This window comes from Calypte anna, chromosome 14 (assembly GCF_003957555.1).
Source record: "Calypte anna isolate BGI_N300 chromosome 14, bCalAnn1_v1.p, whole genome shotgun sequence".
Classification (NCBI taxonomy): Eukaryota; Metazoa; Chordata; class Aves; order Apodiformes; family Trochilidae; genus Calypte; species Calypte anna.
Genome location: NC_044260.1, coordinates 11,819,057 through 11,888,124, shown reverse-complemented (window position 1 = coordinate 11,888,124; position 69,068 = coordinate 11,819,057). Strand labels below are relative to the sequence as shown.

Genomic DNA, 69,068 nt, shown 5'->3' with positions numbered 1-69,068 from the left:
GAGCCGGCCCGGCGGGGAGCCCCGGGGAGCCAGCGGCCGCGGAGCGAGCCTCAGATGCGTCTGTCACACAACCCCGGCCGAGCTATTTAAAGTAACGGGCCTCGCCGGACTTTTGTCTCTGCCTATTTATGAGTCCCCGGGAGCTGGCAGGCGCCGGCGGGCAGCGCTAGGAGCCGAGCCCGCAGCGGCAGCCCCGCGGGGAAGCCAGCGCCGAGCCGGGGCCGGCGGGGCCCGCCCGGAGCATGACGGCGATCCGGGCGCTCCTGCTCTGCTCCTGCCTGGGGCTGCTGCGCCCGGGGGGCGGGCAGCCCTTCCTGCGGCTGCGACCCTCGCCCAGCGACAACCTGCCCGTCAAAGACATCGTGGAGCACCCGGATCCCGAGTACGACCCCAAGGAGCAGGACCTGGACGAGAGGACTCTGCGGAAGAAGCTGGGCAGCCATTTCGACCCCGGTTTCATGGCCGTGGCCGTGCCGGGGCCGGCCAACGCCTCGGGCGCCGAAGCGGCGGGGCGGGGGCGGCCGGCGCTGCCCGCCGAGCTGCGGCGGCTGGAGCTGGGGCTGAGCCCGGGACCGGGAGCGGGGCCGGGACCGGGGCTGGGGTCGGGGCCGGCCCCGGGTCCCCGCCTGCGGCTGGGCAAGAAGGCGCGGCGGAAGGTGCTGCAGTGGCTCTGGGCGTACACATACTGCCCCGTCCTCTACACCTGGAAGGACTTGGGCGTCCGCTTCTGGCCCCGCTACATCAAGGAGGGCAACTGCTTCGCCGAGAAGTCTTGCTCGCTGCCCGAGGGCATGTTCTGCAAACCCGTCAAGTCGGTCACCAAGACCTTCCTGCGCTGGCACTGCCAGGGCTGGTCCAGCCAGAAGTACTGCACCTGGATCCCCGTGCAGTACCCGCTCATCTCCGAGTGCAAGTGCTCCTGCTAGCCCCCTCGGCCCCTTGCACTGCCTTATTTTGCCGTTTGGATGATGGCTTCTTTTTTTTTTTCTTTTTTTTTTATGGGGGGGAAGGTTGTTTGGATTTTTTTTCCACCATCCCCCCAACACGGCGGGGGAGGAACCCGTCTTTTGTTTCTTTTTTTTTTTTTTTTTTTTTTTGACTTATTTTATTGTTATTTTATTTGAGAGGGGACAAGCGAACCCAGGAACTGCAGGGCAGGCCAAAGGCACAGTAAAGCACTACAATCAGATGTCTATTTTTATACGTATATAGCCTTCTAACAAAAGGAAAATAATAATAATAAAAAAAACTAAAAAAAAAAAAAAGCTAAAAAAAATACCCGTCGTGTAAATAGAGAGATTTTAAAGGAAAGGGGGAAATTGCAGCTGTTTTTTATTATTATTATTATTATAATTATTGTTATTATTATTATTTTAAAGACATAGGACCACATTTTCAATCCATCCTCACAGAACCTGAGCATTTCCCTACTGAAGGGAAGGGCAGAAATTTCTTATAAAGAAGATTTTATCAAAAAGAAAAGGGGAGGGGGGTTAAAAAAAAAAAGGAAAAGTAAGAACGGCAGCATCCCCGAAGATGGTTGTTCCTCTGTGCTGTATTTTTTTTTGTCACTGTTGTTTGAATTTTGCCAAGGTCTCTAGGTTTTGGTGGGTTTTTTTGTTTTGTTTTGGGTTTTTTGTTTGGGTTCTTTTTTTTTTTTTTTAAGTGTATAACAATTAAGGAGGAAATTTTAAAGAAAAGTACAAATCTATGAAAGAGTGGAATCGTTTTCTTGTGTGGGAATACATATAGTCGTGTAGAGATGTTAAAGGAAATTCTCTGTGTACAGTTTATTTATTTTAACGTTTGTGTATAGGAAAAAAAGAAAAAAAAAAGCTAGAGATTATGCCAGAAGCTATTGGAAATGTTTACTTGAATATTCCTTTAAAAACATATCAATGTAAATATGAGCTATCACTGATCAAAACATTTTTAGCAATAAACTCTATCTTTGAAGAAAATCCCCGTACTGCACCCCAGCTCCCTGGGAGACCAGCAGAGACTCGAATTCTTGCTGGGAGCAGGTGATGAGTAAAGGGCTGTGGCTGGGCCGTACTGGTGTAAGTGCTGAGACGCCCCGAAGGCTGATAGAGCTCCACCGCTTAACGCCTCTCCGGGATCCTGCTCTGGGTTTTCTTTGCATATATAACCCGCTGGGGAACCAAAAAAAAAAAAAAAAAAAAAAAAAAGGACGGGAGAGAAATGGCTCGTAACGCCCCAAAGGGTTACGATGTCCGCCCGAAAGGGTTACGATGTCCCGGAGTGGAAGTGTCATCTGAAGTCCTTGGGAGATTCCTGCTTCGTGCCGCCCGTCCCAGGCTCCTGCATGCTCTGTGCCTCTTGGATTCGGCTCTCCCACTGGCAGAGGAAGCGGTCGAGGTTACCGCCCCGGCCATCAAAGCGCCTGACACAGCTCGGCGGCCCCGTGTGTGTCAGAACAAATGTTTTTTCCCGGCTGCCGCCAGTAGCCCAGAAGGAAAGGATGGCAACGAGCCCCGTGCCCAGCCCCGCCGCCGTGACGGAGCCCCGGGGGCTGGCATCTGGTCCCCGCCGTGCAGCCGGGTGCGTGCTGGGGTCAGGAGGATGGGCTGGTCCTGCCATGCGCTGCGTGCCCTCAGATGCCACCCTCGTGTGCCGGGACCGCTGGGACCCCCCGCTCTGCCGCTGGAGCTCATGGAGCCAGTGCAAGGGAGAGCGGGCAGCCTGCCACAGCCGGCCGGCTGGAGAGGAGCCCAGCCCCGGGGAGCGGGGGCACGGGCAGTGCAAGTCCGCTCCCAACGGAGATCTGTCTGTCTGTCTGTCTGTCTGTCTCTGTCTGTCAGTCACAGGGCTTGGAGTAGGGCCCTGACGGGCTGCCAGGCCGTCCCGTCCCCCTGCGTGCTCCGCGTGGGCTGCCGGTGCTGGAGGGGAAGGTCTGGCTGTTCCCTCTGGTGTCTGAAGCGCGCCCGGCATCCCCGAGGAACAAACTGCTGCCCAAGGGCCTTGCCAGCCAGGAGCCGTCCTCCGCCAAGGCGTCTGCAGGGTGGTGGGGAGATCCTGGCCTCCCTCCTGCTCCCCGTGACACCGGCATGACACCGAGTCCGTGGGAAGGCGCCGGGACCCTCTGAGGTTTGGCCCACATCCCCCTGGCTTCATCCAAGGGGACTGTGGTCTGGTGAGCCCCCTGGAACAGACCTGCAGAGCCCGGAGGTCACACACAGGGGCTGAAAAAGGGAGATGGCTTTTCTAACGGGCATGGTGGGGATGAGGTGATAGGGACAGTGACATCCAGCAGCCAATGTCCCCATAGAGCCCGGCAGCCATCCGCTCAGCCCCACGTGAGGAGACAGGTTGGCCTTTCCACCCGTTTGTCAGTGAGGCAGCAGGGAACAGGGGGGACGAGGAGGGCAGGGTGGAAAAGAGACCTCGGTGAAGGCAATGTGCAAAACATCAGGGGTATTTGGGAGAGGAAGGGGAAAGCTCATTTTGCAAGAGGAACAACATCTGTGGTGTGGGGGCCGAACATCTGTAGGAGGGAGCATGGGGGGAGGGCATTCTGGGAAAATATTTCTGACATAATCCCAACAGTATCTGGTGTGTTGGGATTTGGTTACAAATGGCCCTCTAACGTCTTTGTGCGTTTTGTTCTGCTGGTTCCAGGGGCACACAGAGACCCCTGCTTTGTCCTAACCTGGGAAATAAACCATTCGCTGGGCTCAATGGCTGAGTTCAGTTGCACAGGGAAGGGGGGGGGTGGGAACGGGGAAGGCGAGATTTGTGTGAACTCTAGTGAAAACTAGCCTAAAAGCCTCCGTGCCATGTGCTGGAGGGAGGAGGGGGGCTGCCTCCATCTCTGGGGAGATTTCAGTGGTCCTGCTTGAGATGATGGCTTGTCTGGAGGCGAAGGCAAGAGAGTGAAGCACTGAGGTGCTTGGTGCTGGCAGGGGTGGGCAAGCAGAGGGTGTCCCCAGGGTTTGCATCCCAGCTTGCCAGGCCTTGCCTGCCATGGTGCTGGCGTGTGGTCCCCTCCTGCCCAGGAGTCTCCTGCCTCGGCTGCCCCGGGAAGCAAGGAGTTGGATGTGCGATGGCCAAGACCCGTGGGCATGATGTCTCCTCATCTGCTGAGCCTTAAAGGAGCTAAAGACAAAGGGGAAGAAGCCTTGTTTCTTTGGTGCAGTTATTTCATTGTCCCCCCAAGCTGCTTGTGATTAAGGGACAAGCTGGAGGGGGATAATAAGGGAGAGGAACAGGAAGAGCCCTGAGATATGATGGGTGCCAACTCTGAAAGATGTGGGTCTTTCCCCTGTATGCTGAGGCAGAGTGGCCCAGGAGACAGGCCCAGAACATCAGAGTGGGTGGCATCCTCTAGGTTGTGTCACCCTTGTCCTCACATTGGCAAGAGACAGGCACAGCTGTGGCTGTCACACACTTACAGGTGTGTGCACGTCTGCTCCCAGGCACCCAGTGGGTCCCTTCGTCCACCCAGAATTGCAGGGGGACCCTGTCTGTGCCCTGTGATGATGAAGCCAGTCACACTTCACCGTCTCCCTTCTTTTTGCTCAGTCTCAGGGCTTAAGCAGAATGTGATCAGTGGGAGAGTGAGGGGTTTAACACCTTCTTCCTTTGGCCAGGGCAGAGCAGAGGTGAAGGAGGCTCCATAGGACCTGTCAGCTGCCCCACACGCTGCAGACATACTTCACACAGGGAACTGAAGGCAATTTTCTCCTCCACAGCCAGTGCTGGCCAGAGCTTGGCTGCTCTGACACCACAGGCTGTGCTGGGGCAGCTCCCTTGGCTGAATCACATCCACATCTCTGCCTTGTTGTCCCTACAAAGCCTGGCTTGGAGCAGAAAGTCCCTCTCTTGGTCCACAGAGGTCTCCATCTTTTCCTTTGGCATGTCAAGGCCCTTCTGTCACCCGGTGAAATGCTCTCTCATCTACAAACCTTGATGATTTAGATGATCTTGTTTGTCTTGGGATAGAGCATGAGCTGACATTTGACTTGGTGGCACTGAGGCACTTTTCAATTCACCTTTCACATCCTGGTTTGGTTTTGATACCAGCAGCAGGTTAACTCTTTTGTCTCCATTGCCAAAAGGTATTTCATCCCCATTTTCCCATGCCGCTTCACCCCGTTTAGCTCAGGTCCTCTTATCTAAGGCCAGGCTCCAGGAATGCAGTTTGTGTCTGTGTGCTGTCTCTGCCAGAGTGACCCAGATCCACAAGGCCAGAGCTCGCAGATGTCTAATGCCAGCTCTTGAGATACTTGATTCAGGCCTGGGTGATGACATAAACCCATCGCTCATCATTCCTAGAAAGGCAGATGGATGGTCTGAAGCAGTAACTGGCCTTCTCAAACTCCCAAGCTCACACTAAAGCTTTTCTCAACATGAAAAATTGTGTTAATCTGCTGTCACTTGCCTTCACAGCCTGACGTGGCCACCAGAAGCTGTCATGGAAAGCCATTCTCCCTGCATGCCTTGCTTGGTCCACCAGCAGGTCCCTGGTGAGCTCATCCTGGTGACTGCTGCTAGCTGGGAGCTCCAGGTGAGCTGCACCTGATTCCTCCAAGCACCCCCAGCTCCTTGTTCATTACCACAATGAAGACCATGCCACAGCAGAGGAGGTAAATGGTGTCAGTACAGGTCAGGGGACATCATGGTGACTGCAGACGTGCCCCATGAGGTGGGCAGAACTCTTGCCTCACCATCTCTGCTGGGTGCAAGGCTGGGGGTCTGCTTTTTCTGGGCAAGACCCACCATGAGCTGCTTTGTGTCTCCATGAATCATAAACCCAACCACAGGCCCAGCAGAACTGGGCCTTGACCTGTCCCCAGCATGTGTGTGAGGGGATACAGGGAGTATCTTAGGGCTTTATTCACTGTCACTCCAAAGGTGTCAGGCAAACTGATGGTTCATCAGCAAAAAATGTGCCTGAGCCTCTTTTTCCCCTCAGTGATTAAAACCAAACATTTACAGCAGCAGCACCCAGGAGAGGTGGTTGCCCTTTGGTGATAGAGCAATGGTATTCTGCTTTAAAAATGTCAGACACCCCATCAAGGAGAAGGACCACCTCATGTGGTGTCTGGGAGCCCAATCAGAGAGGCAGAGCCACCACGAGCAAATCACAGCTATCTGGGAAGCATCTGGGAAGCAGCACTTGCAACCCAACCATTGGCTAAAATGGCTCTTTCAGGTGGCTGCTGAATAAGTCCATTCACAAAAAAAAAAAAAAAAGCAGGGCCAGTTTGCGAACAGGACTACATATTTTATTATTTTAATTTTTTTCTACACTGGATGAGTCTGCCAGGGAGACACCCAAGCCCTGAAGCAGATGTGTGGGACGTGTGGTGCAGCTGTGCCCAAGCCCGGCATAGATGCTGTGAATTTAGGAGAACTGAGTCTGCCTCTGTGTTTGCAGGCCTGGATGTCCCTCCTGGGGAGGTTGAGTGTCTTACCCAGAGAACCTCGGCCTCCTGCCTCAACCTCCAGGCTCCCTGGAGCTGGGTACAGACTAATGAGGGTCTCCACCAACACCACTGGCGTGTGGTAGGAGACCCCCACTCTCCAGCATCCTGAATTCAGATGTCCTGAAAAGGGAGAGGAGACTTCACACAAGCTCCCCTAGAGCTGAAGTCTTACAAACCAGTACAAAAAAAAAAAAAAAAAAAAAAAAAAAAAGGCTTTGAAGCCAGTTCTGCTAGAACTGCTGGGGATGTATGATGAGGACCCTGGAGCCCCCAGGATGGCTGTTCAGCCACTGAACAGCAACATGCCCACTGTGTTCTCCATCTCAGCATTGACTGCTTTGGAGTCACATACAGGTGTTCATGTCTATAGGCTTTTCAGGCATTGTGCAAGAGCCATCAGATCACCCCTGAGGCTGTGTCCTCAAGTGTTGCCTGGTCTGCTTCCATCCCATTTACTGCCAAAAGACACTTTCTCTCCAGGAGATGGTATGAACAAAGGGCTGGGCCTCCAGCCTTGGCTCAGTTTATCTACTTTATTGAGGCAGGAACCATATTTCATCCTGGAGCTGAGATTAAGCACTGAGCTGAACTTGGTGTTCAACTCTTTGACCATATTTTAAGAAAGAGCCTACATTTGCCTCCTCCCTTCCCACCAGGAACTGTAGCCAACAATCCTCTCGGACACCCCTGGAGCCAGAGAAAGGCAGTGTGAAGGTCAATGTCCAGGCATGAAGCTGGACTTTGTCACACATTGATTAAAGTGGACGCAATGATCAGATACCCAGCAGGAGCTCTGACCAAGCTGTACCAGGAGATGCCTTCAGCCAGGCTGCCCGCTGGCTGCTGAACTGGGCTGTGATGCTGTTTCTCACCAGGCTCTGCCAGTACTCTGGAGGTGCTGCTGATGGGGGACAGGTGACCCCAATGCAGGCAGAGGACCCCCAGTCAGACACAGAGGGCATCCTGAGGTCAAGGCTGCGGCACACTGCTTGATCCTTCTCCTGGGACCGAAGGGGAGCAGGTGTCCCCCTGGCTGGAAAGACCCTGGGGAGCTGTGACCAGAGTGTGGCAGAGTTTGTGCTGACACTCAGCTCCCTCAGGGCTCCCCAGGCAGGCTGGGGTGCGGGCTGTGCAGTGGGGAGAGGGCCAGGAGCACTGTGTCCAGTTCTGGAGTCCCCAGCATCAGAAGGACACAGAGCTCCTGGAAGGTGTCCAGAGGAGCCACTCAAATGCTCAGAGGGCTGAGCACCTCCCTGGGAAGCCAGGCTGAGGGATTGGGCTTGTTCAGCCTGGAGAAGAGGAGGCTCCCAGGTGAGCTCAGAGCAACCTTCCAATATCTGAAGGGGCTACAGGAAAGCTGGGAGAGGGCTTTGGGCATGGGGGTGTAGGGAGAGGACAAGGGGAAATGGTTTAAAACTTGAAGAGGGGAGATTTAGTTTGGACATCAGGAGGAAATTCTTTGGTGTAAGGGTGGTGAGCCCCTGTCCCAGGTTTCCCAGAGAAGCTGTGGCTGCCCCATCCCTGGCAGTGTCTCATCCCAGGTTGGATGGAGCTTGGAGCAACCGGGGCAGGTGGGAGGTGTCCCTGCCCATGCAGGAGTGGTACTGGATGAGCTTTAAGGCCCCTTCCAACCCAATCCATTCCCTGATTCTGTGATTCCCCTGCGCCAGGGCTCTAAGGGGAGCAGACGCAGCGTGCAGGGCAGAAGGTTCCTGCCACAGGGGGAGGTGCTGCCCGCGGGTTGCCCCAGCTGCAGGGTTCGGTTCGGTCTCGTGTCCCTCCCGTCTCCTCGGCGCCGGGGCCGGGGCCGGGCGGGGCCACAGCGACCCCGCGGGCACCGTCAGGCGGGAGGAGAGCGCCACCTGGCGGCTAAGAGGGGACAGGCGGGGACGGGGCTGCCCCGGGGCTCTGAGGCCGCGGCACAAAGCGGCCCCGCGGGCAGGACCCGGGCAGGACCCGGGCAGAACCCGGGCAGGACCCGGACAGGACCCAGGCAGGACCCGGGCAGGTCCTGGACAAAACCCGGGCAGGTCCCGGCCAGGACTCGGGCAGGACCCAGACAGGACCCGGGCAGGTCCCGGCCAGGATCCGGACAGGTCTCTGGCGGCCGCCGCTCCACCCATCCCTGCCGTCGGTTCCCGGTGTCCCGCGGTGGGCAGGGAGCCCTGTGGCCACCCGCCGTCTCCCTTTTGGGCCCTTTTTGCTCTTCGGGGCTACTGGAGGCCCAGCACACGCCATGGTGCCCCGAGGGGGAGGGGGACAGCGGCCTCGGGTCTTGGCAACGATGCCCCGGTCAGTGCCAGGTGTGGTGGGGAACCCGAGAGAATCCGTGCTCTGCCCGGGGGAAGCCGAGGGCCCCTGGGCCAACGCTTTGCTGGATGCTGCATGTTGGATGTTCAGCACCTCCCCGGGAAGTCCAGCATCTCACCAACCATCACCGACCCCATAAGTCCTGTTAGGCCACCCCAGCATTGCAGGAGCTGCCTTTTCCTCTGGCTATTACAGCAGCAGTGGTTGACCCAAGAAGCCCAAAGACCTCCACGACTTTGCTCTGGGCTGAAGTGGATTTGTGCTCCATGAAGAACTTCAGCATGCCCTGAATATAAAGGCTTCCCATGGGGGACTAAGCAGCACTCCATCCTCCCAGAGGGAGTGACAGAAGAAGCACAACCAAAGATGCCCTGCGTAGAAGAAAGGAGATTTCCTCCATGCATGCTCCGAGGGAAGTGGGATTCATGTAGGCCCCTCCATCTCTGCTGCCTATGTGCTGAGTGTCTGTGCACAGTTGTTGTCCTGGTCCAGGTCCAGCCCTGTTGTCCAGCTCAGTTACTTCAATAAGCCTTCAAATTGCTTAACAAATACCACACAAATATTTCAACCCTGAGAATTTGTACTCAGGGCTCAAAATGTGATTTATCTTCATCTATGCCTGCAAGATTTATCAGCCCCAACTGAGGGAATGGCTACGCTCTTTAAAGTGTGGTTCGAGTCAGAAAAAACAACTGGAGTCTCCTCTCAGCAAGTAGGACACATGGCCAAACCAGAAGGGAAAAATTGAGAAAACGATTTTCTAAAAAATCCTTGTGTTTTTTGGTCAAAAATTTTGAAGCATGGCTGAATTTAGAAACATTTGACCAACTCAGCAGCATGCCAGAAGCCAGGAAAGAGAATCATGAAATCTTGCTCAGGTTTCTTCTCTGTTCTTCATCAAAATTTCAGATTTTGATGCCATTTTTCACCAAGAAAGTGCTGGCAAGCACTGCATGGCACATCTGCAGCCCTCCACCACACAGAGATGTCTCTGTGGATTGCAGACACCAGAGAAGGAGAGCACTTGTTCATGTGCTCTGGGTGTGGGATGTGAGGGCTTAATCCTGGGTGTAGAGGAGTGCACTGGTAAATATGGCACTAATTTCTGCTAACAAACCCTGCAGACTTGCAGTTCCAGCCATCACTGCTCTTCTTCCTTTCTTCTTGCTGTGACACTGAGGCTGCCAGGGCTTTGCCATGCCCTGAGAGCCACTGGAGCAAGACAAGGAAATCCCAGTGCCCTGGACAGCTTCAGAAAACATGGAGTCCATTTGTCTGTCTTAAAAGGTCTTCAATCTCCAAGGTGCAGGCCATGCTCAGAAGGACAAGTCAAAAAAGCCCAAGCCTCCAGCAGGGTAAAACCTCAAACCAAGCAGAGGAGATCAAGAAGCAGAAAGTGGGCCATTGACTGGTTGTGACTAGGAGACCCAGCATTGAGCCAGAGCCAGCCTGTTCAGTGAACCTTTTCTGGAGGTGAGAAGGGATGGGAGATGGGTGCAGAGACCCAAGATGGAAATGAACAGCTCCAGGAAATGGATTTGCCATTGGCAGGAAATTTTTTTCAGACCAGACTTACCTTGAAACCATATCAATTTTCTATCTGTGAAATTTCCCATTAAAATGCAATAAAGAAAAAAATAAAATAAAATGGGACATTCCAAAGGTTTCCTTCAAACATCATCAAAGCCTTGGCATCCAGTCTGTACAGACTCTGTGCATCCAGATTGATTGCAGTCACACAAGGCAAGAAAGGAACAAAAATGTCCTTCCAGGCTGGATGTTTGATATGATCCTTTGCTAGTAAGTGCAAGGAGAATGTTTTATTCCTCATCAACTCACCTGGGTCCTTATGGTTTTCTTCCCCAAAGAAAATCCTTTGTAATTTAGCCTTTTCTGTGCAGCCTTTTCTCCAGAGAAGGAGACTCCACAACCTCCCTGGGCAGCCTGTGCCAGGGCTCCCTCACCCTCACAGGCAGGAAGTTTCTCCTCATGTCTCATTTCTCTTAGTTCAGTGTCTCTTCAGTTTCTCAGGGAACAACAAAAAGTATTTTCCTGGCTGCACTGATAGATGTTTCTAGCTATTCTAGTGGTTAGGTTGGAGATATGGAACAAAAATCTGACCTTTCATGCCTACCATCTTTGAACAAGAGAGGATCCCAGTTTCAAGTTCAGCAACAAAGAGCACGTGTAAGTCTTGATTTAAAAGGCCTGAAATTACTCTCATCCTCTCCTCTGCCTGCTTGTCTCATTCAGCCAGTGTCACCTCATCCTGCCTCACCTGGAGCCAGGAACAGGCAGCTGGATCCCATCCACACCACTGTCCTGGCCAAACACCTGAGGTGAGGGCTGGAGGGGCACTATCCCCCTGTTAGTTCCTGTTACACATGTGGAGCTGTGCAGAACCTCCAGGCCTGACCCAGCCTGGCTGGTGTTCGTCCCAGCCATGCAAGAAGCCCCACAGGGACAAGAAGGAGCTGCAGGGCTGACTCTTTCCCAAGGCTGAGCCAGACCCACAGCCAGAGGGGGACCCCAGGAGACGCCTTCGTTTCCCTGGACACCATCAGCAATACGTGCTGCGACTGAAGACCTGAGATCAGCCCTGTCCCACTCTGCTCCCCATGTGTCACCAGTGATGCCTGGTGCCAGCCGTGCCTATAGTCATCCCCTTGGCTCCAGCACAGTGGATGCCAAGCAGCTGGCATCCTGCTGTCTCTGTCTCACACATTGCTTGGCGTGCAGATAGCAAAGGACTGGGAAGATGTGCAGTGAGTAGTCTGGAGGGTTACCTTGCTGTTGCCTTTAACCAGGGCTTTTAGCTAAGAAGAGGACACGAGGACACAGTCTTAAGTTGTGCCAGGGGAGGTTTAGGTTGGATATTAGAAAGAATTTATTTACCGAAAGGGTGATCAGACATTGGAATGGGCTGCCCAGGGAAGTAGTGGATTCTCCATCCCTGGAGATATTTAAAAAGAGACTGGATGTGGCACTCAGTGCCATGGTCTAGTAACTGCAACGGTGGTTCAAGGGTTGGACTTGATGATCTCTGAGGTCCCTTCCAACCCAGTCGATTCTATGATTCTATGAGATGAGAAGCCACAGAATGGCAGGTGGAGTCCCCTGCCACGTGGGAGCTCCCCAGGCAATGCCCTCCCCACTAAAGAGCATTGGCTGGTGTGTGCTGAGTGACCCAGCCCCAGATGGGAGGGTAGAGCATCACACATGCAAAATGTGCTCCTGCTGCTGCAAGTGTCTGTGACACCAGGTGAAATAATAGCAGGGTCATGGTGTCTGTTATCTCAAGACTTTTCCTGTGCTGGTGGGCATGTCTGGGCACATGGGAATGATTTAAATCCCACTAACATCCTCCTTACAGGATGCATTCGCTTGGCTACTGCTCAACACACTCTGGGAATCACACTTCAGCATCATAATTTTTGCCTTCAGGCAGTCATCTAAGAACTTCATCCAAGGTTGCACAGGCACCTCCCTGGGACTCTCTGGGCTTGCCATAGGGCTGTCCCTGGGGTGGCTCTTTGCCCTTGGCTTTGTTTAGCATCCCCCAGGCCTTTCCTAGAAGAGGAACTGCTGGAAGTGTGAATGTCCATGCCTTGGGACTGCTCGCTGAAGCATTGATACTCCAGGAACCACTGGGGAAAAGCAAAATGTCCCAACTCGTGGTGTAGCTGTAAAACCTCCCTGCTGTATCCTACAGTTGCAATATGCAGGTCTCCCATGCCTGCTGGGTGGGTGTGTGGGGCTTGCACACACACGGGTGGCTTTCTCTCTCATCCATGCAAGTTCTGCTTTTGGACAAGCCAGGGGACCATCTGATGAGCCATTTGGACATTTGTGTCCAAAGCCTGGTCCCGGGCTACAAGTTTCCCAGGTCTGAGCTGCTTTTGAGACATCTGTCACCCAGGGCTGAGAAGAGGTTCCCAGGCCTGCTCAGAAGAAAACCATCGCTGCCTGCTTGGCACCAGAGCTTGGATGGGAATTCTCTTGTTTTTCATGAGCAGGCTGAGCGGTCAGCACATACCACGAGGAACAGTCAGAGGAGCAATAAATAGCCTACCCAGACCAGAAGGAGACAACCTGTTCAGACTGGACCACTCATCCCCTGCACCAGGCAGAATGCCTATTGCTCTGCGTCAGGGTCTCGTGTCTGCTGGGGGAAAGAGGCCTCTGGCCATAGTTACTTCTTCAATTGCCACGTCCCAAGGATGTGGTAGGCAGCCATTGGGATTGTCTTTGTTCTAGTTGGACATTTCACTCCTGCTCCCAAAGCTGTGCCAAGAGGCAGATGCCATCACTGCAGACTGGCTCTGGACTGCTCTTCCAGGACTGGTTCCCGTTTGGGATCACACCCAACCGTACTTTTGCATCCCAACAGAAGTCCCAGACTTGCTCGTTCTCCAGGAAAAGGAGCATTTTGAAAACATTAAGGTGCTGTCACTTATCCCAGAAAAACCCCATTTTCCCAGATGATGTTTCTTTGTTGGCTTGCACCACCCATAAGACTCTGGGGACCAGAAGAGGTCCCAAATAATCAGTCCAAGCCCCTCACTTAGCGTTTCCTCATCTCCTCCAGAAGGTTTACAAGAGAAAGAGGCTTGAAGAGTTGTTCCTACTGCTCCAGGCCAACATTTCCTCCTTGTCACCTCATGCCAGGCATCAAATATGGAATAGCCAGGGGTTGTAAAGTGCTCTGAACCTGAAAAGTGCTAACTAAGAAAATAAAGCCCAACACGAGTGTTATTAATAAATGCCAGCCGCTGTTATATAACTCCTAATCATGAGCTGCGTCTTTCGGCCCCCATTGTTCCATTGTCAGGCCCCATTATCTGGGAACTCTTACCCACCGACCACAAGAAATAGCCTGGGCTCTGCGGGTTTGCAGACTTTGTTGTTGGAAAGCTTTTCATGCAATTGTTTTTGCTTTGCACTGTTGCCTTCCTTATTGTAGAGATGTGGGTGTGTATCGCAGCCCACACCCTCTGTCTTTTGCCCCAGGACAACTTTGAAAATGAGCTGATCTGTCTCAGTGAGTGTTTTTCCTAAGAATTCTCTTTTAAAACAACAACATTCAACCAAAAACCTCCTTCATTTTCCTCAAGTGAGGCATGTGCTGGGGCAAGATGCTGGCCTGCAATCCCAGCACTTTATCCCCAGAAGAGACTCCCTGCAGGACTGGCATTGCCTTAGCCCCGGCCTGAAGGAAGAAAGGGAGTGGGGGGGTAACCAGGCTTCTGGGACTGGTGTGGTTGCAGGGCTGGGCTGTCAGTCCTACAGTTTTCAGCAGCCCCCTTCAGTGTTTCTTGTCCTCTTGACCAAAGCCCACCTTGAGACCACCACCTTCTGCATGGCATTTCTACCTGGGAATCAACGTGAAGCTCACCTGGCACTTGCATAAGCTTTGAAGTGAGTCTGAGCTCTCCTCAGGAGCCAATCCAGATCCCTGCCATAGTTTCCATCCTCAGATGAAGAACGTGTGGATCTTCACGTCACCTTCATGCTGGTCAGTGTGAGTTACACCAGTGTGGGAAGTTCTGCAGGCTGGGTCATGGTTTTTCAGGTTAGAAGTACTGCTTGTTTCCCAGGCTGCAGGCTAGAACTGAATAATGTCTTTCTGGTCAAAATGAAAAATTTTATTGAACTTTGTCTGGGTTTGGAAGATAAATTATAAATCAAAACCAGAAAATTCTGGGAAAAAAAGCTTTGGTGTTCAGTTTCTGAGGCCTGTATTTTCTCTAGCAAAAACATGTTTTAAAAATCAGTGCATTTTTTTTCTTCCTTTCTCTGGAAAACCTGAAATGACACAGGAAGCTAAAAATAGTAACAAAACTATTTGGTGTTTTTCAATCAGCTCTAATGCAAACTTCGGTGTTGGCTCAGGCAGGATCTGTTATTTTTCTGACCAGGGCCTGTGTTAGAGTTGTGAATATAACCAACAAAAATGGTTTAGGAGAGCCACCAACCCATTCCTGAATGGTTTTCTCTGGAACTCATCCAGCTCCACACACCTTCAGGCAGCAGCAGAAGTGATGCTCTTGGGATGGGGTTGGAGGTGAGGAACACCCATGGCAGTGTCCCCATGGTGTGGTCCCCAAGCTTGGGGCTGCAGCTGGGGTCACCTCCCTCACTGTCATATGGTCACTGTTCTGACAGGAGCATCTTTGGTGGCTGCATCTCCTTCCCAGATGAGTTTGAGTCTCCTGGATGGACATCCTCTGGTCTGTCCTGTGGTTTGCTGCATAGGGTGGGTGCAGAACATGCATGGCCACCACCAGGCACCTTTTCACCTCCTTCTGCACAGCAGGTCGTAGTGCTTCCCCTTTAAGAAGGAGTAAGACACAAGGCATAGGGATTGTGTGTGCTGTGTGAGGATGTGGGGTGGCCCAGGAGACCACTCTCCCGGGACCTCTGCATGGCACAGAGATGTCTACCTAACAATTGAAGGAATATTTTCCACCCAAAGAATCCATCTCATGGTCCCCTCTTCATTTGTGACACAAGGGAAAATGTGAAGCAGCCAAGACGCGTGAATCACTGTCCCAAACAACATATAATGAACTCATAAAATCAAAGGCAGGGTTTGTTTCAACCCGTGCTGCCAGGGCTCCTTGAACATTGTCTGGAATGAATTTAAGTTGTTACAAAACTCCCTGTGTCTCTGTGTCTCTTCCCCCCAACTCCCCAACCCGTCATTCTTCTCTTCCCCCTTCATGGTCTGCTTTCCTATGAGCTTCTTTCTTCTTCTTTTCCCTCCCACTTTTCCCCTCCCTGTCTTGTCCTCCTTCTCCCTCTGTTCCCCTTGGTCCTTCCTTCCCACCCCTTTGCCCCAGCTCTTTCCATCAGAGCCCTGCTCCCTCCAGCCCTCCCTGTGGCTGCAGCCTGGGTACCCCACACCACTTTCCAGCCAGACCAATTTCCAGGACAGCATTGAAGGAAAACCATTAGTCAAGTCATCAGGGGCTGGAATTCCTGCTGGGTGTGACATGACCACCCCAGGGGACTCCTCCAAGTTCTCCCTCAGCAGGAGCACAGCCATCAGCAGAGCCTGGGTGGAGAAGTGACCTTCCTAAGCAGCACTTGGAGCTGGAAGCGCACGGCCAAGGAAAAGCAGCAAGAACCCCACTGTGGCACTCTGGCTGTCTGTAGGGCCAGCAAATGCCATCCAAGGGGCAGAGGTGGGGGACGTGCTGGCCCATGTGGGGTGCTGCAAGGAGAGGCCTTGATAACACAGCAGCAGCCATGCTTGGGAAATGCCTGCACATCCCATGCCCACATGCTGTTTTGGGGTCAGTGTCCTGCTCCACCTTGCCACCTCTGGGTGCTCTTCGGCCTCTGCTGGGTGAGGTGACCCTGGCAGCAGCACAGGCAGCAGGTCCTGATGCTGGCACGTCAGCTTGACCAGGTGCTTACATTCATGCTGCTGCCTCCCAGGAACCACTTTGAACCCTGCACTCCCAAAGATGGCAAGGAAGCAGGCACTTGAATCCTACCAGCACTTCAAAAAGCCAGGGATTTGTTTACATCACACAGGAGCTGTGGCTCTGGAGCTGCAGGCTGCTGGCAGAGGCTGCAGGGTGCTGCCCAGTCAAGGTGTGTCCTGCTGCCCTGGGGACCTGGGCTGGCATCTCCCTGCTGCAACCCATGGTCCTGGCAGCAAGCTGGAAATGAACCAAGGGACCTTGCATGGTGCCCAAAGTGAGTGGCAAAGGCACAGCCCGAGCTGATGAGGCTTTTAGGAATCTCAGCCCAAACGTATCCAGACACTGAGGGCTTGAATTGGTTCAGAGCAAACAAGACACAAGCCACAGCACCAGCTATGCTAGAGCCAGCTCACACAGTACAGCCTCCATCTGCCAGGCAGGTTTGTGGACCTCTTGCCAGAACCAGGAGTGTGCTGTCCTCTGATTGCAACATCAGCAGTCGCTTTCTGTGTGAGTGCTTGCTCCTCCAGCCCTGCAGATGGGGTGTTACCCACCAGCTGGCACAGCTCAGATCCCTCCAGTGCATGAGGACATCACCCGTGCAGTAAGCCAAGAGCACCTGACTGGAGCTGGGAAGTGAGAGCAGGCAGGTGTAGGGTCCACAGCACCTGGAGATGCTCAGGTACCTAATGAGGATAATTAAAGGAGCTCCTTAAATAAAGGGCTGGCTGAAAAGCAGTGTTCAGAAGTTGGAGGAGATGTTTTCCAGGAGAAACCCTTGCTCTTCATCCACATAACCTCACCGAGCAAAGATGCTGCTGGTGTGTGGCTACACTACCCTGAGAGGCCCAGCCAGGCAGGGAGAATGCCAGAGGGTCCTGCAGTGGCAGGTGTGCAGGACACGGTGCAGCATCGTCCCACTGATGAAAACACAGACCGAGCTGCAGCTGCCCCACGGAACGGGTTCCTCACAAGCCCACCGTGCCGAGCCACCCGCACCCAGGCTGCTGGAGCCTCTCCTGGGCCAAGCCCCGAGGAACCGGCAGTACTCCGGAGCTGCGAGACTGCAGCTGCGAGGAAGCGGCTCCACCTCGCGGCTGCCGGGCCGGGTCTGTTGCTGCTGCTGCTGCTGAGGAGCCAGAACAGGAGGAGTTGTAAGGTGACCAGAGGGGTTGTAAAGTGACCAAATTCTTCAGCAAGCCACGCAGACAGTGATGCGGGAATGGGAATAGTTAAAAATTGAGCCGTGGGGAGGCTGGAAATGCTGGGGGCTTGCGGCTCAGAAAGCTGCAGAGAGATTTGGGAAAGAGGCACAAAATCAATTTTTGACCCCCACCAGCAGCAGCTGGACAGGTCTGCACCTCGTGGTTTTTTTTGTTTGTTTGTGGGTTTTTTGTTTGTTTTTTTGTTTGTTTGTTTTTTTTTTTCCCCCAAGCCACATTCGCTGCAGACTTCTCAATCCCTGTCCCCAGTGGGGTCTGGTTCTCATGTCTACTTCTGCTTGGAAAGAGGTATTTATGTCATTTGTGAAACGGCTCATCTGTAAACAAGACACAAGCCCCAGATGCTTGGCTTTCCCCTGGGAGGTGGCAGGCAGAGGCAAACCTGTGTGTCTGTCTGTGTTTCCACCCCTGGTAATGTCATCCTGATTTTTCCACAGGCTCGTAGGGACACCCACACCTGAAAACCTCTCTGTGAGCTGCTGTTCTCCAGCCATGCAGAGCATGGGGAAGAACCCAAACACACACCTAGGAGCCCTGGGCCTACAGGAAGGTCAGTGGTGAGCAGGAGGGTTGGGGGCTGGAGGGGACAGACTCCCAAGGGCTGGAGAGCCACAGCACAGTCCTGAGCCACTGGCATGATGGAGCAGTGGATGGATGCCTTGGGCAAAGCCCACCCAGTGAGGCAGGGTGTTCACAGAACCACAGAATGTCAGGGGTTGGAAGTGACCTCGAGTCCAACCCTCCTGCCAGAGCAGGGTCACCTGAAGTACCTCACACATGAACACATCCAGGTGGTTTTGGGAAGTCTCCAGAGGAGACTCCACAACCTCTCTGGGCAGCCTGTGCCAGTGTTCTTATCTCTCTGCATGCCCACCTTTCATTTTCTGAACCCACATTTCAGCTGGGGTGACCTGCACTGCAGAAGAAACCAGGCTCTGAAAACAGGGTGGAAAGGCAGATCTGTGCCAGGAGACTGGCAGCCCAGCAAAGGAAGCAGGTGAGGTGCAGAACATCCCTTTGAAGGGTAAATGGCACAGAAAGACGGGAAACTTGAGGGGAATTATGGAATCGCCCTGAAGACAACCTGGTGTCTGTAGTGGGATCCTCTTCTCCCACCACACTGAGGCAGAGGTCTGCTGGGACTGGTGAAGTCCTCCCTTCTGGCAGCAAACCTCTTCTTTCTCTAGTGAAGAGATGAAAGAAGGGCTGGTGGAAAGTGGTAAATAGGGTCTCTCCTCTGCTCAGTAAGGTCCAAGAGCCTGCCTGGGAACTGGAACCTCTGTCTCCTTCAGCCTTTTCTACCTGCTGGGATGCAGAGGCAGAGGGGGGCTGGTGCTGCCTGGGATCTCCCCTTTCTCTCTTCTCGGGTGGGCCTGGGGGCTGTGTCTGTGTCCTGCTGGGGAGCTGGCAACTGGCAGAGCCGGAGGTGTCTGTCCCTCGCATCGCCGTGTGTCTCTGCTCCTTCTGCTCCAGGAGGGCAAGGAGGTGACCGAGCTAAGTCTTGTCTTCCCGAGGTAGGCCGGGGCTGCGGTGCCAGCCCAGCTCATGGCTCGCAGCCCGTTGGGGATGAACGGAGCGGTTCCGAACGCTGTGCCCGGAGCTCCCCGGGCTCTGCCCAGCAGAGGGCGGGCGAGGGCCGCGCAGCGCCCGGCCAGGGGTCCGGACAGCGGGATCTGGGCCCTGGAGGAAGGAAGGCTCCAGGGAAACCCCCCGTGCCTCCTTTCCCTCTGTTAAAGAGGGGTTATAAGAAAGATGGAGATTTTTTTTTTTACCAAGGCTGGCGACAGGACAAGAAGTAGCGGTTTTAAACTGACAGAGTGAGGTTTTTGATTGCATACAAGGATGAAATTCTGTGCTGTGTGGTTAGTGAGCCTCTGACCCAGGTTGCCCAGAGAAGCTGTGGCTGCCCCATTCTTGGCAGTGTTCAAGGCCAGGTTGGATGGGGCTTGGAGCAACCTGGTCTGGTAGGAGGGGTCCCTGCAGTAGGTGATCTTTAAAGGTCTCTTCAACCCCGACCTCCTTGTGATTCTACATCTCCTCCAGCTGACTCTGTACTGGAGCCACATCTTTGATCAAGCAGCCTGTGGATGTCTGTGTCTTTCCAGAAGTCCTTCATTAAGTGAGAAGCCTGGCTAGCACCAAATGTCATGCCTTGATGTGGCACAAGAAGCAGAGATGGATACACACATAAGCCAGGAGCTTGTAGGGGGCCAAGATTCCCACAGACACTGGGGTGACAAAAAACACACAGTGCATTTGCTCTCTCCTCCTCGCAGCCATCATGAATCTGCCCAGGAATGCAGTGAACATTGGGTATTGGGTTGATGGTAACGTGGGTATGCCAAGGGATACCTGGCAGGGTCTCAGCAGTCTGATTCCTTCCTCAGGGAGTGTTCCATCCCTGCTGATGTCCTCAGCGTCCCCCTCTTGGCCAAACCCAAATTCACATTTTTGTCTCAGGATCTTCATCCTGCATACAGGGAATATGGAGGGAACAGAGGAAATGGGGAACCAAAAAACAGCTTCTGCCCTTCTCAGGTGGGCTGTCACTGATGTGAGTTCTGTGGACACCAGTCCCATGACTTTCAAACACCACATTTGTGTTCCAGGATGGGGGAATCTGATGAGTGTGACAACAGCAGCACTGAGGTTGTGGTGACAGCCCCCCAGTTCAGCACCACTCTGGAGCAGCCAGGCCAGGCTAGCTCGTGTTCTTGGTAGCCCTTGTGCTTTCTGGTGAGGAAAACGCCTTCAGGTCCATCCTTGGGACAACTTCTGTTTTGTGTCATCTCAGGACCTCAAGTCATACCCTGTTTTGCCCCATTGCCTTGATCATCCCAACCTGTTCTCAGCCCCAGCCACGGAGTCTCACAGTTTCCTGACATCCGCTGGCTTCACTCTGCTCCATGCTCCAATCTGGCCCCATGCAAAGCAGACACTGACCCTGCACTTGCTTCCCCTCTGAGATCTGCTGCTGGGGTTTGTGGCTTGGCCTCCTGGCTCTCCAAATGCACAAGTCCCTAGGAGAGGAAGGAAGACTACAGGATACCCCTGGCATCAAACTTACAGAGCCTTGAGTCTCCCCTGTCCATGGCCCAGGTCCCCTCTGCCCTGTCACCTGGTAGCTTTGCCCTTGTTTATCCATGTCCCTGCTGCTGGAGCAGGGGGAAAATGCATTTTGTGCAATAAGGCTGAGAGCAGCACACTGTGTGTCCCTGGGGACGTGCAGCCAGCTGGGGTCTCCTCCTCAGCAAGCATCTGCCAGCCAGCTGGGGAGAGCACTGCTCCTGCAACCTGCTGCCCTGAGACCACAGGATGTGGGTAAACAGGGGTCCCCTGGGCACAGGGCAATGCTGGGTGGGGGTCCTGAGTGGGTGAGCTGGTGCTGGCCCCCTGCCCCACCTCCAGTAGCCTCCTCAGTCCCTGTGTCTGTCACAAGGGCACCCCTGGGAAGGATGTTCCCCAGGCCAAGCTGGGGGATGTGGGGGCTGCAGCGCTGTGAACACAACCCCAGTGAGCAAGGGGATCCAGGCCCAGGTTTTCTCCCTTCCTCCGTCGCTTCACACAGATGATGATTAAATTAGTTTAACTGTTTTGTTCTTGTTTTTTTTCTTTTGCCTGCTTGCAGGTGGCCTGGGGAGTGTGTTCAGAGAAGACCCTCCCAGGGTAGCCCCCTGGCCACTGCTGGGCAGCCTCTTGCAGTGCAAATGCCCCCCGTTTCTCTCCTTTCCAGACCAAAACTGAAAGGCCGGGCCGGCCCTGGTGCAGCAGCACGTGAAAAGCCTCCGCATCACGGGATGGAGCAGAGGCTCCAGCCTCCTCCCTGAGAGGAGGCTGCTCCCCGCCTGGTAAATCCCGCATTTCTGCTGCTTTGGGAAGCAGGGGGAGGATTATCGGCTGCTTTCCTTAAGCACCGGCCGAGCCCTCGGAGTCCTGGGCTGCCGCTCCGGAGCCCCCAGCGCGCCCGGGACGATGGACCCACTGCGAGCAGAGCCAATGCCACGGCGGGGCCGGGCGGGCGGCAGGTGGGAGCCCGCGACCCCCGGGACACCCGAGAGGGTGGCCCGACGGGGAGGGCTGCCCGGCGGTGGGGAGGCCCCTTCCCCCGCTCCGCTCCCGGCCCTTCCCGCTCCGGTCCCGGCGGGAGGGCGGAGGCAGGGCTGGCAGCCCGCGGCGGGCGGTGCACACGCACACACACCTCCCTGCATGTGATTAAATGGCTCGAAATCTGCTTCTGATTTCCTCGGGGAGGTGACTTTTCCCTTCTTTTCAACCCGGGATTTATTGGAGCCTTTTTACTCCGCTTCCAGGCAGCGGTCGGGGTTCAGTTTCTCCACTTCTTGCTTTTCTTTCTTTCTTTTCTTTTTTTTCTCTCTCTCTCTTTTTCTTACTTTCCTTTCCTTTTCTTCTTCTTTTTTTTTTTTTTTTTCCCTTTCCTCTCCTTTTCTCCCTCTCTCTTTCCTGCCTCCTCCCTCTCTTCCTCCCTCCCGCAGCCGGAGCAGCCGCGGGCGGTGCGGAGCGGGCGGGAGCACGGCCGCCTGCGGGCACGGTGCTGGGGACCCGCCCGCACCGCCGGGAGCAGCACTCTCGCTTTGCATTATTTCGCTTTATTTTGCTTTCTTTTTTTCCCCCCTTTTCCTTGGCAATTTGCGTTTTTGTTTTTTTTCTTCTTTTTTTTTTTCCCCCTTGGTGATTTTTGGGGGGTTGCGTTTGGTTTTGGGTTTTCTTTTTTTTTTTTTTTTTTTTTTTGTGTGTGTGTGTGTGTGTGTGTGTTGCTATAAGCCAAGGGAAGGGGGAGCTGCCCCCCGACTCCACCGCCCGCCCTGCTGCTTGCTGCTGCAGCGGTCCCGGCTCTTGTCGCCACCTCGACCCCGGACCTGCTTCCCGGACCTGCCCCGCTACCTGCCCGGCCGCGGTAAGGCTCTTCTCCAACTTCCCAGCCCGCAGCTCCCTGCTATCCTCCCCACCGCTCCCTCCCTCGTTGCCTTTTATTCCTCCCTTTCCCACCCCACCCGCCACCCTCCCTTTATTTCCCTTTTCCATCCTTTCACCGCCGAAAGCGGGACCCCCCCACGGCGAGGCCGGGGATGACGCCCGACGCAGCCGGGCACCGCCGAGCCCTTCTCCCAGCCCCGGGCAGCTCCCCCAGCCCCTGGGCAGACCCCCTCTCCCCGGCCCCGAGGGCAACCCAGCCCCTGCCGCTGCTCCGCGCTTTGTGCCGGTCCGTCCGGGCTGGGCTGACTGCCACCGCCCCGGCAGGGTCAGCGTGGGGGGGATGGCGGGGGTGCTTGGCGGTGTGCGAAGCCTGGCTGTGTCGCAGACCCCCCACCCAATCTTGCCGTGGGGGTGCGGAGCCCTCCGAGGCGTTGAGCCGCGGGTGGGTGCAGGGGCAGGCAGCGTGGGAGCCCTGCCAGGCTGCTGCCTGCAGTGCCAGCTCCGGCTGACCGGGCACAGGGCACGCACGTGGTCCCCGGCCCGCACCTCCTGTCCGTGGCTTTTATCCGCTGGGAATGTCCCCGCCAGCACAAAGCCACCGTGCACCTTGGCAGGGTGGCTTCGCCCTTGCCACCAACCGAAGCTTGGGGCCATTGCTGGCTCCTTCCCGGCACAGATGCCTCGGAGAGACCCCTCACAGTGTGCGTTCCCTCTGTAAAGGAGGGGTCCTGCAATTCCCCTGGGCTGTGCTGGGGGGGCCAGGCTGGGTGAGACTCCTTGGCACCCTCAGCACCCTGCCCCGAGTCAGGGCCAGGGTGAGGGCCATAGCTTCTGGCCAGGACACTTGTGAGCGGGTGGTGGAACAGGGAGCGGGGCCGGGTTTGGTGGATTTGCTTCTGCTTTTCTGTCTTGGAGCTGCTGAACTTTCATTTCTTCCAAATGCTATCCCTCCCCCAGCTTCCCCAGCCCACTGGAGAGTGGGTGGGTGGAAATACCTTTCTTGGGATAAGGAATAACTGGTGAGATGGGGGGACACGGCTCCCTCCAGCCTGCAGCGTCTCCTGGCTCTTGCCAAGCGGTGTGTGTGTGTGTAAGGCCCCGGGGGCAGGAGCAGGAGCTCCTCCCAGCGCGATGGTCCTGCCTTGGCAGCACTTGTGTGTGGATTCCCTTCCCTCGAGTGAGCTCACCCTGGGAATGTATGGGGAATGAGCTAGGATGAGCATCCTCACCTCCACCCGGGCCAATTGTCTTGGAGATGTAGTTGGGCTGAGATGATGCTAAGCGTAGACCTGGCCACGCAAACCCTGGGTGGCTGGAAACAGCACAGGTCCTTCTTCTCTAGTCGGGTTCATTGTTGTGTGTTGTCAAAGCCAGGAGAGGCTGGAGCTACCTGGAACCAGTGCAGCAGGGAGGTGGCTTGAGCGTGCTCCAAAAACACTCTCCAAAGTGCTTGGATGGATGCAGAGCATACTTTTTTTTCTTTTCTGCTTTTTTTTTTCTTTTTTTTTTTTTTTCTTTTTCCCTGCAATATCCCATTTATAAAACAGAGGGAGCTGCTGTGCTTTTCTGACCACCTGGTTGGAGCGAGCTAGTGAGGGGACAGGAGGTCCAGCAGCCCAACTGGGCTGCAGGGATCCCAAACATCCCTTCCACCTCCGACACCTGCATGTGGAAGGAGGAAGTGGGTCGGGTCTCTGCAGAGAAGGGGGCAGGTGTAATGCCGGCTTGGGAAGGAACCAAGGTGAGTCTGCAGCCTGAGGGAGAAAGACACCAGGTCCAGGGATGCAGCTGAGCATGTTGTGGCCTAAAGCAAGAAGCCTAGCAGAAATGCAGGCTGCTGGGAGCCCAGGCTGGGAGCTTTGCTGCTGCTCCCTGGGTGCCACAACATGACCTACACTGTCTTCAGTCTGGGCCAACTGGAACAGAGGTTCCACCTTAGGTCTGAGCAGGGTTTCCCACCTCTGGTGGAGGTGAGCATCAGTGCAGCTCTTGGGGCACGTGCTCAGATGGCTTCGCCTTCCTTCTGCGGGGAAGCAGCCCGCTGGGCTGAGGGTGTCCACTGCACCTCGACTCTTGTTCCCCCACCCTGTTTTTCAGGCCTTGTTCCATAAGGAAGCAATTATTTTGTGCCCCCACGAGCCCCTCCCTGAGCCTGCGCGGGACACTTGCGCTCGGTATGGAAACGCGACAGATTTTCCATATCCCACTTTTGCCCCGTGATGTTTAAAAACGTACGTGACGGCCTCTTCCAAATGCTGCAGGCTTGGCTGGCACTCAAGCAATAACAGGCTGTGTGACACCAGGGGCATGAAATATCGTACCAATAACCAGGGGGGGCACGTGGGGGAAGAGATGTCAAAGTGCAGAGTGTTTCCGGCCCTGGTTGTCATGAGCCATCCCCTACCCGATGTGAGAGATCTTTCAAAGCTGGCCAAATGTTGTCATCTCTGAATACCATTTTAAATATTCATCCAGACTATTTTCAACATCTGTGCCCGGCATGTTGTGAAAAGGCAACAAGGGACGTTATGGAAACCAGATCACTTTATTCCCATCTGGAGTGGAAAGGGGTTGAAGCGATGAGGACTTCTGGGCCAGAACCACGCGAGTCCTGGGCATCTGCTGGGAACAGCGGAAGGAAAACCCTCTGCACCCTTTGGGATGCTCCTGGGAGCACAAGAGGGAGCCAAGCAGCATGGCAGGAGCATGCAAAGAGGGACAGGGAGCTGGGGTGGGATTAGAGTTGGGTAAAGCAAGAAGTCAGGCAGTAGTAGAGATTAATAAATAGCGTAGCATCAAGACAACTGCGCTTTCTACTCTTGCAAGGCCAGGGGCTCCAGATGCCTCCTTGAGTTGCTGTTGTGTTGAGAGCATGAAGAGTAGATTACCAGCTTGTGCTGGCCAGGGGATGTAGCAAAGAAACAATTCAGCTCTTCAGCGTGTGGGTGAAACCATGCTTGAATCTCCCCTCCTGGCAGCAGGACAAGCTCTGCCCAGGGCCCAGGGCTGCTGGCATGAGGGGCGGGCATGGAGAACCCAGCAGGGTGTCTGTGCTGGATGCTGGTCCCTCCTTCCTGCGGTCAGCGTGGCTTATGAGTTATGGAAACGGGTGAGCAGGGATGCACCCGAGCATCCAGCCTCTGACAGCTCTGTGCACATGGTTGGGTAGTCCGGGGACTGTTTTCTTCATGGTGGATTTTTCTTTTTTTTTTCTTTCTTTTTTTTTTTTTTTTTTTTTTTTTTTTGGGTTGTTTTCGATAACCTAGGAAATCTGGGCTCCATTTCTGCCTTTTGTAACATCAGGCTGCAACTAATTCAAGCCAGGCCAGATCCTGACCACAGGTATGCCAGTGTAAATTTGAATGGAGCTGCTTACGTCTCGGTTTGGCCCGATCTGAATGGAGTTACTGCTGCCTGATGCCAAACGGGCTGAGGTCAGAATCTGGCCCATCCTTTCCTGCGTGCAGTGTAATTTGTATGTGTCTCCTGGCACCACTGAGGTATCGTATGGCTTGTGTAATGCTGGCTCCAGCCTGCCAGAGCCCATCACAATATCTATCACTGCAGGAAGACACTGCTGAGTTGTCGCCCCTGTGAGCCTCGCATCCTCTGGGGAGAGCAGGGTCTGAAAGCCCGAGGGGCTGCACAGAAAGGCTGGCTCCATAGGTGCTTGGAAGCTTCTGATATTTACATATCAGAAGAGAGGAGGGAGCTTGTAAAGGGAAGCAAGGCATCACTCTCATCCCTGCCATTATCTGTGTCCCAGGTGGGCACTGGTGGCTCCATTAGCGGCTGGGGTGGTGATAGCACTGCCCGCCCTGCCACCCCCACCCCGGGCCTGCTCCTAGGGCCTTGGCTGCCTGAGGTTTTCCCTTTCATTTTAAATAATTCTCAGTTGTGTTTTGCTTTGTTTTGTTTTGTTTTTTTGTCCCAGCAACACATGGAATGATTTATCCATGGCCAGAGCACAGTCTGGTCCTGACACGTTCTGCTTGTGGAGGGGGGGGATGAAGCATCCCCTGGTTGGCATTGGTGTGGCAGGGAAGGGACCGTTGTCTGCAGAGAGGGGGGACATGGGGACCTCAGCAGCTCCCTGATATGGAACTTGTTGACAGGCTGGGGCAGATCTGCAGTGGGTTACTCCTTCCTGCAGCACATATGTCAAGAGGACGGGGATGGTCTCATTAGAGGGCCCATAACAAGCTGGGAATGTGCAATGTCCGGCAGCAGATGCATCCTGGTTAAGAGACACACTTTGGTCATTAGTGCCCAGTTACAGTTAGTCTGAGTACATCATTCCTCTTCTGCTTTGGGTCTTCTTATGTTCTCCCCATGCCTTCCTGCTCAGAGAGCACCTGAGCTGCTTGGAGGCTTTACTGGGATGGCACAGCCCAGGGATGAGCAGTCCTCATGGATCAGCCCTAGCCAAGCAATTTGGATCTAATGGCTGGATCCCCTCAAGTACTCAGGTCCCTTAATCCTTGCTTGAGGGTTCTCTGCCTGCTGCCCTGGGGCTATCCCATGCCGAAAGAAGCCTTTTAGTGCCCCACATGGATGAGTGCCACTGTCCCTGCCGTGATCTGGCACCCAGGACCTTGTACAGGCACCCAAGCACCTCTTGGACTCTGGACATCCCCATCCCAACCAGTTGCAACTGAGGCCACGTGCTATTTACTGAGGGATGTGAGCACACTTTGCACCATCCTACCCTGGCCCAGAGGAGGAACAGGGCTGGCACTGGGCCAACAGCATTGGAGAGGTCCCGGGGAGAAACACAGGTCCCTGGCAGGAGGGAAACACCATTTCCCTGCTTTCCCTCAGGGATTTCCCATTCCTCTCCCAGCACTGCTGACTGCTTTAGCCATCGCCTGCCCTCTAAATCCACATTTCCCTCTCTAAACCCACATTTTCCCCTCTAAGCCCAGAGCTGCAGCAGAACACTGCTTGGGCTCTCGCACTTTCCCCCCTCTGCTTTAATTAGAGAAGGCTGCTCCCACGCCGCAAAGGTCCTGGGATCAAATCTGGCTAATAACCCCCTTCCCTCCCCGCCCTGTGTTGTTCCACTTAATCCTGTAATTACAGCAGCAAAGCTGCCGCTGCCCCGGTCTACTGGGTGGTGACCCTGGGCCTGCTGTAGTCACCAGCATCTGTATTTGGGGAAGTTTGCTGTCTTTGCCTTGGCTCACCTGCTGCACCTGCCTCCTGCCTTCCATTTTGGGGACCAAGCACCCACCTGAGGGCTCAGTGTTGGGAGACCTGGAGCTCTGAGCATGCATCTGCTCCCGGCAGCGCTGCTTCTGGGAAGGTGATGGGAAGGGGAACCCACGGCGGGCTGGAGCTTTGCCCTGAAAAAAGCTTCCAAAAGGCAGGGAAGCACCGCTGGTCACCTCAGGAAGGGTGTTGCCGTAGGGAAGAAGGGGTGTGGAGGCGTTGGATGCGGTAGCTCAATTTTATTATTTTTTTTTTTAAAGCCCTTCTGAAGCGCTACGGCGGCGTGACTTCCTTCCAAACCGCACGGCTGTTAGCATTCCCCGAGCGGAGGAGTGAGGAAATCGCCCACCTCAAAAATGCTTCTGGGGAGGAGCTGCGAGGGCGGCCGCTTCCTCGGGAAGGGTGAGCCCCACTGCTGCAGCCCCCCCAGCCCCTCGGCAGCCACCCCACAGCCCCGCTGGGGACGCTTTTGGGGTGCTGCCCCTGGAAGATGTACCCTCCTTGCCATGGATCCAGGCGGGTGCTGGGGTGCATTCAGCACCAAGGGGCTCATCCGTCTCTCCCTGCTTAGTCAGCAGCCTCTCCTTCATTAAATCTGAACCAGTGAAGATGGGGAGAGGACAGGGGAGGTAGGGGGGGGGCAGGTGGGGGTAGGGAGAGAAATACCCGCTCCTGGGCCTCCCTGGCAGCTTGCCGGCAGTCCCGGGGTCACGCTGAATATGCATAAAAGGGAGCAGATTGCAGTTTGCCCTCCTCTCCGATGCGGAGGTGAGGCCCGCGGAGACCACCGGCCCCGGCTCTCTTTCAGGGGGATAATGGGGTGAGCCGAGCGCGGAGCGTGCGTGGCTGTGTGTGGTCCCGCCGATGATAATGATTTCCATTCATGCTCTGCCTCCGCAGAGCTGATCTGCTGCTGGGCCAGCCTGGGCTGCTCCCCGGCAGGAGCAGAGCCCCCAAAAGTTGGGTACCCAATGTTTGGGACTCATCCCTTTGTATGGCTGGTGGGAGGGACAGAGTTTCCCGTCATGTCAGGAGAGGCTTCTGCCCCCACCGTGTGCCCCAGCTGGGGTTCCAGCCCTGCTCACAGCATCTTCACCTCTGGGCTTCTTCACCTCTGGGCTTTCCCCTTGTCACTGCTGGGTGTTGGCACCATCACTTTTCCATGGGAAGGAGCTTCCCAGCACCGCAGTGTCTTACAGGGCCTTTGCAGGTGATCCACCTGGGCTTGGCCCTACTCATGTCCCCACACGTGTGTCCATTTGCAGCCATGTAGCCCAGAGGTGGTGGTTGAAGGAGATGTCTCCTTGGCAGGTTTTAATGGGTGCATGCTTCAAGGCACTCTGAGTCACCCTGGGGTGGATAGGAGCAACTGAGGCATTTCTGGGGGTTTCTTCTCTATCCTCCCAACAAAGAGGTCTCCTTCTCCCTACTCTGTACTGTCCTGGGGCTGGTGGGATGGGAGGTGGTGGTGGCTGCACCCCTCTGGGTGCCCCCCCATGGGGTGTGTACTGGGATAGGGATACTGGGGGAGCTGGCAGCATCCCAGTGCTGAGGGGGCTGTGCCAGCCTTCTGGAGCCCCCTGTGCTGGGCCTAAGGGCAGGGTCTACCTTACTGCCCAGCACCAGGCAGTGCTGGGGATGGTCCCTCAGGATGTTCAGCAGGTGATGTCTTCACTCAGCAGTTCCTGGGCAGGCAGATGCTGGAGAGCTTGCAGGAGCAAGCAGCAGGGGATGTTCTTCACAGCTGCAGTGACAACTGTGTCCCTGCTGCTCCCCTCTTGGCTCCCACAGCCCTCACCTGCATGCTACACCCCTGGAGCTGGGGGTTCCCAGCTCTCTGGGTGCTCCAGGGACATCATCCCTTGATCTGCTGGCTGCCCACAGGCTGGGGTGTCCCCAGAGGGCTTGGGCAGCGTGGCTGGAGCATGGGGGATGAGCTGCTGGGGATGCAGGACCACCAAGGCAGCCAGTGATTTCTCAGCAGGGAGCATCTCCTTTTCCATCAGCTGAGGATTTAGCATTGAGGAAACAGCATGGAGCGGGCAGGGGCAGGATTTATCCTGGGGGAGTCATCCAGGGATGGGCTGAAACCCCTGTCCTTCTCCCTCCTTGGTGGGCACAGGCTCTGGTGCTAAGCTTGGCTGGGAAGGGAGCAGCTTCCCTCTGTTAGTGGTTTGGCAGCCAAGAGACAGGCAGTTTTCTTCCACAATCTTCTTTTTGTTTGTTTGTTTGTTTTGGAATAAAAAAAGGAAAGAAAAAAAAAAAGCAACAAACCCTTTAAAATAAATAACTAAATGCCAGCTCCTGTGAAAGGGACTGTTCCTGGGAAGCATCCTTTGGGTTGTTGGGTGGTGCTGGAACAAGACTTTAGGTCCCAATTCCACCTTCCAAGGCAGCAGTGTGGGAGATGGGCCGTGTCCCCTGGGAGAACCCAGGATCCCTGCAAGGAGAGGACCCCAGCCAGGCCCTGTGTTCAATCCTTGCTTTTTCCTCCATTAACAGACAGAACAGCTCCAGACCTGGATTTCTTGGAGAATAACCAAAATAACCTCAGCTGGTCAGTGGGAATACTCAGGTAGTGTGACAGGGGGATCTGGAGGGCCTCCCACTCCTGGTCTGGAAAAGCCACCACGGGCAGTGGGATGCTGCTGGAGCAGTGGCACTACAGGGAAAGAGGCCACGCTGCTCCCTTCCCCTGCACTGGTACAGTTTGATAACTTGGGTTTTGCAGCTACTTTGGCAGCTGAAAGCCTTGTCCAGCTCTTCCCCACCACCTCCCCTTGGCAGATCAGCAGTGATGGGGTCTCCATACTGCATGTGACAGCCAGGGCCACTGGCAGGCTCAAACATCCCCATCATCATCAGGACAATTTGTAAGAGGCCAGGGAAGGGTTTGACCATGATTTCAACCTCCTCCTTCCAAAGCTCATCTCCTTTTCCATTTCCCATGGTGCTTCACCCCTGCCGATGAGCTGCGAGGGATCGGTGTGGATGAGGCAAAGCAAAGTCACCACCTCCCTGCCCTGTTTCCAGGGGCAGCATCAGTAGAGAAGGGGTGGGAAGGTGGGCAGAGGTTGAGGCCAGACACAGGGATGTTCCCCATCCCCTGTCAGCCTCCCTGCTCCAGCTGGCCATGCTGTGCTGCTCCTGGTGCCATTCACGCTCTTCTCTCTCTCCCCAGGCAGGATGGAGGTCCTGCAGCTCCTGCGCCTGCTCCTCACCACCACCATGCTGGGTGTATCCCAGACAGTGAACCCCTTCGTAGCCCAGCAGACCCCCCCAGACCCCTGTTATGATGAGAGCGGTGCTCCTCGACGCTGCATCCCCGAATTTGTCAATGCTGCCTTCGGGAAGGAGGTCCAAGCCTCCAGCACATGTGGGAAGCCCCCGACTCGGCATTGCAATGCCTCAGACCCCCGGAAAGCCCACCCCCCCACCTACCTGACTGACCTCAACACCGCCTCCAACATGACGTGTTGGCGCTCGGAGACCCTCCACCACTCCCCCCAGAACGTCACCCTCACTCTCTCCCTCGGCAAGAAGTTTGAGGTGGTCTATGTCAGCCTCCAATTCTGCTCTCCCCGGCCCGAGTCCACCGCCATCCTCAAGTCCATGGACTACGGCAAGACCTGGGTGCCCTACCAGTACTACTCCTCCCAGTGCCGTAAGATCTACGGCAAGCCCAGCAAAGCCACCGTCACCAAGCAGAACGAGCAGGAGGCCTTGTGCACCGATGGCCTCACCGACCTCTACCCCCTCACCGGTGGGCTCATCGCCTTCAGCACCCTCGACGGGCGACCCTCAGCCCAGGACTTCGATAGCAGCCCCGTGCTCCAGGACTGGGTGACGGCCACCGACATCCGTGTGGTCTTCAGCCGCCCGCATCTCTTCCGTGATCTGGGTGGCCGGGATGCTGGGGGGGAGGAGGAGGGGGGCACCACCTCCAGCCCCTATTACTATGCGGTGGGGGAGCTGCAGGTCGGCGGGCGCTGCAAGTGCAACGGGCACGCAGCTCGCTGCATCAAGGACAAGGAGCAGAAGCTGGTGTGTGACTGCAAGCACAACACAGAGGGTCCCGAGTGTGACCGCTGCAAACCCTTCCACTACGACCGGCCCTGGCAGCGGGCTACTGCCCGTGAGGCCAATGAGTGTCTGGGTAAGTGGTTTTTAAATCATTTTTTTCTGGGGCTACAACCCCAAAATGGGTCACTTGGTGTGGAAGTGGTGGGTGTTGAGCCCAAGCGATAGAGTGGAGATGCTGGGGAGCTTCCCCCTTGAACTGGAAGCAGCTCAAGTATGTGCTCTGTCTCTGCTGGTGGTGTGCCCCTGGGGATGCAATCATTGAGCCATGTGCCAAAGCACCAGAAAGTCACCACTGTCTTACAGCTGGTCAGCAAACCTCAGTGTGGGATGTGGATGCCCAGCTGAGGGTTCTCCCTGTGGGCAGCAAACCAGCTGGGGTGGGATAGGGTCCCCTGCCAGATGTGCTCTGGAGCAGGGAGGAGGCAGCAAAACCTGGCAGAGATGAGGAGATACTTGAGATCTCCCTCGATTCAACATGGTATCACCCATGTTCAGTCTGGCACTGTGCTTTGCATGGTGGTTTTAGACTGCAAAGGTTTCCACAAGTTAAAAAATATTGTCAACTAAATGAAACATTTCCAAAACATACAGCTGGCATCTCTTGGCTGTCCTGCTCATAAACCTTCATAGGATTTTTAGTGAAGGTTTTTGCCTTTTGTCCTGGTTCAGGGTGGGGTTGGGGGATGCCAGAGCCCTGTGAAGGTCCTAGAAAGGGAGGAGCAGCTTCTTGCTCCTCCTGGACTGAAGCCCAGGTCCTAGGGGGTGACTTGAGGATGGAGACAAGGGGAAGCTGGACCATTAATCAGCCCATGAAAGGTTCAGTGAATGTGCCAGAGGTCAGAGGGACTTGTTAGTATTTGTGATCGATGTCTTGTTGAGATACCAGCTGTCAGCATAAATATATAGATATTGTTACAGAGGATTTCTTCTAAGAAGGACTAAAAAGGCAGTGGATTCAAAACAAGTGTTGGAACCGATGCTTTAACCCACATCTCGCCCAGTGGGAATGTGTCAGCCCTTGTGTTTTCCCCCTCGTGTCTGAAAAATGAGTTTTAGAGCAAAACAGGAAAAAAAACCCACCTCGATTCTGCACCCTGCCCAGGGTCAGGCAGGGAATGGCTTGGGCTGGTAGGGAAATCCTAGAAATCCCCTGGGACAAAAGAAGGAACCCGGCCCCACAGCTGATTCCCCCGTGGCACCCCAAACACCTGGGGATGCTGCTGTGTCCCTGGGTGAGGACAGCCTGGGGGGCTCTGCCAGCACTAAAGGGGTTAAACCTGAGGGGTCATTTTTTGGGAACTTCTGCAGATCTCCTCTCCCATCTGTCCATGAGGGTCCCGCTCCACAGAGAGCACATCCTGCCCCCCCCTACATCATTTTTTGTAGATGAAAAGATAAACCAGAGAGAGGAGGGGAGGTAGAGGTGCAGCAAGCTCCCTTCGAGCTCCTCCCCGTGCAGCCTCCTTTGCACTAAGACCCTTCCCCAGCTGCGTGTGAAAGTCGTTTTTTTCCTGCTGATTCGCTCCCCTTCTTTCTCCCTTTCCCCTCTCGGGCTTTGTGCCTTCACTGAAGGGACCTGAAAGAGCTTCTCCATCACCCGCCTCTGAAGGGCTTAGCAGCTGAAAGCTGGATTAGCTCCTCGAGCCTTCCCCTCTGTGCCTTTCAACAATGACATCGCCCCAGCCAGCACGAACAGACGCAGCAATTAGCAGCAATTAAAAGGAGAGGACGCCTGGGAAGTTCCCTTTGCTCAGCCTGGGGGCTGTGGGGTTTGGGACTCTGTCCTGTGGCCGGGCATGGGATGGAGGATGCTGGCTGGTGGTGGTGGGATGGGCACGCATGGCTGGGGAGGAGGGTGGATGGATGCAGGGGGTTGGCAGCCCAGGACCAGCTGAGGGGCAGTGTTGGAGGGGTGTCAGCCCCCCAGAAGTGGAGCCAGCTGGAGCCATGGGGCTGGCACAGCTTCAAGTGGTGTTAGGATGTCACCCAGCATCCACCCCGGGGGTTTGTCCCCTTCCAGAGTATGGGAGTCTCTGCCTGCTCTGGTATGGGGACAAATTGATGTCCTGCATCATGTCATGGTGCTGGGACACAAGGGATTTCTGCCTCTGGCTGGTTCAGGGAAATGCAGAAGTGAAACAGCCTAGGGAACCCTGAGGTCTGAGCATTAGCATGGGGTAGGATGCCCCATGCTGCTGTGGGGTGGCCGTGGCATCCACAGGGCCATCACCTCATTACAGGGGTCAGCATAAGTTTGGCAGTCTGGCAGGTTAGGGGATGGTGACAGCAGATTTGCCATGCTGCTGGCTTGGCAAGAGGACCCTGTGCCAGCTCCATGCCACGGGGTGTGTGGCCCTGTGCCTGGTGGTTAAAGATGATGCCATGACTCCCTGGGCACAGAGCTTTCACATACCCCAGGAAGAGCTGCGTGTCCTGTGAGGACCTTGCCCTGCTGCTACTGACATCCTTCTTTGCCTGACACAGAGGAAAGAGGTTTCTGCCCTCTGCCCCATGGGCTCCAGCAGCTGCCAGCTGTGTGTCCCAGTGAACAGTGCTGTGTCGGGGTCTCTGCCCCAAGCCCCCTAGTGCCTTCACCACAGGCTCCTCCATCTGCAGCAGCAGAAGAGGTTGTGGGATGGCCAGGGCCTGGGCAGGGGTTCAAACACCATCATAAGGGGGACAAAAAGTTGTTTCATCACAAGGTGTCCACTTTTAATCAGCCTGTTGTTGCAAATTATTATGTTTTACTAAGTTTGGGAGGGATGAGGTTGGTTTTTTGCCTGAAAAAGGGGAAAGAGACGGTCAGGAAAGAGAGAAACGTGTCCCCATCCATGTGTCGTCATCCCCAGCTTTTAGCCTGGGTCACACTCAGGGAAGGATAATCCCAGAAGAGCATCCAGCAGGAGCAGGATCACTGAAATCCCGAGCCCCCCCGATGCGATGCATCAGCTTTATTCCTGCAGACTCACGCCTCCTCCTTCCCACCCCCACTGCCTCTCCCTGCCTGCACACGCGGAGCTGTTGGGGGCAGCCCGGTCACCCCCTCGTCCCCAAAAGGCCCGGCCTGGGGAAGCGGGGCAAGAGGATTAGCAGGAGGCAGCCACTGGAAGTAATTGCTGCACTGGCTGAGGATGCGGGAGCTCTTGTTCCCTTTGTGGCCGCCGCGGCAGGAGCGCTCCCGGAGCCCCGGGATAATGCCCCGGGCTCGCTTTGATCCCGGGGCTGGGCGGGGAAGGGGCTGCGCTCTCCTGGGAAGACCTGGCTGGCTGCTGCTCCCTTTGCTTCGGGCCGGGGGGATGCTGTGGCAATCGATTCGTGATGCCAGGGCCTGCAAAAACTCATCCCTGTGATGGGATTTAGAGGATCCCATGTGCTTCCCCCGAGTCCTCTGTTCCTTCAGAGAATCACGGAATCATAGAATCATAGAAAAATGTGGGTTGGAAGGGACCCCTAAAGGCCATCTAGTCCAACCCCCTGCAGTCAGCAGGGCCACCCTCAGCTAAATCAGGTGGCTCAGAGCCTCTTCAAGCCTCACCTTGAACATCTCCAGGGATGAGGCCTCAGCCGTCCCCCTGGGCAACCTGTGCCATTGTTCCAATGCCCTCATGGTAAAGAATTTTTCCCTAACATCCAATCTAATTAGCACCTTCCTCATCATGTTGCTTTATCTGTCTCAGAGCTCCCCATGCTGAAATGCCCCCAGCAATCCTGCAAACAGGGGCCCTGGGGTGCTTTGCCCTGTGGAGCAGGATCCGTGCTGCCAGTGGCCTGGTGGCACTCGTGTCTGAGCTTCGTCCCTTGCTTCATCCCCACACCCCAGGGTGCTCCTCACCCTCTCCCCAGCAGATATTCTGGAAACTGGTGGCTTCCCAGCAGCAGCAGCCATGGTCCTTCCCTGTGCACAGTGGCTCTGGGCAGGTGACAGCTTATGGAGGGGGGTGAGTGGGCAGCAGCATCCTGCATCCCAATGCCACCTTTGCCTGGGCACCTGTTCCACATGGGATATGGTATCCCGGCTGATCGAGGCTGCAGGGGGGAGGCAGCCACTGCCCTGGAGGGGATTAACACTTGTCTGACCATCCTGAGTCCTGCTGCTCTCAGGATGGGGCTGGAGGTGCTCTGCCTTGTCCCTTGCCCGGCTGTTCTCAGCTCCCAGCCTCTGGGAGAAGGCTCTCCCCTTCTGCTTTCCCTCCAGCGCTTCTCCTCCCTAGCTCCTCTCTCCGATCACCTTCCCCACGATGGAGGGGAGAGCGGATGGGAGGGAGGGGCCTTTGCTGGTCCTTTTCCCAGCCCCGGGGTGGAGGAGCAGCCCCATCCTGCCCCACCGGCCCTTCCGGGCTCTCCTCCAGCCAAAGCAGGGGCGTAGCTCGAATCCGCTGCGGGTTGGCAGCAGCAGCCGGTCTAGGGTTTCGCTGAGCCGGCTGCCTTGGCTAATCATTCCCAGGGAAGTTGTAGGGGCTGCCAGCCCTGCTCCTGCACCGTGGGCTCCAGAGCCTGCCAGAAGTGTCCCGGTGAATGGTGCTGTGTGTAGATCCCTGCCCCAAACCCCCTCTCCCTGGGCTCCTCCATCCACAGCATCCCAGAGGAGGAGAGGTCATGGGGTGGCCAGGGCCTGGGCAGGGGTTCAAACACTCTCATAAGAGAGACAGAAGGTTGTTCCATTGCAAGGTGTTGATGCTTAATTAGTCTATTATTGCAAATTATTAGATCTTGTGATTGTTTAATTGATCATATGATTGTTTAATTGGGCATACTGTACAAAGGCGGAAGTGCGCTACCACGTAATTAGCCCCAAACTGTGCAATTAAATTCTTATTAATACCCCAAACAGCAGGGAACATTCAGGCCTTTAATTAGTGATTAACGGGAGACAGAAGAGCTTGCAACCGAGTCGGCTGAGGAACAGTGTGGGTATTTATCTGGGCAAGAGGGGGGGACCCGTCTGCCCCGATTAGCACTGGGTGGCTGCACCCAGGGGGTGAGAGGACAGTCACGCCTGCTGCTGTGACTCTGTCCCTCTGCAAGGGACAGTCACCCATCCCAGCCTGCCAGGTCCCTGAGTCAGATGGCTGTGGTTGTGCCAAAATCCTAGCTTGGCTCCTGTGGCAGCAGTTTGCTGGGAGCAGCCACCCAGGGTGGGCAGCATGGCTGCCTGCAGGCAGGGGCTGGGCAGCAGGAGGAGGTTTCTCCCCAAAAGCCAGCTCCTGGGAGGATCCATAGCATGTTCCCAGGGAAAGGTGGTGCCTGGCCTGATGGGGACGTGCCAGTGGGAGGGCTATGGCAGGGTTGGTGATGCTGGGAAAAGGCCCTGGCCTGTTACTCCCTCACTGATTAAAAGAGGAAGAGAGGGACCCGCGCCGAGGGTGGCGAATCATTTACCTGACCTTTCTCCTCTGCTGCCCATCACCTCCCCACTGGGCTTCAGGGGCAGCTTCCAGCATTCCCACTGGGACAGCAAAGCTGCTTTTTCATAGAATCACAGAATTATTAGAGTTGGAAGGGACCTTAAAGATCATCCAGTTCCAACTCCCTGCATGGGCAGAGACCTCTTCCTCCAGCCCAGGTTGCTCCAAGCCCCATCCAACCTGGGCTGAGACACTGCCAGGAATGGGGCAGCCACAGCTTCTCTGGGAAACCTGGGCCAGGGGCTCAGCACCCTCACATTAAAGAATTTCCTCCTAATCTCTAACATAATTCTCCCCTCTTCCAGTTTAAAGCCATTCCCCCTCATCCCATCCCTCCAGGCCCTTGTCCATAGTCCCTCTCCAGCTTTCCTGGATCCCCTTCAAGAAGGGCACTATTAGGTCTTGGGGAGGACTATTAGGTTTTCTGGGGAGTAAAGTAGTGGCCTGCACTGCATCTCACCTGGAAAGCCTGGCTGAGTGTCAGCACCCTTGGCTCAGCAGCACCCCTGGCCAAGCAGCATCCTGGGCTTCCTGGGACCAATATTTGGTCACTTTCCCTCCAGCACCTTTGCCCTGTGCCACAATTTGCCTCCTTGCATTTCACCAGCACTAAGGAAAAAACCTGAGCTGCAAAGAAAGGTCCAAGCCCCCAGGGCACCCACCACCAGCCCGGGTGTTATTTTGATGCCTGCCATGTGATTTTTACACTAATCTCCTCACACGTGGGCTCTGGGGGAGCTGAGGTTTGAGCACACGGTGCCGGCAGCACTGAAGCCACCACCAACCTTTTGCTCAACTCATTTAAGCCTCGGCAAAGACTTTTTTATTATTATTTTTTGTTTGTTTGTTTTCAGGGCTGGGGTTTACTCTGGATTTTTTTTGGGGGGGGGGTGGGGGGTTGTTGGATTTTTTTTTTTTTTGCTCCAAGGTGGGAGTGTTTGATCTGCAGGGGCTGAAGCTCCCACCGGCAACTTCACACAGGCTGCCAAACCAGGCCCAAGCAGTTAAATCTGGGCTGACACATTAATGAATTTCACAGTATGCCTGGAAAAACTCTCACCCAACCTTAATTTACCAGCATGGGGAGGGGGCCAGGGCTGGGGGTTTTGCCCAAGGAAATCTTGTTCCCATTATCTTATTTTTTTTTTTGCAAGAGTTGTTAAGCAGGAGCGAGCATGGCTTTGCCTTTTTATCTGGCACACGTGGAACTGGGCAGGGGGGGCCAGGCAGTTCCTGTGGCTAATGAAAAACCAGAGTGTGTGTGTGTGTGTGTGCACGTGTGTGCACATGGGTGAGCACCCCTGTGTGTGCACGGGTGGATGTGTGTGCACATTTGTGTGCGTAGAATCAACTGTAGGATGTTAGGAGTTGGAAGGGACCTCAAGAAATTTGTGCTCACGTGTGTGCACGTGAAGTGGGGCGTGGATATTCCTGCACACATGCACGTGTGTGCACATGTGCAGGTGGGTGTTACACATGTGACAGCTCATGGATATTTCGATGCATGCCTGTGCACATGTGTGTAGACATGTTTGTGAGTGTGTGAGCTCGTGTGTGTGCATGTGCACAGTTCTGTGCACGCAGGTGTGAGTGTGCCCACCTGGGTGGGCTGCTCTGTGTGCATGGACACCAAGCACTGCTGGGGCCCCAGGTGCTGATTCTGAAGGTGGCACCCCATGAGGTGGCAAGGATGATGCTGTCACACACTGTCACAGGGAGTGTGGTCTTGCCAAAAGATTGTCTAGGGAAGGGGCAGAGGGGCATGGCAGGGCTGCAGGTGCCCAGCTGGTGCTGACAGAACCCTGTATGCCCCCCTCCTTGTCAGCCATGCCCTTTCCCTCCACATGCCCTTCCTCCTCCACCCTGACGCCCCAGCCCCGTGGGGCAGCAGATGCTGCACATCTGGATGTCACACTGCAGCCAACTTTGCCCTTCTCCCTTCCCCCATTGCAGGCAGCCCTGGCCCCCAGCAGCCCCAGAGGGCAGCTCCAGCCCACCCAGAGGGTTCCCCAGGCTCACACACACCCCCTCCAGCCCTCACCTTCTGCCCTTCCCTTGCAGCCTGTAACTGCAACCTGCACGCCCGGCGCTGCCGGTTCAACATGGAGCTCTACAAACTCTCGGGCAGGAAGAGCGGCGGCGTCTGCCTCAACTGCAGGCACAACACTGCTGGCAGGCACTGCCACTACTGCAAGGAGGGCTTCTACAGGGACCTCAGCAAAGCCATCACGGACCGTAAGGCCTGCAAAGGTAAGCTGAGGGGTCTTCAGGCTGGGGTGAAGGGTGATATCTTGGTGTCTTTGCTGTTCCTTCCCATCCTTGGGATGTTTCTCTGCTCTGTTCGGAGCCTGGCTGCTCCTTGCAGCACCTGCAGGTCAACCCCAGCTTCCCGTGCCCTGGTCACCTCTGCCACCCTAAGAGCAGCAGGCAGGGACATTGCTTCAAACCAGCATCTCCTGGGAGGATGGGGAGGGAGCAAGCAGGCAGGTTCTCCAGAGGAACACCTGCACAGGGGCTGTCCCCACTCCAGAGCGTATGCTGGAGAGGATCTGGCAGTAAAGGCAATTCCCTGGGTCTTGGGAGCCAGTTCCTGGCTCTGCCTCAAGCATCTGAGTTAATAACAATAATAATAATAATAATAAAACCAACAACATCCCTGATTCTTCTGCTTCTGTGGCTGCTTCTCCTTCTGTAAGGTCGAGGGTTTTTCCACCCCTTTCTTGTACCTAGCCAGTGGCAGATCCCTTGGGACTGGAAGCTCCTTGGAGCAGGACCAGCACCTGGGAACTTGCCTGTCAGGTGTCATGAGCTGGTGCTGCCAGGGAGAGATATCCACACATGGAGTTGTGAGGGGATGCTTTGGGTTTGGTTTTTCCAAAGAGGTGTCCTGTACCTACAGCTTGGGTATCTAATCTCCTGCAAGGAAACAGACAGAAGAGGAGAAGTGAGGCTCCTGACATCAGATGTTACAAGCAAGCTGAGGGCTGTGGCTTTGAACAAAGGGGTTTGCATGTCCCACAGCACTGCAGCAGGGCAGAGGCTGAGCATCCCAGCAAAGGCAGATGCTGCAGGCACTGGGAGTGAAGCTCAGCTCTTACTGAGGAGCCAAACCACTCACCCAGAGGCCATGAACTATTTCATTTGAATGAAACAACCTCCAGGATATGTCACTAAATAACTATCCAACCATGGTTCATCTTGGCTGGGATGGAGCCTCTTTGAAAAGGACAAAAAAGTATCAACTACAGATCATCTCCTGCTGGAAACGAAGAGGAGCCCTGGGCCACCAGCTGGTGAGAGGGGAGGCCAGCTCTACCCTCCACTGCCATCCCACCAGCAGCCACGGCCACTGCTGGATGCTGAGAGATGGAAAAGCTGGGAGGATGGCAAAGGCAGCCCAACCTACGGGATTAATTCAATGGTGGTAATTGAAAAGTCAAATAAAGAATGGCTGCGCATTAATCCCTGTGATTTAAACAAAGCCGTAAACCTGGAGCTTTCTCCAATGAAAACTGGTGAAGCAGTAGCAGCTAAGCCTTGAGACACAAAAATACCCTCAATATGAGGTGCAAGACAAGCTTGCTGGCAAGAAAGGCTCGATGAGTTAAGCTCCAAGCTGGTGACTTAATCCCCCATTCAAGCACCGTGGGCCGGATCCTGGCAGCCGGCAGAGCCGGGAGCTGCAGGGCTTGGTGTGTGGGCAGGGGGCAGGGAGCTGGATCTGACCCAGGGTGCCCGGGGGCTGGGAGGGGGTCTCTGAGACAGCCCCCACCATGGGTCACCTCAGGATGAGGAGGGATCATAGAATCATGGCATGGTTTGGGTTGGAAGGGGCCTTAAAGCTCACCCAGTCCCACTCCCTGCCATGGGCAAGGACACCTCCCACCTGCCCAGGTTGCTCCAAGCTCCATCCAACCTGGGCTGAGACACTGCCAGGGATGGGGCAGCCACAGCTTCTCTGGGAAACCTGGGACAGGGGCTCAGCACCCTCACACCAAAGAATTTCCTCCTAATGTCCAAACTAAATCTCCCCTCTTCAAGTTTTAAACCATTTCCCCTTGTCCTCTCCCTACACCCCCATGTCCAAAGCCCTCCCCCAGCTTTCTTGTAGCCCCTTCAGATATTGGAAGGTTGCTCTGAGCTCACCTGGGAGCCTCCTCTTCTCCAGGCTGAACAAGCCCAATCCCTCAGCCTGGCTTCCCAGGGAGGTGCTCAGCCCTCTGAGCATTTGAGTGGCTCCTCTGGACACCTTCCAGGAGCTCTGTGTCCTTCTGATGCTGGGGACTCCAGAACTGGACACAGAACTCCAGGTGGCATCTCCAGGTGGGAGCAGAGTAGAGGAGAAAAGAGAGGGATGCAGTAGGGAGTAGAGAAGGATGGATGTGATGCAGCTGAGCAGAGGGATGGAGCTGTGCTGGGTTGTGGGACTGGTCCTGATGAGCACTGGGTGCTGCCAGGGAGGTTCTTCCATCAGGGCAGGAACAAGCAAAAGACTTTTGTGAGACTGGAGGACAGCATGGCAGGGGGAGGGCTTAGGAATTGGTCTGGCAGAGGCCAAACTCATCAGTTTGATGAGCAAGATGGGCAAAGCTGCCTTAATTTCTGATCAAGGTAAAACATCAGAGGAGAGAAACCTTCTTCTACCCTGTGAAGAGAGCGTGGTCTGCTTGGAAGAACTGGATCCTGATTGTGCTGGGATTTATTTCCATCTTTAAACTTTGCACCAGGAATACACCGCTGGGGCCCAAGAAAGAGCCTGTGTTTCCCATGGGCCTGCATCACACCAAGGCTTCCTCACTTGCTGCCATTTGTTATCACAGCTGAGCCCCCAAAATATCCTTGTTAGAAAGACGTCCGCTTCCAGGCCCGGCCAAGATCTGATAATGATGGAGCATCTGGTCCCCATTAGGGGCTGCTTGCTCTGGTTTCTGGCTGTGAGTGTGGGGGCCTGAGGAGCAACACCATAGTGGTCCCACCACCCCCATCTGCTGAACATTAGGGAATGATAACATCAGGGGGCTGCCGGGACAGGCAGGGGGGGAGATGTTTTTGTTTTGCTTTGGAATCACGTTCAACTCTTACACTGATGGAGGCTGAGATAACCTTCTCCAGCTCATAGCCAGCCCAGCCCCAGGTCCTCTCCTAGTCAGCATCTCTGTCCTGCATCCCTCTGTGCAGACAGCCCTTGGTGTGTCCATCCCTCAGTGTGATGTGAAGGAGGGTCACTCCAGGTCTGTTCTAAGGGTGTCAAACCCAACTTTCCCCGCCCTTCAGGTATGGCTTTTTTCCAGGGTGGTTGTGGTAGAAAGTCTTGGGAAGCATATTTGGCCAGGGTCTCCAGGAGCCAGGATGGGCACTGAGGCTAAAGAGCTTGGGAAGCATTGAGAAGACTCACTTCAGAACATCCAAAAAACAAGACAGGGTCAAAGTTGGTGTAAAAGCTGAGTGTTGGTTCAGCTCCATCGACTGAAAAACTTAGAAGTGGGGGAGCAAGTGGAGAAAATGCCTTTTGCTTCTGCAACTGGGGCATCACTCTGGGTTTGAGGTGAGGAAAGAGCAAACCTGGGAATGTATCTGGCCCCTTTCTGTGCTCACAGTGCCCTCAGCCCCACCCTAGCTATGAACAAGGAGCTGCTGGGTCTCCAGGGCCTCACCATGAGCATCTTTGTCAGTAGAGGCCATGTTCTGAACATGTTTTTCACCCTCCTCCCCATCCTGTTCCCAGTACATGTGGTCTAGACTGGTGGGTCTTGGCTGTGCTGGCTCCACTGGTGCACTGGGAGGACCCACCTCCTCCTCACCTCTCCAGGTGGCACATTGGGTCTGATTTGGGGTTTGTGCTGTGCATCACCTCCATTGTAACCTTCTCTCTCTCTCTCTCTGTCTCCCACCCAGCTTGTGACTGTCACCCTGTTGGTGCAGCTGGTAAGACCTGCAACCAGACCACGGGGCAGTGTCCCTGCAAGGATGGTGTCACCGGGCTCACCTGCAACCGCTGTGCCAAGGGCTACCAGCAGAGCCGCTCACCAGTGGCCCCCTGCATCAGTGAGTGCCACCACCTCCTGCTTGGCTCTCAGGAACCCCCACTGCCACCAGTGGGTGCTTGTCTTGGGCTGGCACCAGTGGGTGCCTCTTGGTCCCTCCCCCATGTGCTGGAAGCTTGCAGCGGGTGGGAGGCTGAGACAAGAGGATGTCTGTCCTTATGGATGTTCTACAGGAGGTGGTTGAGTTTGGATGCTTGGGTCACCTTTTGGGGGCACCCATGCTCCTCAGCCCCCAGTTGAGGAGGCTCTGAAAGACCTGTTGGGTTGGTTTTCCAGCTGGCTGAAGCAGCTCTGCTTGGTCACATCTTTGGGTGCCCTCCTCACCCAGAGTGGTCACATCTGGGTGATGGCAGATACTGTGCTCAGTGTAAAACCATATTTACTGTTGTAGTGGGTCTGACTTTGACCCAAGCATCTGCTGGCACTGCCAGAGAGGTGGCAGTGGGAGTGAGCTGTCAGGGCAGGCACCTCTCCCTCTGTTCTTCCCTGGATTTGGGATTAGGACAGAATATCCCTCTGGTCTTGTCGCCTGGAGTGTTGTCTTTGCCCACACTGTGCAGTCTGAAGCATGCTGAGGTCAGCTGAACATCCATCCCATCCTGTCTCATCCCATCCCATCCCATCCCATCCCATCCCATCCCATCCCATCCCATCCCTTTCAACTGAGTGGAGTACCCAGGGATCATCCATCTCTGGAGCTCTGCTCCTCTGCAGCAGCCACCCAAGGCTCTTGCAGATCGTTGCATGTCAGCCCTTCCCCAAGTTTCTGAGCATTTCTACATCTGGGCATTTCCACATCTATTCCATGGCCTGTGATGTTCAGGTCTGACTCATCCCATTGTCTTTCTTAGCAAGCTGAGGAAGGTGACCCACAAAATCCCTTCTCCCTCAGCTTGTAGAAGTTTTTGCCCAGCTAGGGACCCCTTTCCTTATGATTTTTCTCCCTTTCTCTTCCAGAGATCCCTGCCATCAACCCCACCTCCCTGGTCACCAGCACAGAGGCTCCTGCAGGTAAGTCCCAGGCTGAGTTATCTATCCCAGCCCTGTCCAGAGATGTCCCATCCCACCTCCTCTCTCCCCATCACTCCAGGGAGATGGACTCAGCCTCACCAATCCCTTTGGCAAAAAAAAGAGCCTTCACCAAGGCTCCAGGAGGTTTTATGGGGGTAGGATATGAGGAGCCCAGTGTGGATCTGTAGAGCTTTTGCCCCTTGCTCGTGGCAGTGAAGGAGACTTGGTCCTCCCTGCTGGATGCCTCCTGTAAGAGGAGCTGAGCTGTCAGGGGTTGGAAATGCTGCTCCTGCCTGCCCTGTCTGCTGCTGGGGAGGGAGCCAGGAGCACCAGGCCTGAGTAAAGGAACAAAATGGGAGGGGAAAGGGGGATTTGATGGTTTTATTGCAGAGAGTGAGACAGGGAGCAGAAGAACCAAGGTGACTCCCTCCAGTGCTTTAGAAACGGGAGCAGTCTGAGAGTGAGGTCTGATGCTGGCAGCCACAGAGCAATAAACAGCCCTGGCTGGAGACCCAGGGGTTTCCTTCACTGAGCAGAGCAGCTCTGCTTCAAACTGCCTCCAGCTTTATCTCTGCACTTGGTGGTTTAAGACTTTTGGCTTCTGGTTTGATATCTCCCCTGCAAAGCAGCTCATCCCTGCCCAGAGGCTGTGCATGGGGAGCAGGGACCTGGCTGGGCTCCTGCTGACTCCTCCTTAATGGGGCCAAGAGATGGAGCAGGTCACCCTGCCCTGCCCAACCCTGCCTCAAATCTGCTCCTGTTGCAGGCAGGACTGGCCATGGTCGTGCACCCTGCCCTGCTGCCAGCACCCTGCCCTGCTACCAGCACCCTGCCCTGCTACCAGCACCCTCCCCTGCTGCCTGCACCCTACCTTCTGCCTATGCCCTTCATGCTGCCTGCACCCTGCCTGCTGGCAGCACCTTTCTCCCCCTCTTTGCCCCCCTCTCCCCTGGGAACCTCCAGGCCCTTCCACAGGCAGACCCCTCCCTGAGGGGGGCTCTCAGCCCCTCACACCCCCCAGGCAGCCTCCCAGCCCCCTCTCCCCCCCATTTTCCCACCTCCCTCCCTGCTGCTGGCAGCAGGTGCCTGGCTGCAGGAACAGGGGGACATTGTTTGGGGCTGCCACGCTCAGGTGCTGGCCTCCCCCCCAGTCCCCCTCCCTGCTGGGGTCCTGTCCCTGCTTGTGTCCGGGCTTTTTACTGACGTTCCCATCCTCTGCATCACTCTTCCTGGCTTTCTCCTGCTTTTCCCACCCTCCACAGCCTTTGAGGTTCGACTTTGATCTCTCTGCCCAAGCAGCCAACTGGCTGGGCAATGAAATGTCCTGGGTCCACTTCTTGTTATTTTTATTATTATGACTATCTTAAAATATTTTCCACTTAGTGGGAAAAAAAAAAGAAAATAGAAAAAAAAAAAAAAGGAATAAAGAAAAAAAAAAAAAAAAAAAAAAAAAAAAAAAAAACAGAAAGAAGTAAAAGTCCTTGTTCACCCTTAGCAGGATTAACAAAACTCATGGAGCGCAAAGCAGTGCTTTAAAGGAATTCAAAGTCAGCAGTAAAAGATTTGCAGCCATAACACCTAATTAAGTTACATCTCTCTTAAAACAAAATATTCCTTTTTTTTTTTTTTTTAAAGCTGAGAAGTAAACCAGATGTGCAAACCCACCACCTCTCACATACACTCTCCACGTGGAGCCAGGGGATGCTGGGGCTGGGCTGCCCGGGAGCCTGCTGCCTCCTCCCATGTCACTGTATCACCCCTGCTCCCCTGGCATCACCCCCTTCTGTGGCCAGGAGCCTGAACTTTATTTTCTTGCCATCCAGAGGGACCTGGACAGGCTGGAGAAGTGGACTCGTGCAAACTGCATGAAGTCCAAGAAAGCCAAGTACAAGGTTCTGCACTTGGGTCGAGGCAATCCCATCCACCAAGACAGGTTGGGAGGAGATAGGATTGCAGACAGCCCTGAGGAGAAGGACTTGGGGGGTGGTGTTGGATCAGAAGCTTAACATGAGCCATCAGTGTGTGCTGACAGCCCAGAAACCAACCAGGTCGTGGGCTGCATCAGCAGAAGCACAGCCAGGTGAGGGAGGGGATTCTCCCCCTCTGCTCTGCTCTGCTGAGACCCCACCTGGAGTTCTGTGTCCAGTTCTGGAGTCCCCAGCATCAGAAGGACACAGAGCTCCTGGAAGGTGTCCAGAGGAGCCACTCAAATGCTCAGAGGGCTGAGCACCTCCCTGGGAAGCCAGGCTGAGGGATTGGGGTTGTTCAGCCTGGAGAAGAGGAGGCTCCCAGGTGACCTTAGAGCAACCTTCCAATATCTGAAGGGGCTCCAAGAAAGCTGGGGGAGGAAAAAGTCTTTCCCGTGAGGGTGCTGAGCCCCTGTCCCAGGTTTCCCAGAGAAGCTGTGGCTGCCCCATCCCTGGCAGTGTCTCATCCCAGGTTGGATGGGGCTTGGAGCAACCTGGGAAGGTGGGAGGTGTCCCTGACCATGGCAGGGGGGTGGCACTGGATGAGCTTTAAGGTCCCTTCCAACCCAACCCATTCTATGATTCTCCTTCTTCTCACTACTCTGCAGCCCATGTCATGCCCCATGGGGAAGTTTCAAGAGCAGTTGGGAAAGGGGGGGATGCTCCAGAAGCTGCCAGGGAAGAGGCACCCACAAGCAGCTGCCAACAGCTGGGGGGCAGCCCCAGTACTCACCTGGCCCCACACTACTCAGGAGGCCATGTGCCCAAAGGAGAGGAAGGGAAATACTTCTGGTTTGTTGATGTTTTTTTTTTCTTTTTTTTTTTTTTCCCCTCAAGTTTCTTACATAAATCAACAGGAATTGATTTTATGTCTGAGGAATGCTCCTCAGCACAAAGGCACAGTTTGAAAAAAAGAAAAAAATCCCCAAACTCAATCCCAAATTTTTAATTCCCAGCACTGGTCTCTGGCTTGCTGAAACCACAGTTTTCTGATGTTAATTGCACACTGGAGCTGAGGGCAGGGACTGGTTTTTCTTTCAGCTTTTATTCCTTTTCCTTCTTCCCCATCACTAAGCAAGGGGGAAGGGAAGCAGGTTGTTTGAGGTCACCCCACAGCCCAGTCCCAACACCCGTCACCTCTCCACCTATGGGCTCTGCACCCATGTGGCCTCGTGTCACCCTCCTGCCAGACACCCTGCATGGTGTGGTGACAGCAAACCACTGTGATGGCACAGCTCCCAGCTCCTGCCCACAACCCAGACCCTACCTGCTGGGTCACCAGTGGCTCGTGCAGGACTGGGAGCTGGGCTGGGTGATGTGATGGACACAGAGGGGCAGGCCCTGCACCCCTCCCCAAAAAGAGGTCTGGAAGAGGTCTTGTGTTCCCCTCCCCCATGTCAGGGAGCACATGGCAGCCTTCTCTGCTCTGCTAGGGAAGGAAGAAACCACACACCCTGCCTGGTGATCCCCAAAATAAAGTGGGACACCTCTTTGAGTGTCCCCTTCAATGAGCAGGAACAGATGGAGTGGTGGGGCAGGGCTGGGGCACATCCCAGGGGTGCTGGTGATGGGGACACCTTCACCCCCACCGCCAAGCACTGCAGGGCACCCCACAGGCTCCCCCCACGGGGGTCCCAATGCCCTCCACAGCCACCACATTGTTGCAGGGGAGCAGTGGGGAGGGAGCAGCAAAGGGGAGGCTGAGCTCACATCAGGGCTCACCTCCCTCTGCCAAGAATCAGCTCCGTGCTGAGCATCTTGTATTGGTGACAAATTTGGAGCAGACGGCTCAAAGTCCCTGATGAAAAAGAAGCCAGGAAGAAAGGAGAGCAGCAGAGCCCAGGGTGAATTTGTGCTCCTGGGCTTCTTTCTGTCCTCTTTTCTCCTCCTCCCCTTGGCACAGGGCAGTGTTTTCCCCCTGCCCCTTGCCTCCATCCTCAGCCATCTCTGTGGCAACCCGCAAACAAAGAGAACTTGAGGGACTGCTGGCTCTGTCCTGGGACACGAGGCCAAGGCAGAGAGAATCTACCAGAGGGAGGGAAAAGAAAGATGAGCTTAGAAAAACTATGCCCCTAGGAAGGAGGGGGATTGAGATGTTCAAAGATGGATGGACTCAGCGGAAAGAAAGGAGAACAGGGCTGCTTGGAGCAATTGTTGGGATCAAAGGCTTTGGGAGAAGGAGAGAGGCATTCCCTGCCCTCCCTCTGCTTGAGATGCAAATCTGAGGGCTTTAGAAATGCAGAGGAAAAAGCTTCCTTGAGGAGATGAGCCTTGTCTGGAGCTGGGAGACCATGGAGGGAGGGATGGAGGACAGCCTGGTGCCCGCCCCAGCCATGAGCAGAGGATGCTTGGGCAGCAACCTGGCAAAGCAGGCCCAGTCCCCTTCCCCACCCACTTTCTCCTGCCTGAGCTCCCTTTTCTGATTTTTGGACACCAAGGAGGTGCAGGTCTCTGGAGGGGCTATCCCATGAGGGAACTTCCTACCACGCTGGGCCATGAAGGCTGAGATGACATTCCCTTAGTCTGGGGTCAGACCTTCTGTTGGGTTTCCTCACTGTAGGGTCATTGGTGTGGTTGGTGCTGAGCTCTCATCCCCACATCAATGAGGTGTGCAGGTGGTGACCACTGCTTGCTCTCTGTGGTGTCCACCATCACCTCACTGCATTTCTCCCATCTGTCCCTTTCTGCATTCCAGAGAAGAGTCCTCATATTCCCTTCACCCCCCCTGTGCTGATTTATCCTGCAGGACACCAGCACCACCCTCTGCCAGGATGAATCTTGCTGCTTTTGCCTCCACCCTGTTCCCTCTTCTCTTGTGGTGGGTCAGGACCTCACATGCTTCAAACCCCTCAGTGCTCAACCCTCTGTTCTTCCTCCACAGACTGTGACTCCTACTGCAAGCCAGCCAAGGGCAACTACAAGATTAACATGAAGAAGTACTGCAAGAAGGACTATGGTAAGGATCTCTTCTCTTCCTGGGCCATGCTGGGCTTTGCCACAGAGGCAGCCAAGGGCTGGCCTTAGGCTGCCCATGAGTGGGGGAGATGCAGAGATGGGGATGAGGACCACCCGGGTGGAGAGGGGTCCCCAAGTCAGCCCTCCCAAAGGTCCAGTGGATGAGGCAAGTGCGGCTGCTGGGGATGGGCACTTCCTGTTGCTAAAACTTCCTTCGAGCAGCATGGTAAATCCCACCCATGACCATACCTCCCCTTCTTTTCCTTCAGTGGTGCAAGTGAACATCCTGGAAATGGAGACAGTGGCCAACTGGGCCAAGTTCACCATCAACATCCTCTCTGTCTACAAGTGCCGCGACGAGCGGGTCAAACGTGGTGACAACTTTTTGTGGATCCACCTGAAAGACCTGTCCTGCAAATGTCCCAAGATCCAAATCAGCAAGAAGTATTTGGTGATGGGGATCAGTGAAAACTCCACCGACCGGCCAGGACTGATGGCCGACAAGAACAGCCTGGTCATCCAGTGGCGGGACGCCTGGACGCGTCGCCTTCGGAAACTGCAGCGACGGGAGAAGAAGGGGAAGTGCGTGAAGCCTTAAAGGGTTTCCACCCACCCTGTCCCACCCCACACTCTGCCCCAGCTGTGCCCAGAGACTCTGTACATATATATAGTGTGAGCGGACTCTTCTGTCTATAGTGTATATTTTGGCGACGGTTCCCCTGTCCGTGGGTGCCCGCGCATGGGTGCGCGCGTGGCTCCCGTTCTCTAAGCGCGGATTAAAAAACAAGGCAGGAATGACAAACCTTTACTGAGGATCAAAAGCCCAGAGAGATCCCGTGGGTGCCTGTTGCTTGAAGGAGCTTGAGGGAGATTGGTGTCCTGCTCCAGCCATGCTGTTTCTAGGCTTTTCTTTTCCCTATAACAAAGTCTTCTGCTGCCCGGTGCTGATGTCTACATTGACAGCTCTCCCTTCTCCAGCATCCAGGGCCTGTCTCTCCCTCACTTTCTGAAATTGTGCTGCTGTCAGACCTCTCTCTGCCCTTCTTACCCTGTAGGAACAGGAGGTCAGAGTTTTCTGTCCTCCATCCCCATGTGCATACAGGCAGGTTGAGTGGAAACCATCCAATGCCTCAGAGTGGCCCCAAAGCTCCAGGAGGAAGAAGATGTGAACCTTTGCCAGGTTTGATCCTCTGGTGCCCCTGAGTTTTGCAAGGTTAGATTCTCTGAGATCCTTTGGGGACCAGCACTGCCAGCTGGGGTAGGACCCAGGCAATGCTGCAGTGTCATGGGGAGGAGTCAAGCCCTAGCAGTGGGTTGGTGGCCCCTACCAGGAAGAGCTGTGGTGTCCACCAGAGAGAAAGGGACAGACTTCCCAACACCCTGACCATTACCTCCCCTGGTGCATAGTGGGGTGGACCTGGAGATACCCATTTTGCCCTCCCATGTCCAAGGGACAGCTGGCCCTGCCAGCAGGACCCGGGCTGGAGTGGTCAGGCTGACCCCAGCTCCTGTGCATCACCACCCATCCACCCAGGTCCATGTCCCCATATTCTCAGCTGGTACCAACTGACACAATTCCACCCGTTTCTGTTGAGCTGACACCAAGTCACCATCTGCCTTGGTGTGCTCCCATCAGAGCTGGCCTGACTGCATGCTCTCTTGAGGGGTATTGCTGTAGCCAAGATTGTATGAGGAGCTGCACAAGGCAGAGGTGGCAGGAAGAGAGAAGAGCTTTCATTGACCTACCTCTAGTCTTTTCTATCTCCTTCACTATGTATTAGACTCCAGTTCAAACAGACGTCAGCATCTTCCCATGTTGGGATTGTAGTGGTCTTGGCACAATAAATACGAGTAGAAGTACTAGGTGCTCTGACAAGAGATATTTTCCTTTCCCTACAAACCTCACCTCACTTATTGAATGGCTCAGTAAGGTGTTGTAGCCAACACTGCAGTCTTCCAGGGCTTTAGGGTCATGCTTTGTCCTTCTCAGCCCATGGCAGCTTCTGTGGATTCCCCATCATCTCATGGGCACTTCTGGGGTCCAGCATCCCAGGGCTGTGCTGGACCTTGCAGCTGAAGAGTGTCAGGGTTGAGGACAAGGGTGTTTGGGGAGTGAGGATGTAGGCACCAGAGGAGATCTGTGTGGAGATGCAGGTGCCCTGCCCAGGGAGCTCAGCTCCTTGGTGAAGTTGCTGGAGATGCTGGAAGGGGCTTGTCAGAGGTGCAGGAGGCCTGGGGGGATCTTTCAGGTCCCCTGGATGCTGGGATGCTTACACAGGGCACAAGCACAGTTGGGGAGAGGAAAAAAGGGTGTGTGGGACCACAAGGGCTTGGCTGAGCTGGTCCTGTGCCACGTCCCTGACACAGAACCTCCCTTTGAGGCCTCTCCTGGCCTTGGCTCCTCTTGTTTTGTTTGCCATAGGCTGCTGGCCTCTGCCATGGGATGGCCTTTGAAGTACATGGGGCACCCACACCTCCTCCTTCTTCTCCCATTCCTTCTGCAGCCACAGGCTCACTCTGACCCTGAGCACCCCATCCAGTCCCCATCCAGGACTCTGGTGGAACCCTTTGTGGTTGTGCATGGCTGGGAATCCCACTGGCAGTGCCCATGGCCCCAAGGGGCTCCTTGGTGTCACCCCTGGGGTGCAGTGTCCCTCTGCTCAGCAGCCACAGCCCTTGAAAGAGCCAGATGGCAACAACACTGCTCTGCTGGCAGGGATGCTCATGGCTACAGAAGGCAAAGCCCAAGCAAGTAGAGCCCTCAGGAGAGGCATGACATGGCTGTGCCTCCCAAAAGTGCCCTGCCCTGGTGGGGTCTGGGGCTCCAGTGTTTCCTTTGGTACCAGATTTCTCCTCCCTTGAAGCAGGACACCTGAAACTCTTTGGGAATGTTGGTGGTTGAAGTTCTGGTTTTACCCTCCCAGCACCCCTTCCCCCTTGGCTCAGCTCTGCTGGCTGGGACTGCTGGTGAGGAGGGATGGCTCCCACCCGGGTCCAGTGCCCATGGGTGTCCTTCTGGGGCTGATCAGATACACAGGGACAGGACCACCACTTACTCCATGGGCTGCTGCTGAGGACAGGAGCTCTCTTTGCCTGGGGGATGTCCTAAGAACCTGGCCAAAGGACTGGAGCAACCCACTCTGCGCCTTCACTACAGCTGCTCTCCAGGAGATGTTTCCTTGACTTCCCCTGTTTGTCTCACCCCAAAGCATGAAGCAAGATTTCATCTTTCTCCTCCCTCTGCTGATGGAGCCCAGAAGCTTCAGCTGTCCCTAGGACATGGCCGGGTCATCCTGTGCTGAAGAGGTGACCCACCAGGGTGCCAAGCAGGGTTGTGGAGGCTCCCTAGGGTGTCACAGAGATGCTGCAGCCTGGGGCAGGGCTTGGTGCAGTCAACCTGGGGGAGCTGGAGGTCTCTGTGCCACCCTGGCAGCCACGGGTCCCCTCCAGACCCCTCATCCCATGTCAGAAGCTCTCCAGGGAAAAGGCAGGAGAGGGCTGGAGATATCCCAGCCCATGGGCCAGCTCTGCACAGGCCCTGCCCCTCACCACTGCTGCCCCCATTTAACCCTAGGGACACCCCTGGGGACAGGGGGACAGCCCCAGGGGCACCCAGCCCAGCAGACCCTGCCCGGTGCCTGCTGCAGGCTTGAGGAGCAGCAATGTCACCATGGGGGTTTGGCCATGGAGCTGCTCCCAGGCGTGTATTTAAATCCCTACGTGTGTCCAGGTGCCTTTTTTTTTTTTTTTTTTTTTTTAATTTTTTTTCCTGGTTTGGTGGGGGTTTTTTGTTTGTTTTTTGGGTTTTTTGTGGTTTGGTTTTGTTTGGTTTTGTTTTTTTTCTGTTTGCTTTATAATTTAAATGTAATGTGTGACAGGACAGGGCAGCTCCAGGACACTGGGGGGACCCCTCAGGAGTCACCCACTGCAGGTTTGGGGGTGGTCTCTGCTCTGGTCCCAGGGGTGCCCTGGGCCTGGCTGCTGGGACACATGGGGTGTAAGTACCACACGGAGGGGGCCCTTTTGTGGGGACCTGTGGCCTGCAAGGTGGTGGCATCTGTTAAATATGTAAAAAGATAACCCATGTGTAACATGGAGCCTCGTGTAACATATCTGTGTATGTTCAGGGGGGTATTATTATAATTATTATTTTTAATAACATGAATCTTATCAGTAGCACCTGCCTCATTCTGTGTGTTCTTTCATGTTCCTTGCCTCATCACCCCCAGCTCTGCTGGTCAGGGCTCTGCTGACCCAAAGGGTTTCACAGATTCAGGGTGCTCCATGAGGTGGCCTTCAGCATCCCTGGGTACACCAGGGACCCAGGGCCCATCGTGGTCACCAGGCTTAGCTCTGTGGCTGCCCACCCACGTGGGGACAACAGGAAACCAAAGAGCTCTTCCACCTCACTATGACAGGGACCAGGTGGCTTTTCCATACTCATTGGTGCCACCAAGGAACTCCCTTCAAGGCACCACCCTCCTCCACCTCCCTGGCAGCTTGAGCAGGTGGAGGAACCCAAACCTGGAGGTTAAATAGCTGGAAAAACTCTTCCCCCTTCTCATCATGACTCTCCAAGAACTATAGCTGAAAAAACCAGGAGTACTAAATGCTGACACTTGCTGTTGATTTTATCTAGGTATTGTTTTTATACACCCATTAATGCCTTAGGTTATTATTTCATTGCTGCTCATAACACTAATATTTAATCACAGCCACAGTTAAAAGTAAACAGCAATTGAGCTGGATTTCCAGTAGGCTTAACTGCTTCTGAGGATAATTTAAGGAGGAGGGAAAAAAAAAGGATACTTAGCAATCCAGCATGGAGTTGCCTTCCAGCCCACGCTGATGGGTGCCTGGTGTGAGCCAGCTCTGGCAGGCTGAAGCTGTGCTGGGAGATTTCCTCGTCCATTCACACCCACCCAGCCCTGGCCACCCTCTTTGTCACCGTGGGCAGCTGCCAGAGCTCGTGGGTGACACTGGGGACAGGGGAGCTGGGGATGCTGTGCAGTCCTGGTGGCTTTGCACAGGCACAAACTGCTGCAGCTTGACCTGGTCTGGCCACGAGGAAGGCATAAGCTTCCCAAACCACCTCCTTGAGTAAAAAAAAAGAAGATACCAGTTCAGCAAAAGATCTGAAAAGCCTTTAACCCACGGCACTCCCATTTCCTAGACCTCAGGGGTGGATCTCACCCCCTCTGTGCTGTGCTCGGGGAATCCCTGGGCAAGAGCCAAAACCACCCCACAGGGTTGGCACCACTGTTGTGTGGTTGTCACTTTTTTTTTTTTTTTTTAAAACAGACTTTTTTTCCAGTGTTCAGCTGGGGTAAACTTTGGGATTGAAAAGCAGCTAAAAGAGAGGCCAGGTTTATGAGTTCTCCCCTGCTCTGGGACTGAATTTTGCAGCTGGTTGAAATTTTTCTCATTTTGAAATGCCAATGGACTTTTTTTTTTTTTTTTTCAACAGAAACACGGAATTTGGCCAAGGAAAGAAGCAAAATGTGAAAATACTATGGAAAACTCAAGGCTTCTCTTCATTGTCATCCAGCCAGCTCCACTCACAGGAGCTCAGAGCACTGAACCACAGCCTCAGTGGACAGACGGCTGGGTGGGCAGACAGACAGATGCTTACACATTTCCCATCACTATGCTCTTGGCAACCAAAGTCCATATAAATAAAATCAGACCCAAGTCCCACAGGAAAACCCCTCCCTTAGGTGCAGTGCAGTCAAGAAAAGAGTATTTTGCTTGGCCAACAGGGCACAGCTCAGTGCTGGGCTCTGGAAAGCCACTGCCTGGTAGGGAGCTGCTCAGTAGGGACAAGACCTACTGAGAAAGGCAAGATCCCCTTCCTCAGCTCCTTGTCATGTCCTGGGGTGATCCCCTTGCTCTCTGGTGCACTGAGCAACTTGTCTCCACCCAGTGATGCAGATCCACATGGGCCTTACTGGTGTGGAGCTGTGTGCAAGGGGCTCTGGTGGCCCTGCCAGCCTGTCCTTCCCATGCTTTTTTCATTAGTAGCATGGAATGGTGCTATTTGGTCTCTTGGGGACATTGTGTACTAGGAGATGGTTGCCTGTTGCCATCCCTCAGGTGCTGTGACATGTCCAACCACTCTGCTCTGTGCCATGTCCTCTGTTCTGCCTCTGCCCCACTCCTGGGGATGTGGCTACCTGCCCACCACCCAACCATGGCCTCTCACTTGGTGCTTTGCAACCTTCACAAGCCTCGTTCACCTCCCAGATTTTACTTCCCAAGACTCCTGCCAGAGGGGCCTTAGGACCAGGGCACAGCTGTGTCAGGGCAATAGCAGGGGTTTGCCTGCTCCAGCCTGCTCTCATCTTTGCTAAAAAAGGGTGAGACAAATCTCAGGGGCATTTATTATATCACTGTCTCATTCATTCATTCGTTTGTTCATTTATTCCTTCACCCAGTCTATCCATCTCCCTGTTCATCTTTTTTAGGGCTCTCACTCCTAGTGTGCAGGATGCTCAGCCCTGGGGCACGGGCAGGCAGGGCTTGGGGTCTGCAGGGCCCAGGGAGCAGCTTCCCACGTGGGGGGAACATGAGGAAACCATTAAGGGATGGGCCCACCCTGTGTTTTCCTAAGGAAGAGCCGAAAACGGGGAAGGTCTGGGGTCAGCAGGGCACCATCTGGAGAACCCTGTTGTCTCCCTCCTGCTGGATTGTTCCCACCTCTGTGGTGCTGGGCAGTGCTTGCACTGTGGGATGGGTCACGAACCCAACTTCACAGCCATATGAGGTTCTTGACTCTCAAGTGTCCCTCCCCAGTGTCACTATCCACTCTGTGATTGCCACAGCCCTGGGCCCCAGACCAGATGAATCAGAGAATCATAGACTGGTTTGGGTTGGAGTGACCTTTAAAGGTCATCCAGTCCCATGCCCCTGCAATGAGCAGGGACATCTCCTACTACACCAGGTTGCTCCAAGCCCCATCCAACCTGGCCTTGAATTCTTTCAGGGATGGGGCATCTCCCCACCTCTCTGGGCAACCTCAGTCAGTATCTCACCACCCTCAGTTAAAAATATTTCTTCTTAAGATTTCATCTAAATCTACTCTTCCAGTTTGAACCCATCACCCCTTGTCCTATCCCTACAGGTCCTCCTGAAAGCTTTGTCCCTATATACAATGGGATGGAGCCAGTGCTGCTCAGGTCATTGTCCCAGGAGCCCTTGGTGTTCCACACGGTGACAGGGAGGGTATGTTCATCTATTGGGAAGCTCAGCAGAGCCTGGCAGCCTCTGGCTTCTGCCCTGAGCCAAAAATTGACATGGCTTTTGCCAGCCCACCCATCCAGAGCTTCATATTGTCCCTCTTCCAGCAAAGCCTGGAGCTGGGTCAAGGCAGGGTGGCTGAAGGGGCTGGTGGGGTGTCCCATACCCAGCAAGGTTGATTCCTCCTGTCTGAGCCACCCTGTGGGTGCTGGTCCCAACCTCCATCCCCATCCCTGGTTTGGGTGCTCAGCTCCCGGCCTTCAGGAGCGACCCCTTCCCAGCAACCTGCCAGCTCCCTCGGGGAAATTCCAGCAAAATCAGATCTCAGGGAGCACCTGGTGAAACCACGGAGCCCTCGTCTGCTCCGGCTGCTTTCAGACTTTTCCCTGGCACCCAGCGGGATGGTCATAAATCTCCGCTACCGCCTCCGAGTCGAACATTTCCTCCGAGCCCCATTATTAATTTTCTGAAAGATCCCATAAAACCCCCAGATGGAAAAATACAGAGATATTTGCACATGTGCCGTAAAACACATTGCCCATCTATTTCAAATGGATGTGGCAATATATAAAACACACTCCGGGCATGAGCCAGGTTTCACGGTATTTAAACAAGGCAGCATGATGTAATTGGAATTTACAGTAGAGGAGCAGCTTGAAGCTGGGGCTTGGTTGCCTACCATATATCCTCGATCTCCTGAAGATCTGGCCTGCTTTAGAATGCCAAATGCCTTTTGTACTTGTCACCTATATTTTAAGTGGATGAGCAGCTCCTTTGCATGAAACAGAACAGTTGGAAAAAATCTCTATTTTTTTTCCAACTGAATTTCCCAGCTTCTCCAGAGAGGAAAAATGGGCCCCATCCCCCTGCACCCAGCTTGTGTTCCCAGGATGCAGGTGTCTCAGAGCTTCAGACCTCCCATTCCCTGATGGCTTCTGCCCCTCAGCAGCCCAGTGCCACCACCTCTCCTGCACCATGGGCTTTTGTCCCCTGGAGCTTTTTGTGGAATAGATGTGAGGTCTGGGGCTGATATGGGCAATAAGCTCCCAGTGCTGCTCTCTGGGGCTGGGAAAAGCAGCCCAGGCTCTGGGTGCTGCTGACAGGATAGTGGCCAGGAAATTCTTCAGAGGTGTCACTGTCAGGCTCCCCCCCAAAAAAAAATAAATTGCCCCAGCAAAATCTGCAAGAAGTGTCCCCACCTCCCTGCAGCCCCTTGAAGCCATTGGAGGGTGATTCCCATGCTCCGGCCAAGGGACAAATGTCCTGGAAACTGTAGTGGGAAGAGCCTTTCTTGCTCCTGAGGCTCGACAAGCTGCTGGCCTCTCCATTGCCTCACACAAGAGTGAGCTTCTCTCTGTGGGTGTGTGTCCCACCTTTATTGGCCTCCTGCTAATAGGGGGCCTGCCCTAACCAGGCACAGATGGACTCCCACCCACTCTTTGGCAACTGGAGGCACCTGGTTTATCTTGTTTCTCTACATTTCCCCTTTTTTTTTTTTTCTCTTACAGCAAAGCTTTCCAGGTTTGCCCTAGCTTACAAACATTTTAACACTGATTACAGGATACACTTATAGTTTACAGGATTTAACCCTAGCTTACACAACATACTGCTGCAGCATAGGCAAACCGTTCAATGTCAGCCCAGGCACTTTTCACAAAGTCTCTTGAGTTGTTCTTCTCCCTCCTGTATCTGCTCTTCTCTTGGCTTCCCTCTGCTCAGGGGTTTCTAAAGAGAGAATCCTTATCTTGGCTTCCCTCTGCTCAGGGGTTTCCAAAGAGCTTGCTGGTTCCTCATGGGTTTCTGGTTCCTCATGGGATTACAGGATTTAACCCTTCCTCATGGGATTCCATCCTCCTGGCTTCCCTCTGCTCAGAGGTTTCCAAAGAGAGAATCCTTATCTTGGCTTTCCTCTGCTCAGGGGTTTCCAATCCAAAGAGCTTGCTGGTCATACCTTTCAGAGAGAGTGTTCCTGTTGCCAGCTCCTCACACTGCTGCTTCCTTAGACATCAAAGCCCCTGCAGTCATTTTTCTGTAAGCTGCCCATATTCTCCACCAAATGTAGCAGGAAGAGCCTTTCTTGCTCCTGAGGCTCAACGAGCTGCTGACCTCTCCATTGCCTCACACAAGAGTGAGCTTCTCTCTGTGGGTGTGTGTCCCACCTTTATTGGCCCCCTGGTAATAGGGGGCCTGCCCTAACCAGGCACAGGTGGACTCACACCTACTCTTTGGCAACTCGAGGCACCTGGTTTATCTTGTTTCTCTACAGGAAACCTCCCAGGATCCTGTGGATGAAGGGACTGGGAAAAAAGGAATGGGAAATTATAAGCATATAAGCCTATAGCATATAAGCATATAAGCATTATAAGCATAAAGATGGAAATTCTGCTCATCACTGAGCCAGTGGCTTCATCCAAGACAGTGCCAAGGGAAGTCTGTGGGCACCCCAGCTGCGTGTGCTCAGGGGCTGTGGGGGCTCTGGGATGTCTGGGGGTATTCAGGGGGTTCAGGGGAAGAAAGAAAGAGCCCACCCTCAAACCTGAGGCATCAAGGAGGTCCCAGGAGACCAAGCCCCTCCTGTCTGACAGCTTCAAGTGGGCCTGGTGGACCTGGTCTGACCAAACTCACTGGCCCTCTCTCCACACCTATCCTAGCATCCAGGGGGTTCAGCTAGGAAATGTTTGAAAAATGAATAAATCCATTTGTTCCCTTCCGCAAGAAGGAAAAGCCCTCCAAAAAATGTCAGTTAGAAATAATCCAAGTGATTTGTTTGGAAAATCTTGAAGCTCAGGTCCTCCCAAGGGCCAGGGTAGCCTCTTGGCCTTGCTTTTCAGAGCCAGGAACCAAAAGCCAAGGTCCTGGCTCCAGGGCAGGAAGCCTTGAAACTCCCAGAGCCATGGTTTGAGCTGGAGCCCAATGGAGATGCAGTCCACCTGCAGCTAAGCCAGACTGGGATCCCACCGGGACACCTGGAGCCAGAGCTGAGCCTCCAAGCCCCATTCAACCTGGCCTTGAGCACTTCCAGGGATGGAGCAACCACAGCTTCTCAGGGCAACCTGGGCCAGGGGCTCAGCACCCTCATAGGGGAGAATTTCTGCCTAAACTCTGACCTAAATTTCCCCTCTTGCAGCTTGGAACTGTTCCAGTGCCAGTGACAGTTGGGTCCATGTCAGTGGCAGACCCGGACATGATATCCCACAGGTCATTGTCCTCCACAGTTCCAGACTTGATTTTTGCTGAACTGCTTTGCAGAACTGTGTTAGCAACCTCCTGTTTTCTGAAAAGTTCCTGTGGTTTCTCTAGACCTCAAGAGACCTCCTCTATCATTTTCTGAAGGGATAGTGGTAGAAAGATACAGCCACACAGAAGGTCTCCGAGGGTTTCTCATGAGGTTCTAGTGTGTACAGCACAGGGAAAACTCCTCAAAAAGGTGGTGTGTGTGTGTGTCCTTCCAGCCCTCAGATCTCTTAGAAACCAAGCTATCAGAAGATGTTGAGCATCAGCTCTTCAAAAAGCCAGAAGCCTTTCCATCACTGCCATGAGGGAAGGTATCTGGACCCACTCTGTATGTTTGAGAGTTTGGCCTTCAGCAGACCAAAGGATCAGCCTCACCCACTGCTGAATTCTTAGCATTTGGGAACTCTGATGAAATGTGTCCTGCAAAGATGATGCCATGAGCAGGTTGGCACCACGTGCTGAGCACCATGATAGACACATTCTGGTAGAGGTGTTTGGTTCCTCAGTACATCTGGGGCCCTTGGCAGGTTTCTGGCACAGGTTGAGTGATGTAGAGCTGCCTTCTGTCCTCCTAACTGCCTCTGAACAGCACATTGTGAGCTCTCCTTGGCTTGGTGATCATTCACAGGAAGCCATCAGGTTGCTTCTCAAAGCTGACTGCAGTGGTCAACCAAAATTTTGGCTCATTAATTCTAAGGGGAAGATGAAGGCAACAAGAAGAGCTCTTCTTGCACTACCCCATGGGTCTATTTGTCAGTGCACCTTTACAGGTGTCAGGAGAGAACACAAGCAGATGTTTTAATTTCCAAGGCTTTATCTCAGGAGCTTACCAAAGCCCACAGGGAAAGCATGAGATTGCCAGAGGCCAGGAGCATCCAAATCCCAGCAAAAGAGTTCTAACAAATGGATGGAGCTGGAGGGGATGGCTCAGGAGGAGAGAGTGTAGATAATGGGATACAGCTGCCATGCTAGGGATTCTTCACCTGATGAGACTGCAGATGGAACAGCTCCAGGACATCAGAGATACGTGAGGTCTTTGTCTATATGGCCCATGGTAGGCACCAGCACCTCAGGGCCAACCAGCACAGAGCAGATCGTCAGCAGGAGTCAAGAAACACAACAGAGCAACCACATTTGTCTCCACTCTCCTCCATCTTCCTCTTATCCATCTCTCCTGCCTTTCACCTCTCCCCTCCTCCCTCCAAACTTTCTTTTTTCCCAGGTCTCTTGCTGTTTGGCTGCCCCTTCTCCCATTCCCGTCAGGGATGATAAATCACCTCTTCGGATCAGCGTCATCAACATACCAGACTCATCCTTCTTCTGACCCCTTCGGCTTCCAGCCACTTCCAGGAGGTAGGAACTGGACCCAATTACACTGCAGAGGAGATCACCACTTGACCCAGTGAAACAGGAACGGGCCAGCTCCTCCTTTTTTCTCCAGTCACAAGTCCTGCCCTCACTGGTCCTGCACCTTCCGTGGAGACCACACATCCCTCCACCCATCGTGCTGTGCATCCAGCTGGGGCATCTCACACTGAAGAGATGGCCATGTGCACGTGTCCCTCTTTTTCTCTTGATCTCCTTTACCTTGCACCCCCCTTCCTCTCCCCCCCAGCACACATCTGCTCACACAGTTCCAGAGAATTCGTTTCATCTCACCATCGAGCCGTTTATTTCTTTCCAGAGAGTTAAAAGCCTGTCTCCCTTGATTTAGTGAGTCAAGAGTGGCTGGGAGGGAGGGGGAGAAGAAAAGAAAGAAAGAAAGAAAGAAAATAATGAAAAAAAGGTCTCGGGAACATCTGGAGTTGCTCTTAGGCAAGATGCAATATTCTTGGCCAGATGTTGAGTGACTGGCTTCTACTTGGGAAACGTCAACATGTCAGACATGGAAATCCCACCCGACACCACCTTTCCTTCCTCTCCTCACCACCTCCTTGCCCCCCTTTGGCTGTGCTGCCCGCAGCCTCCCCCTGGGACAGCACCAAGAGGAAGGAGCTTGTGTCTGGGACCTTGCTGGGTGACACCAGGAGGCACCAATGTAGCCAACCTTGTCACTTGGAGACAACTGGTTCACCAAGCAGAGGGGTAGCGAGAGGCTGGGTGAGCTCCTGGCAGTGCTGCCTGTGATGGATGAGGCAGAGCCAGGCAACTGAGGAGGCATCTGCAGGAGCTTTCAAAGAGCTGAGCTGCAGAAGGATGGTGACTGCCTGGATGGTGAAGCCATCAGAGATCTCAAGCAGCAAGGCTTTAAAGCAAGGCAAAGAAAAGACCTTTCCCAGTCCCTGGGTGAAGGCAGCTGAGCTGGGAGGCAGGAGGGGCTCAGGCAGGCCAGGAGCCCTTGAGAGCAGAGTTCTTGCACAGAGCAGCCACACTGAATCATCAGAGTCAAGGGACCATGAGGACTTATACCAACCCCAGAGCTGTCCAGACCAGTGTCAGAGCACATCAGTGGGAGCCAGCATAGCTGAGGGGGTGACATCCACACCAAAGTGACCACCCCCTGCCCCGTGGTGCCCTTGGACCAATTCCCCAGCAGGGATGGACGTGGGGTTGAGAAGGGTGAAGGTGCTGGATGAGTCAGATCCTCTGTGAGCCCCCCATGGGACACCCCCACCCCCCAGCAGTGGGGCAGGGTCCCAGGGGAGGGGAGGACAGCACGTGGGCACCCTGGGGTGGGGGTGGTGGGGCTGGGGTGGCCATGGTGGAGATGTGGGGCCCTGGTAAGGACAAGCAGGCGAGCAGGGGGTGATAAGCCCCCAGGAATGTGGTGGTGGCAGCTGCCAGCCCACGGCTCGCTCAGCCCTTGGATGGGCCAATTAAGTAAATAGAAAATTTGGAGTGCGGGATCAAAGCCCAAGTGCGCGGGCTCTATTTATTTGGAAAAGGTCAGATTATATTGGCAGATGTGTCAAAGGAGAGAGGAGGGGAGGGGGAGAGAAAAAAGAAAAAAAAAACAACAAAACTTTTCTAAAACATTGGCCTTGATTTGAGGTTTCCTGACAGGCGGGACGGGGTGGGTTTTTTTTTTCCTTCTTTTCAGGCCATGGGTAGGTAGGAGTGGTGGGCATGTCTGGCAGCCTTGCCTGTGCTCCTGCCCACCTGCCTCTGCTCCATCACCCACCCTAACACAGGGTCCCCTGCTCCATCACATCCTCTGCAGTTGGCCTGTCCCATCATCCCCTGTCTGGCCAGGCAGGTGGTCTCCAAGCTGGTTCTGATGGGCTCTGCTGACCCCTTCCTTTCCCAATCCCTCAGCAGCTCAGCAACCCAAGGTGATGCCACCACACCTGCCAATCCCAGGTCAAAGCCCCACCACCTTTTGCTTTTCCCAGCTTGCAGAAGGGTGAGGCCCACCGCCATGGTGCCCAGGCAGGAGCATTAGGTGCCCCAGCATCTCCGGGCTGTGCCCCTCCTGCTTGCAGTCTCCCACACCCGAGGGGTGGAGGGACCCCATGATCACCTCTCATCCATGAGTCTGGGGACATCCCCAGTGCTACCAGCACTGCCCAGCAGAGACAACGGAGTTGGACTGGATCCCTTGCCCCCTGCTTCAGATCACCACAGTTGCTCAGCCAGACCCCCAGCACTGCAAAGGGGGACAGAAATCACCTCCTTTTGCACCCCAAAATGGTGGGAGGGCCACACAAACCTCAGCATCCTTCATCACCAGGCTTTGCTCCATTTTCCGGTCGAGGAAAGCAATGGGGGGAGGGGGGGGGGGCGGGAGGAGGTCCGAAGGGGGGGTCGGGGGTCGGAATGGGGGGCACGGCCGGGTGGCAGCATCAGCAGCAAGGTGGGAAGGCGGCTGGAGAGACCTGCGATAGGGGAGAGGAATGTGCTCGCCCGGGCAGGAAATTGTTGGGCTCGGCGAGCGCAGGACCCGCCTGCTAAGAAAACAAGCGGAGAACGAAAGGCAGCGGGGGCGCAGAGCCCAGCGGGGGGGGCAGGAAGGGAGCTCCGGGGGCAGGAATGCTGCTGGCCATGGCCCCACCACGGGCAGGTGTGCCCGACCCACGCCAAGGCTGCAGCTCAGCCGGAGAGCCCCATTTCCCCCCCGCACAGGCAGGTGGGGAGCAGAGCAGCAGCCCAAAAGGTGCAGGCAGCTCCTCTTCGAGTCTTGTCCTGACTCTGCCTCAGTTTCCCCCAAGCTTAAAATCACCCTGCAAATCACTTCGTGTGTTGGTGAGCCCCATCCTGGGGCTGCAGGGCTGGCAGAGGGGATGAGAGCAGCAGGGCTTTGCTGGGCACAGCCCTGGGCCTCACCCAGAGACAAGAGCAAGGCAGCTTCTCATGTCCCATATTCATAGTTTTAGAAAAGGAGACCCCTGCATCACCACTGATGACCCTGCCTGGTGCCACGGGGCAGTGGAGTGCAGCCCACAGAGGTGGGGGTGGGTCAGGAGCAGAGGGATGGTCGTGATGGTTGGTGAGAGGGGGTACAGTCCTGGTGGTGGCCAGGGACAGGGTGTCCCTCCAAACTGGCTGCCTGGCCCCACTGTGTGGCCACCCCAGCTGCCTGCCCTCCTGTATCTGCACCAAGGGATGCTCAGGGCAGACCCAGGATGGGCTTGGAGCCATGGGGACATTTCTGGGGTTTTTTTCCTGTTCCCCAGTACATCATGAAACGCCACCTGGATCACGGCACTGTTTGGAAACTCTGCTGGCTTGTAACATAATATCTATCAGGGGCGTCTACGGCTTTATCTGCAACAGATCAGGTTGGAGCAAAACCTTCTGAGACAGCATCTGGAAGTGGTTTAACCTTCACCAAGTTTTGCATGAAATACCAATTTTCCACCCCTTTCATTTAGTTTATTGAAATTAGGAGGGGAAACTCACCCCTCCCTCCCACCTTCTCTTCTACCACTCCCCCCCTCACCCCCGGGTTTCTCTCAGGGGCAGCTCAGCTTCTCCCAGCTCTTCTGGAAAAGCTGAAGACATCAGGGAGCTGTTTGTCAGGCTGGGGAGCACCTCCCCCCCTGTGCCGGCCAGCGGGGCTGTATCAGAAGTGCCTGAGGTGAAGGCAGAAGCACCAGGTTGCAGGCAGCAGCAGGAGCAGGAAGGTGATGGGAGACCCACGGGAGCAGCACGGAGAGAGGCAGAGCAGGGCTGGATGCAGCATCCTGGGGCGGTGACTCGGGACAACGCGCTGAGTCCCCGGACACATCACACGGGAGCCGAGCGGGAGCTTTTCAGAGCAGCTGGTGGCATCACAAGTGCTGCCGATGCTGAAGTTGTAGGGGAGAGATGTTTAAACCAAACCGGGTGTTTTCAGCCCGAGCTTCATCGTGCAGAGCTGCAGACTCATGCTGCAGAGCAGAGAGATGGGGGGGGGGGGCTGCTGGGCAAACCATGGCATGCCCTGGGAAATCCAGCCAAATCCTGTACTCGGCTTCAAACTGCTCGAGCAGCTGCCAGGCTCCACGCTTGCTCCCTGAAGTTTTCCTTTAGAATCTATCAGCTGAGGGCAGGGGACAGAAAGGGACAGCTTTGGGAAGGGCAGTCCCAGCCTGGGCACCAGCCGGGTGCTGGGCGGTCCCCAGGGGCCAGCTCGCACATGTGCCGTGTTTGCAGGCTCCGAGCAGGTGTTTTGGGGATGGACCTGGCATGCGCTGATGTTCAGGACAGATTTGCATGTGTTTGCCCATTAGAGGGGGGCCTCGTGGTGGGACCTTGCCGCTCCTGGCACAGGGCAGTGGCAGTATGTTGTCCCACAGGAGAGCTGGCAGGGGACAGGGAACTGGCTCTCCTCCCACCATGGGGACAAGGGACAGGGACATGCTGTGGCTCTTGGCCAGGGGAGATGTGCTGGAAAGCCAGGAGCTGCAGTGCTTCAGTGAGAAAACAGGGTATTAAAATAACTTCCATCTTCCAGGTTGGAAACTCATCCCAGACTTTGCCTTGCAGGTGGTGGTGGGGACAGATGCTCATCCTGCAGCTCCCACAGGCACAGGCTCATGGCACCATGGGGACAGTCCTTGAAACCTCTTCCCTGGACATTCAAAAGGAGCATGGGGGTCATGCCTGGAGGTGGCACTGCCCCATGCTGCGTTAAACACCCAGGATGTCTCCATCTGAGATTATGGAGCTGCCTGTCCCCATGGGGACCCTGGGCTGGGGTTGGCCAGCACAGCCCAGCTCTGCTGCAGGCCAGGGTGCAGTGTCCAGCCCTGCTTAAGCCCCAGCACGGGACTGGGGGCTCTGGGCTGTCCCCAGCATGGGCCTGGGGGCTCTGGGCTGCCTCCAGCCCAGCCATGCTGCTGGTCCTGTGGGCTGTGGGGCAGGCAGGACCATATGTCCCTGTTACACCACCACATTGCTGCTGCCAAGGCCCAGCATTGCTTCCCCCCACTCCCACTCCTGTGCAGGGGGATGGAGGGAGAGGGACCCCATGTCAGCATCCTTGAGGGGCAGTGGGGCAGGGAGGGGCTTGAGCTCCATGTGCTTCCACCCTGCCCCAGGACCTGCTACAGCAGAGATGGGGGAATCCTCTGCTGCCCCATGCATGGGGGTTTATTGGGGTCCCCCTCTCCCACACGGCCCCCCTGCCAGGGCGTTTGCTTTCTGCTGGCACGGGTCCATGTGGATCCCGGCTGCCAGGCCAGGCTCAGCCAAGAGCTGTACAGCCAGGGCTGGGAAGCTGGAGGTAGAGCTGTCTTCCTCCCAGTCCTTCCCGGGAGGACGGTGCCTTGTCCATATGCTGGCAGAGCCGGGCTGGCTGGGAGCAGAGCCAGACCTGAAAGATGCACTTCTGCTGGGGCTCTGGGCTTGGGGGGCTGTGCTGAAGCCCCTCTGCTGCAGGAAGAAGGGGGGAGCTGTTGGGGGTTTCCCAAACCTAGATGCTGTCCCTACATGTCCTGTAGGAAGAGTAGAAGATGCCATGTCCTCAGCCTTGCTTTCCCTGGACACTGGAGAAGCCAGTTGGGAAAACATCCTTGAGACACAAATCCCCAAGTCTGGGCTCGCCCCTACTGATCCCAAGAATAATTTGATCTTTCCTACTGGAAACTTCTCCTGCTGCTGAAGTTGATTCATTTCAACTGAGACCCTGATTTCAAAACACTCTTTCCAGTTAGTAACAACTGAGGAAGAAGAAAGGAAGAGCAAGAGCCAAGCAATGCAAAACTTGGCCAGGGAGCTGTGATGCTGCATGCAGCTCACACCAGGCTACTTAGGTAGGATGCAACTCTACAGATTAATATTAAGCCCTGCCAAAAAAATCATCCATGTAGGTGCTTTCTAGGCTGGGCCTCTCCCTCAGGACCTGGCAGGCAGAGGAACACCACTGAAGGTGACCTGACCACTGCCATGGTGGGCATCAGCCAGGGGCTGCCTGGCACCAGCCATGCCATGAGGTACCAGTGGTGCTGACCAGTCCCAGCCCTTGCTCTTCCACCACCGCCCTCCAGTACAGTCCCATCATCCCCTCCTTGCTCCTGTTCCCAGCCCCATCCCTCTCTCCCCCCTTTCTTGGCCGGGTGTTTGCCAGCACAGGTGTACACGGTCCCCCCAAGCCCCCTCCCGCTGCTCTTTTTTTTTTTAATTAGCTGATAAAGAAAGCGTCCTTTTGAAGCAGGTAGGGGATTCCTCGCATCCCTGGCATTGCTGGGCTGCCTGGCTGTAACCCTATTCCAGTTAAAAGCTTTCTGCACCCACCCAGGGCCCACCGGGCCTCTGTCTCACCCCACACCTGCAGGAGAGTCCTCCTGGGCTGCCTGCTCGGCCACTCAGGCAATTAACCAACGTGATGATTAACTGAGGCAGCACAGGAGGGATGGGGACTTGGTCCTGCCAGCAGCCACCTCCTCCCCCAGCCCTGGGCAGCCCAGCACCCAGCATTGCCTCCAGAGCAACCCCCAAAGCCAGGGCTGGAGGTGGATGCTGGGGGAACCTGGGTCTCAGCACAAATGTCCTCCCCCCATCATCTCTCTGGTTTTGGTCTCAGAAATTATGTGGGTTGTGATGTTGCAAAGTCCAAACCTTGGCTGCTTCCCGTGTTCTTTCTGGCCCTCAGGTAAAGGATTTGTGACTTGGGGAGAGAAAACCAGGTGGTGATGTTTGAAGTCCTTTTCTTGGTAGGATTTCTGCTCACTGGCCTCCATCAGCCTCAAAAGCTCAGTCAGATGGACAACAAGGTTACAAAGACCAAAACCTGTCTTCCTGAAGTCCAAGCCACAACCCCATAATGTACATCCTACTGCAGCCTGATCCACATCAGCCTTGCAGCCCAAAGCATGTGTTCCCAATGCAAGTTCCCTTGCAGCCAGACCCATGTCCTCCTGCAGCCTTGGTCCTCATCCACCCTGCTACCCAATGCAGACCTTGAGGGGCTGGAGAGGTGGGGCCATGAAAAAAACCATGAAATTCAGTAAGGCCAAGTGCAAGGTCTTGCACATGGGTTGAGGCAACCCCAAGCACAAATACAGTCTGGGTGGCAAATGGAGTGAGAGAAGCCCTGAGAAGAACTCAGGGCTGTTGTGTGATGAGTGGGCAACGTAGGCTGGCAGCCCAGAAAGCCAAGCATGACCTGGGCTACATCACCACCAGCATGGCCAGCAGGATGAGAGGGAATTCTACTCTGGTCTGGTGAGACACCCCCATACAGTGCTGTGTCCAGCTCTGGGGTCCCCAACACAATGACATAGAGCTGTTGGAGCAAGTCCAGAGGAGGTGACAAAAATTATCTGAGTGCTGGAGCAGCTCTGCCATGGAACCAGGCTGAGAGAGTTGGGGGTGTTCAGCCTGGGGAAGAGAAGGCTGCAATGGGGAGACCTTAGAGCACCTTCCAGTGTCTGAAGGGGCTCCAGGAAAGCTGGGGAGGGACTTTGGTCAAGGGCGTGTCAAGGGCATGGAGGGGTGGGACAAGGGGGACTGGCTTTAAGCTGGAAGAGGGAAGATTTTTGCTAGAGATCAAGAGGAATCCTTTGGTGTGAGGGTGCTGAGCCCCTGCCCCAGGTTTCCCAGAGAAGCTGTGGCTGCCCCATCCCTGGCAGTGTCTCAGCCCAGGTTGGATGGGGCTTGGAGCAACCTGGGCTGGTGGGAGGTGTCCCTGCCCATGGCAGGGGGTTAGAACTGAAGGAGGTTTCTGGTCCCCTCCAACTCAACCATTCTCAGGTTCAGTGATCTATGATTCTCCATCCCCAGATGTACATCCCCTCCTGCAGCCCAGCCCAGCCTCAGGCCCCACGCCGTGCCCGGGCAGCCCCACAGCCCAGCAGGTCTCCTTCCCACCCCCCTGTGCTGCTCCTTATGCTGCTGAACCAATAAAAAATCCTTTCGGCGTGTGCCTGTGTGGTCTGCAGCACCGCCCCAGCCTGAGATAACCTAACTAGAGGAAGTCTTGGGCTGAGGTTTAAACCTTCCTCTCCCTTTGCCAGCAGCCCTCAAGTGTCTGACCCCCCAGCATCTCCTCTCCATAGCAGACAGGCAGCTCAGGGACCCCCAGGGCAGCCCCCACGGGGGGAGCCCCGGGCACCCCGGAGCTGGTGGCACTGAGCCCCTGCTGGAAATCGATCCCTGCACCCCGGTAGCTCCGTGGCCACCATCCCGTGTTATTCTTCCACGCGGTCACG

At 55.0% G+C, this 69,068-nt stretch overlaps 2 protein-coding genes across 6 annotated transcripts; both read left to right on the top strand.

The window, feature by feature from the left end:
• The first annotated feature begins 227 nt into the window (after window positions 1-227).
• On the top strand, window positions 228-961 carry LOC103536865 (noggin-2-like). The gene has a single exon (XM_008503099.2). The coding sequence runs from the start codon at window positions 243-245 to the stop codon at window positions 924-926; it is 684 nt and encodes a 227-aa protein (XP_008501321.2). The 5' UTR covers window positions 228-242; the 3' UTR covers window positions 927-961.
• Window positions 962-22,208: 21,247 nt separating this feature from the next.
• Window positions 22,209-50,648, top strand: NTN3 (netrin 3). Of its 5 annotated transcripts, XM_030459768.1 has the most exons (9): window positions 22,209-22,330; window positions 24,448-24,524; window positions 27,822-27,963; window positions 30,743-31,717; window positions 39,111-39,299; window positions 42,945-43,094; window positions 44,051-44,104; window positions 48,953-49,027; window positions 49,296-50,648. In XM_030459768.1, the coding sequence occupies exons 3-9, from the start codon at window positions 27,918-27,920 to the stop codon at window positions 49,622-49,624; spliced, it is 1,818 nt and encodes a 605-aa protein (XP_030315628.1). In that variant the 5' UTR covers window positions 22,209-22,330; window positions 24,448-24,524; window positions 27,822-27,917; the 3' UTR covers window positions 49,625-50,648. The 5 variants fall into 5 exon arrangements, with proteins under 5 accessions (XP_030315628.1, XP_030315629.1, XP_030315630.1 ...); XM_030459769.1 differs by lacking the exon at window positions 24,448-24,524; XM_030459770.1 differs by lacking the exon at window positions 27,822-27,963.
• Window positions 50,649-69,068: the final 18,420 nt, after the last annotated feature.

Excerpts from the sequence above, each read along its gene's own strand:
- LOC103536865 (XM_008503099.2), top strand. The coding sequence starts at position 243 with ATGACGGCGATCCGGGCGCTCCTGCTCTGCTCCTGCCTGGGGCTGCTG.
- NTN3 (XM_030459769.1), top strand. The coding sequence starts at position 27,918 with ATGCTTCTGGGGAGGAGCTGCGAGGGCGGCCGCTTCCTCGGGAAGG. Across the intron at positions 27,964-30,742 it reads CGGCCGCTTCCTCGGGAAGG|GCAGGATGGAGGTCCTGCAG; the intron begins GTGAGCCCCACT and ends CTCTCTCCCCAG. Across the intron at positions 31,718-39,110 it reads TGAGGCCAATGAGTGTCTGG|CCTGTAACTGCAACCTGCAC; the intron begins GTAAGTGGTTTT and ends CTTCCCTTGCAG.